Source organism: Gobio gobio (genome assembly GCF_949357685.1).
Source record: "Gobio gobio genome assembly, chromosome: 24".
Lineage (NCBI taxonomy): Eukaryota > Metazoa > Chordata > Actinopteri > Cypriniformes > Gobionidae > Gobio > Gobio gobio.
The window spans coordinates 18,733,546-18,805,634 of NC_137120.1; the positions used below are offsets into that span (position 1 = coordinate 18,733,546).

Sequence of the window (72,089 nt, forward strand, 5' to 3'; positions counted from 1 at the left end):
ACATTTCTATTATGTAGGGGCTTACTGGAGGACGCCTCAGTTTTAGCATCATCGCCACTTCTGTAACCAGAGGTCTGGAACAATCACACTAGAGAACAAGAGAACAAAACGTTAGTTGGCTATAGATTTAAAGAATGCATGTTGTTGTATTTAAATGTACTTTATTGCTTTAGTTTTTTTATAAGTTATAAATATGGATATTTTTCCCACAAAAGCAAATCGCTCTACTTCAGAAGGCCTTTATTAACCCCCCGGAGGCGTATATATTACTTTCTTGATGGATGGATTGTTTTTTGGTCTTCAAAAATGGTACCATATTATTGCAACACAAGGTTTCTCGTTAGGTGTTTTCCCCATTGAAACCCATTATAAAGAAAACGTGTTGCGTTCATATTCTGGGCTCATCTGCTCGCCTAGTCTAGAATGCATCATCAAAAAGGTGTAAACTGAATTTGATATTTTAATATCATTGTTTTAGTACATTACGGCACTTTAAGGGTGGGTTGCACTAATAAGGATTCTTTAGCCTGTCATCAGTTCACCCTCCACTCTATTATTCTAACAGGTTCACTGCGCAATTAATCTGCGTTTAAAATTAAGTCTTGCAACAACTCGATTTCAAATAAAACCCATATCAACAAATCCTAGATTAGTGTTAAACTTTGCCTAATTGAATCCTTATTGGTGCAACTCACCCTAGTGTTTTTCATGTTAAGCGTTTTAAATACTGCAGCAGGTGCTGTATATGGATCATAAGTGCCCAAAACGTGCATCTTGTTCACATATTTTAGTTTTAAGATGGAAATTTGACAGGCTTGTGCTGCAGCTTTATGGAGTTCTATGGCGGTTTTGCCCTCCAAGACTCTGCAACAGTCACGTGACTGAAAGCTATGAATTATAAGGCTTGGATATTTTTTAACATACCTCAGATTGTGTTTGGCTGAAAGAAGTCATATACACCTAGGAAGGCTTAAGGGTGAGTAAATTATGCGATCATTTACATTTTTGGGTGAATAACCCTCTGCAATAATGCAATAACAAGGTATCTATCGCCCTACAATCCATCGCGCTCTTTAAGATCACTAAACTCGAGGCTTCTGGTCATTCCTAGGATATCTAAGTCCACTAAAGGAGGGAGGGAATTTTCACATTTAGCTCCTAAACTCTGGAATAGTCTTCCTGATATTGTTCGAGGTTCAGACTCGCTGTCCCAGTTTAAAACTAGATTAAAGATGCGTCTCTTTAGCCAAGCATTCACATTATAATTACCTTTTATACTACAGTTAAATCGGATCAAAAGCATTAATATTCTGAACAGCAGCTATGCTAATTGTTTCCCATCTGCTTTTCTGTTGTTATCTCGGGACACTAGTCCCGAGGTAAATAGTTTGTCAGCTCCAGTTTGTATCCAGCCTCTCATGGAGACTTCAGATGCCCAAACACCTGTGATGAGACGACTCGACGCCTGTGAAGAGACGACTCAACGCCAGCGTTGTTATGGCCTAAATTAATACATGATTGATTAACTTTTTCTAACATTTTTCTTTAATATTCTCTTTCTAACATTTTTCAATGTACATTTGAAATGCACTTTCTGTAAAGCTGCTTTGAAACAATGTGTATTGTGAAAAGCGCTATACAAATAAATTTGAATTGAATTGAATAAGCCATCAAAAAGAAGTCAATTTGGTACTCATGATCTGTTTGAGAGGCAGCTTTATGAGAGAGCCACTTATATAGATCAATGGTTCGCTCACTTTTAGTGTGAGACTGTGAGCACGAAACCTGCAGGAATGAGTAAAATTATGCGCAAAACAAGCACTATTCAACCGTGAATGATAGGAAGCGGGTGCGTTTCAATTCGCCATCGGAGAGAAGACAGCGAGAATGCACGGCTGGGACTGGTGTATAGATATTGCAGAAAGGCAGTATTGGAACCATTTCAAATATTTCAGTATCAATACATATCTTAATATCAATATTTCTGTCAGAACCACTATCGTCATAGATGATTGATTGACTATTAGCATATAGTTTCGATAGCCGGTATGGTTCTGTTCTGGGCAAGAACTCCCTGTGCATCCATGCAGCCTAGCATGGATAAGAGCAGGGAGAGCAGCAATGACCCCCTTAGGGTAAACAGAACAGAACCAACATAATGTATTGCAGAATGGAATTGGAATGTTGGAATTTAGTCTGATTCAGGGGGAATTAGAATACCAAATCCTGACTGGACAGGAGGAGGAGCTGGGGATGGAGGAGGGTAAATGAGCTCTGGAGAAACACGATGATAGAACTGAAGGAGCTTATATATGAATGCTGTGATAGACGTCGTTTTCCTATAGGTAGACGTGATCAGCTGACAGTCAGCTGATGCAAACTTGACTAACGTGACTGCCAGAACTGATGCTACGCTTGATTTTTGACAACACTATTTCACAGAGCAGTGGTAAATGTGACTGCACCTTAACTAAACATATATTCTTAAAATTTTGTAAACTTACAATGAAAAGATGACGGCCACCCTCCCATTTGCGAATCATTTTGATGGCAACCTGAGAAAAAAAAAAAAAAAGAGAAAAATACATGATTCATTTTCCCCATATTCAAGTTTGGATCAATTGGAGATCAAAATGTTAAGTGAGAGTGTGTTACCTCTTGGCCATCGGATTTACGGATTCCTTTGAACACCCTGCCGAAGCTTCCCAATCCCAGCATTTTTTTCACCTCGTAGAAAGTGCGCAAAGATCCTGAAAAACACAAGAGGTTGCTAGTGTCCTTGTGTCTATAATAAATGTATATTTATAGTATTTATAACAGCTCTGATGGCTGTATCAAAACAGACTAAATAAAATCCATTAACAAATGTGTCTCTTAAACTCATAAACTTTATAAAACTTTGCTACAAGTAAACTATATTAAAATGAGGAATCAGAAATAAGGAAATATCAGAATTTTAAGTAATAATACTTAAAGCTACACTGTGTGATATTTTCCCCCATCTAGCGTTGAAAATGTATATGACCATCCAGTGAATTTTAGTTTCTGTTCCTCTCAATTCCAATTTCGTTTTAACTCCTACGGTGGCCAATTTAGTCCAAGATTAACATGAATTCCAGCTCGACCTCGTCCACATTCGACACAGTGCCATCGAGTGTTGAAACGCAAAAGGCGAAGCTTGAATTTACCGGTATGTCCCTCTTTGGCTAATGTACTTTCAAGATGGAGGGGCAACATGGCGACCTGCATTCGAACCCCTCACCCGTATGTATTTTCAATGGCATATTATAAACTTACGAGAATACTTTATTACTTGAAAGAAGTAAATATACATTAATGAGCACATATATTTTTGAAAGAACTAAGTGTTTTTAGCTAAGAATAAACTAAAAAAGTTACACAGACTAGCTTTAAAACAAATAAAATAGAAAATAAGAAACAGGGCAGAACTGACTGCAGGCTCACCATTATTTGGCTCACAATCAGAGGGACCTGGGACAAGCGCTGGCTCGGGATTAGACTGATGTGGATTCGACTGTGGTGTAGGAGACTCCATTCTTGTCCATCTGCAGAAGAGAGAAGGAAACTTTACGGCCTTCCAGAGGCTCTTGAAGAACGTACGGATTCTGCTCCCCCTGCTGCCTCGAGTATGAACTTCTTAAATGTAGAAAAACAGAGAGGAAAATATTAGAGACATGTCTGAGATTAAAGTTAACATTAAATCAAAATTGACCATTCTTATTTTATTATGGAATATTGAATTATTTATTAGCCTATAAATTATTTTTCCATCATTATTTTTTAAAATAATGTAGCCTACCCTCGTAATCTTTAAATAATATCCTTGCACAGGGGCAGGACAACCTCATATGATATTGCAGCCACAACAATCCAATAAATTCCCGATGGACAAAATCATTTTGCCATTGTCATGACAAATCGTGTCCTCTCTTGAAATCGGGTCTCCCAAACTGTCAGTAAATGATTTCACGTGTTTAACTCAAATATACGTTACATGCAGAGATTAAAGGTGAATGATTACTAAACCCTTAACTGTCACCCCCCTTTTTGAGAATGGACGTGATGCGCTATCCAAACCTATATGGTTATAATTCAAGAATGCTTTGGACGTAAGTCCTAAATTTTGTCTTGTTTTAAAGAAGACACTCAGCTTATTATTGCTGAAGTGAAAGCCCCTCAAAAAAAATGAAAGTATGAGTTATGGACGTTTAAATATACTGTAACGCAAATGCACTGTACTAAATATTTTTATTTTATATCAAATATATATTTTACAAAATATTTTTACTCTAAAATTTCTATGAAATCAAAGCCATATGTGTGTAACCAAGTTGTGTTGATACCTATCACAAAAATGTAAGTTCCCATGAGATTTTGTTTAGGCGCTGTCCCAAAAATAACCGCAGGGTGACACATTCCATTGAATTTCAACAAATTAATACATTTCTGTCCATATATAACTTTTATCACAAAATATGGAACCTTGAGACTCAGACCTTTCTGAGGATATGTATTTTGTCAAGATTAGAAAAGGTTTCGATTATAAATTATGAAACATGACAACGCCCAATAGGGGAGGAGCCCGCTAAAAGAATTTAGAGTAACTTTTAGGCTATCATTTCTATGTTCATTAAGTAACGCAACGTCCAATTTCAAAACGGTTTCCACTGAATGAATTTTGAGTTTGTAAGCTTTCAAATGATACCTACAGTATATATAGGCTAATATATATATATATATATATATATATATATATATATATATATATATAGCCTATATATATATATATATAGCCTATATATATATATATATATATATATATATATAGCCTATATATATATATATAGCCTATATATATATATATATATAGCCTATATATATATATATATATATATATATATATATATATATATATATATATATATATATATATATATAGCCTATATATATATATATATATATATATATATATATATATATATATATATATATATATATATATATATATATATATATATATATATATATATATATATATAATAATACTAGAACAATATAGACAAATACTAGGAATATATGTTTTATTATGAACCTTAAACATAATTTGCAACAAAAAACAGTGATAAGTTATGTATTTAGGAGTCTTAGACCTTTCCAACGATATATAGTTTGTCATGATTAGATTAGGATTTAATATAGTGAAGTAAACTTAGAGGTTATACTAGCGTTAGTGCCTCATGCTTACAATAGAAAAACAATACAAAAGCAGCTGCAACACTTAGGCTAGTCAATAATGAATACAATTACCTTTATTTTCGCAAAAAGGAATTCAAGTATTTCCTTATATTTTTATTATCTATATAATGAGACAGTATAATTTACTTTGTTAATAAAACTGGCACCTGCTGTTGGTCTTTTCTCCACACTATCTTCAGGAGGAGGCTGCGCGCTCGCAGTGTCTGAAGCCTCTGTTGACTCGACAGGCTGTTGTGTGTCAGCTGTCAGTGAATCGATGCTCCACTCGCTGTCGATCCAGTCACAGAAGTCGTTGCAGAAGCTCGTATCCAGCCATGCAGTTACATCTCCTGCCTCATCTACACGGCTCTTAGGCACGGATACAGATGCTGTGGACATCGTGTTGCCAAATATGGACAGTTTGGTTAGACTGTTCACGGCGTGTTTCTGTCTGCAGACTTTCGTATAAATTCCCTGTACCACTTTGCAAACTCGCTCGAGTAACGTTAAGTATCAGTCTTCACACTCGCTCAGATTCTTCTCACTAAACCGCGAGCCTGCAAGTGCGCCCTTTTACTAATACACGAACGTTCGAAAATGGAATGTATCAAAGACCAAAGCACATTTTTTAAAATTCGAGTTGTTTTTTCTTGGACAGTCTCGGCGCAGTGGCGCGTTTTTTTTATGTCTGAATCTCCCTGTAGCCCAAACTGAAAACGGACAATGGGGAGATTTTTGGATTTGTAAATATGCATTTCATATTTCCTACATGATGTTTCTCGTCCTAAACTTACTTTCATCTTGTACAATTTATGAATGGTTTAAGGATGTTCAACCACATAACATTCAGGGTTGCCAAGTTGGCGTAAGACGGCTTTCAGGCTCTCACTCTAAATCTCACACCAAATTGGCATCCCTGCTTTTGATATGAAACAAAGTCTACGCTTTAAATTAAAAAAAAAGTTTTAATACGAAATTCAAACAATACCGTTTTGGCTCTTAATGTGGCTAGTTAAAGTAGTTAAATAGTTAAAGCCAGACCGTTTGCAACATGCTTTCATCTCGCGGAGGCGTGGTCACGTGGTCCATTGAGCTCTCAATAGTTCCAAACAAACCAGAAAGCGCTGTCAATACAGTTGAATGGCTTAAGCCAGATAGACAACAGCTTCACTATACAGGTATTTGCTGCATAGTGTGCATTGATTTTTAGGTCGACAACATTTAAAGCTACACTGTGTAACTTTTTTAGTTTATTCTTAGCTAAAAACACTTAGTTCTTTCAAAAATATATGTGCTCATTAATGTATATTTACTTCTTTCAAGTAATAAAGTATTCTCGTAAGTTTATAATATGCCATTGAAAATACATACGGGTAAGGGGTTCGAATGCGGGTCACCATGTTGCCCCTCCATCTTGAAAGTACATTAGCCAAAGAGGGACATACCGTAAATTCAAGCTTCGCCTTTCGCGTTTTAACACTCGATGGCACTGTGTCGAATGTGGACGAGGTCGAACTGGAAGCCATGTTAATCTTGGACTAAATTGGCCACCGTAGGAGTTAAAACGAAATCGGAATTGAGAGGAACAGAAACTAAAATTCACTGGATGGTCATATACATTTTCACCACTAGATGGGGGAAAATATCACACAGTGTAGCTTTAAAGTATCATTTTATTATGGAGAGTGATGGAGAGTAACATTGTTAACATTAATGTTAATGTTTTTCTTGTATTTAACCCTTGGGTATACTCCTTGATAATTGGTCTCACACATACTTAATGGTGGTCAAATGTGACCATACACCTAACTATTTTTCAATTAAATAAATGTTCTATATTTTAGTTCAATAATGTTTATTGAATATTTTTAGGAGATCCTACTATTTGTGCAATAATTATGGTCCATTAATGACCACTTAAAATATTTTTATTTTAATATTTGTATTATTTATATAACAATTAGTGGAGTATTCAGTGGATAATTCCAATGCAAAGAGGCAAATTTGGGTCATTCTTTGGCTGGAAAAATAACAATTTTCATTTGTAATGCCATTGTTTACCCACTAGGTGCCTGTGTGGCTCTTTAATAAATGTATTAAATATTTAGACATGATCAAACACTACATTTTTTTTTAAATGTGAAATTTTTAATATGTTTTAAAAAATATTGTTAATGATACTTATAAGCACGCACAAGTGAATATTAATGAATGCAAGCAAATATAATTTAACCCAAGAAAAGATTAAACTAGTGCTAAAAAGGCAAACGTATTTTTCCTTATATGTACAGTTGGCTATATACATATGAATTGATCCTGAATCAAGATCGAAATCGATATTTGTGCACATCCCTACAACCTGAACATAAAGGTTGGCAACCCTGATAAAATTTGTCATGTTAAAGCTAAATAAAGTAGTATGTTTTCTTCGGAAAAGATGATGGAGATTTTCAATTTGACTGATTGTGTCTGTGAAGGAGAGAGTGGAGCTGTACAAACCCCAGGTTGCAAATTCGGTAGTTTCAAAAATCCTTCCAAATGTCACCAGCAAAAGCAGAAACTTCTTCATTTGAACCTGGTGCAACATTGAATCTGCGCTGCGTCTCTGCAGTTGGATACTATTATGTGCGTCTCGTGTTTTTAAGAGCAAAAATGTGTTCTGTTTGATCATACCCCTATGCCTTTTACTCAGATGTCAAAATATGTTGTCAAATTCAAATTATTTATTGATCACTCAGGGTTATCTAATTTAACTATTTGTGGCCGGTGTTTTGAATATGCACTATATTGCCAAAAGATTTGAGACGTTTGCCTTTATATGCACATGAACTTTAATGACATCCCATTCTTAATCCGTAGAGTTTAATATGGAGTTGGCCCCCCCTTTAACAGCTTCAACTCTTCTGGGAAGGCTTTCCACAAGGTTTAGGAGTGTGTTCATGGGAATTTTTGACCATTCTTCTAAAAGCGCATTTGTGTGGTCAGGCGCTGATGTTGGACGAGCAGGCCTGGCTCGCAGTCTCCGCTTTAATTCATCCCAAAGGTGTTCTATCGGGTTGAGGTCAGGACTCTGTGCAGACCAGTCAAGTTCCTTCACACCAAACTCTTTATGGACCTTGCTTTGTGCACTGGTGTGCAATTATGTTGGAACAGGAAGGGGCCATCCCCAAACTGTTCCCACAAAGTTGGGAGCATGAAATTGTTCAAAATGTCTTGGTATTCTGAATCATTAAGAGTTCCTTTAGCTGGAACTATAGGGTCCAAGCCCAACCCCTTAAAAACAACCCCACACCATAATCCACCCTCCACCAAACTTTACACTTGACACAATGCAGTCAGGCAAGTACCGTTCTCCTGGCAACCGCCAAACCCAGACTCGTCCATCGGGATTGCCAGACAGAGAAGCATGATTTGTCACTCCAGAGAACACTTCTCCACTGCTTTAGAGTCCAGTGGCGGCGTGCGTACGTCAGAATGTGAACAGACAAATTGGGATCCCTAATAAAACGGCACAATTTCTGACCCTTCCAGTGCCTGGCGTAAGCTTCACAACCTTCCCATCTTACTAGCGATAGGGGAACTTACGTCAGGAAAGCCGACTGCTGTTCCGCATGACCCGAAACAGTCAGACTTGGATAACACTGGGAAAGCTTGCCGAAGGAATGCTGCGGAGACCACATCCTGCCCGAAGGGAGGTATATGTGGTGAAACACATATGGTCTAGCCAGGGGACAGAGCACATATGGAATGTCCCTGGGACGGCTCCGGCCATAGGAGGGAGACAACATCTGGCAGGGACGTCAGAGCGGACTTTGTCCAGGGAAAGACACGGGCTCACTGAGGGGATCCTTGCCGTGGAAGAATACACATATGAGGCCACCGTAGGGGCCGCAACATATGGCACCCAGCCAATACAACAATATTCAGCGCTGGCCTAGCGACAGACACTCCGCAATGTCTGAAGCTGCAAGGGGTGGCGGAGGAGCTTAACAGGGTTCACCAGTGGGGAACTCACTGAAGAAAAATAGCACACTTATCCACTCCGAAGAGGGGGATGGCGCAGCAAGCCGGCACAAGAAACGGGGCTCCTGGCGTTACTGGCCACTGGGGGCAAGCATGCGGGAACTGGGCACTGGGGGCATGCGACGGCGCGCTCAACTGGCGAGATGCCCGCGTACCCCTTGGCCTCCCCGCCATCCAGGGTGGTGAAGGCGGAGGTAAAGCAGAGTTTTCCACAAGCGGGTTACCTCCTCATGCACCTCCGGGAAGAAAGGAACCGGGGCGGGATGCTGAGAACCAGCACGGGCCTCCCTGAGAAACCAATCATCCAACCGAGACGGCTCGGGAAGCTCAAGCTCGACCCGCTAGCCGGCCCGGGAAAGCATAGCTGCCGACTCGGGATCTGGCTCGGGCAACGCCACTCTCCCAGAAGGAGGCAATGCAGCTGAGTCATCATCTCCCGACGACAGCGCACCTTCTGATGCCGAGATCGACATCTGATTGTCGGCCGGGGCACCGAAAGACCACCACGCTCTTTCGGCATCACCACAGGGTGCAGTGTGGAGGGAATAGGGGCCCGCGGAGGTTGTCTCGGCGGTGAAGCCCTAAACGTGATCCTCAGGTCCTCTGGTCTAATCGCCGAAGTAGCACTCTCCCGGTTTCCACCAGAGGGAGCGTTAGATCAGGGCATAGGGGTGGGTGCTTGGCCTCAAGAACGGAGGTAGACAAGCCTGGGCCGTAACACTGCAATAGTGAAAACGCAGTGAGAACATGAACTATCCATGAAAGCTGCTTCAGCGTGCTGAACGCCCAAACACGTGACGCAGCGATCTTGACCAACAGCCGGCAATAGTAAAATGCACGGGCGGAATGACATCTTGAAAAAGACGAAGTGTCCGCCCGTATACTCTTTTAGGATTTGAGAAAAAAGCTCTTTTAGACATGCTGAAGCACACCCGGGAACAGCCGCGGTGCTGCTGCTGGGGATGGTGCAGCCTGACAGCGTGCTCTCACACTCTCTTTTTCATTGGCCGGTTAAGTACACACTCGAAGGTGATAGGCCTCTCATGCGATATCCCAATTCGTCAGTTCACATTCAGATGTGAAAGTGAACCAGAGATGTATTCACTTTTAACTGTCACACATTTATCACCCGTACACTTTCACTGTTAAATTGAATGCCGTATAGAGGTGGATGAACAATGTCTTTGCCATTATGTATTTTTGTTTTGTATGTTTTGTCAATGTATATGTCACCATTATGTGTATCTTTTAAAAGTGAATGAATGTTGTATGATTGTTGGCTGTCTTTGTGTTAGTCTCATGTTACCTGCCTAGGGGCTGCAGATGAAAAGTAGTTATTTTTACTAATCCTGGCATATTTACATGGTGTATTTTTATTCAACAATGTTCATGGATATGCATGATGCATGGTCCCTATTAAATAACCAATAAACAAAAATAAGAAGCCAAGTTAAGGATAGTAAGAGTCATTTTCAAGCACAAATATAACATTTGAAGTAAAAAATGTTGTAATCTCTGTATACAGTATAAACATCTTGTGAAAATGAAAATATTAAATACAATTATAAAATGTTAAAATATTTGTTTTCATTGTGTGATTTTTTTCTTTCTCGATGTGGTGAATTGTATAAAACCAGAATAAAAAAATCCTAATAATCAAACTAAATCATAATAATTATTAGGCTAATGTTAGTAATAATATATAAGGAACCCACATTCATTAAAAAAATTAAAATTCTAAAATTCACTGTTCCTGTTTGTAATTATTGAGTTTTCAGCGATTTTTTGGCCACTTAAATAGGGGGAAATGTCCCTGGTTTTCATTTCAGAAATCTTGTCACCTAATAGGCCTAATCAGTAACATAATAAATAATAAAAGAAACCATCCAAAATCCAATTTCTTTGATAGACAGATATGAAATCCAATGTATGCTCAGCTACCCCATGCCATTATATTGCTGTTTTTCTATTCTTCCAGGAAGTCAGTAGCCTACATTTTACAATTCTTTACAGATCCACGCACCAATTTTCCAGCACTGTTTGTTTTGACTGACTAAATAAATCAATTCACAAACAGATTTTCGGCGGGCAAGTGAACTTACGGCTCACGATGTTAATGATTTTGTGCTGATCGTCACAAGACTGTGAGGCATGTGATATTGATAAGACTATTAAAGACGTGCAGCATTGTGCAGAGAATGTACAATGTTTTGTTCATGTCATATTAGTTTTTCCTCCAGGGGGCGCTCAACGGCTCAGGAAGCCGAGGCCTCCATTGTGCCCCATTCAAATCTATTTATGATTTTTTTTTGTCCTATGTAAAACATTTGAACGTGACGCATATACTTTTTCAAATATTTTAATATTAGTTATTGGTTTCTGGCACATAAATTAAAATCTGCCCTATCATTCCTTTTTTTTAAAGATTATTGATGCTACATTCAAACGACTGTGATTGGTTCAGTCTAACCAGCGCTGTGAAAAGTAACAGCTTTTCCGTGAACACGTTATGGTCTATATGTTGCTTCAACACTGGTGTAAACAATTTATTATTACCTAAATAATGACACCAAGCATCCAAATAGCGAATTAATTGAAAATACACAGTTAATAGTTAAAATAGTACCCTCGTTATTTAATTCTATCGAATCGGACCAATGAGAGACAGCTTCCGGGCCGCTAAACCACACCCACTTTAAACACTTGTGTCATGCGAATTGTTATTCTGTCACTTGTTCAATGTTTATACACAACTCTTCCGTGATTCACAGACATGTAGACTACAGTCCGCGCCGCAGAAATGGTTCACGTCTATAACTGCCACCCGTTTGCGTCTCAGCACATCGTCGCGGCGGAGCAGGAGCCCGGGCTGGTGTGCTGCGGCGGCGGGGCGCTGTTCGTGGTGAGCGCCGGCGGCTGTAAGATCGAGGCGTTCAGTCTACAGCGGGAGGGATGTCCGCTCATCTGCCGCTTCAGCAGCATGGGCTCTGTGCTCAGCATCCGCCACAGCACAGTGGGTCAGTCACTGACAGTACTACAGCAGACGTTGTTGGAATATAAAATGATTGTGTGATTTCTAGTGTCTGAAAAGTACCATGTAAAAGAAGTACACTTTGTTGCGTACTTTTAAAGAGGACTAATCACATCAATTATATACTTTAAAAGAACATACTGCAAGTGACTTGAAGTCTTAAAAAGTCGTAATTTGACCTTCCACAATTGAAGGCCTTTAAAATGTCTTAAATTGGATCAGAACGTCTTAAATTCAATATCATGGCAGTAAATTAGTGCTCGACTGGGCGGAATTGCAGAATCCATTCATAAAAATAGATTTTACTGTATGCAGAATGTCACGGAATTTGTCAGATTTTGGATGAATTAATCAAAAGTTACATTTAAAGGGATAAGTTAGTTCACCCAAAATTGACAATTCTGTCATAATTTTTTTTTTCAGTTTTACGATTTCTTTCTTTCTTTTGAAGCATCAAAGTGGCAGTTGCTTAGACTGTCCATGGAGGGACAGAGATCTCTCAGATTTAATAAAAAATATCTTAATTTGTATTCTGAAGACGAATGAAAGGAATGGAAATTCCTTATATTTGAATAAGATTGATTTTTATTAACCCATTGGCAGATATTTGTTTAATAAAAAATTCACTATCACAAGATTTCCCAAGTTTTTTTTTATCTCAAATGTTAAGCTATTTTTTTGTAAAATTAATGAAAAAGTTATGGAGATTGTATTCTAAAACTTTGAAGTCTTAATAATAAAACTCATTGTGTGCTTAGACATTTAAATTTAGACATGTTGACGTGTTATGTTTCCTACAATTTATTCCTTACAGAGTAATTGCTCTTAAAAAGGTCTTAAATTTACCTTCATAAAACAGAAAACCCTGCAGAAACCCTGTCAATGTTTGGACTCTTAAAGGCACAATATGTAAGATTTTTTTATTAAATATCCAAAAACCACTATAACAGTGTTCTATATTTTGTTGACTTGTGTACTTGCATTATCCCTAATGTTTCCAAGAATGTTTAAATCCAGAGAAATAAGCAATTTTAACCAGGATACAGACCATGTCTGTGTGTCACCTACCAATGACACAGTACCCGCGTTGCCCTCGATTTGCGGTTTTATTTTGTAGAAACCATGGAATCACAAAAGACGCTTTAATATATTATGTGTTTTATTAGACAGGTGAGCAACTGTTTGGATACATTCATGGACAGAAAACTAATCATCGTTATATAGCTCAACACAGTTAATTTTCTTGTTCTTGATTTACCACAAGTACCATGTTTTACCATGCCTAATATCGACGCGTTTTACCCCAATGGGGCGTTTTGATTGTTTACTTTTGTGTTATGAAAAGTGTGATTACCATGGTACAGTCTTTTCTACAGTAAGTGTGTGATCATGTATTTGTTTGTTGTTTTTTTTGAGACTTGTGTTTGGCTGTTTTTGTTCTTAGGGGACTATCTAGTCACTATTGAGGAGAAGAACAAGGCCATTTATCTCAGGGCCTACACTAACTGGAGGTACCAGGCTGTCGAGAAGACTCGTGTTGGGGTGCGTCTGTTGGGTCACTTCCTGCGGGGCTCATCCTTCCGCGGAGCTCCCAAAGAGCAAATGGAGATCATTGAAATCCCTCTGTTTGAGCCGCCGCTGTGTATGGCATGTTGCAGTCTTACTGGTGAGAACGCTTACACTGAAAACAAACACAACTCGCTTTTCCACAGTTTTCCAAGCTGCAGATTCAACACATTCACAGAAAAGAACAGCAATGGTTCTGGCTTCAGTGATATTTTAGGATGTTACAATTGTGAAATACACATTCTGAGACATGAAATGAATAAATTATTAAAATGAAATGAATAAACTTTTGGCTTTCTGGTCGTGAGATACATGTAACTGAGTCCTCTGTTACTTTTAGGTGATCTTCTAGTGGGCTGTGCCAAGAGTTTGGTGATCTTCAGTCTGAAGCGACAGACGCTGAGCGAACACCTTTCTGTGCTGGACTTCGAGAGGGTTCTCATTCTTCACATCCAGGGCTGGAGCCCGTCTCAGGTGGCCTTCTGTGCTGGATACATAGCCCTTCAAACGGAGCTGGAGGTCCTGGTGGTGAAGCTCACCCAGCGGCAGAAGAGCAGCCAGGAGGCAGAGCAACACTCACTGCTACCAGAAGATATCATGACTGAAACCGGCTTAGATGAAGATGCAGGTATTACTACAAAAAATTTATAAGGGCATCTTAAAAACAATCAATCGAATACAAATCCAAGTCTTCTGATGAGACACGATGGCTTTATATGATGAACAAATGTACAATGCACATACTGTAGTAAACACAGACGTTCAAATGCTTGCATGACATTTGAAAACAACATGAGAGTGAGTAAATGCAGAATTAACATTTTTGGATAAACCAACCATTTACAGTTTTGGAATAGTGATTTTGACACGCTTTCTTGCGAACTGTGATTGATTGCATTGATCATCTGAAGCGCACGTGCTGGAACTCAAAGTAAAAGCGCAAACATCATTTAAATCACCATGTCATATTTAGTTTTAGTAGTATGACTATTCAAAGCATTTTAGATGGTTTATTCTTATAGTGCATTAATAGCTGGGGAGGCGGCACATAGCTACCACCGGGATAGTCTGTGTGCACGTGGCTTGTCTGTAAAGATCCAACGAATCCCTGCATTGAAAGCGCGAGTAATGAGTAATGGAAAAAATTTAAGTTTACGGAGTTTCAGTGACATTACCATATTAAACTACTATATTTACTGTTGAATAAAATGTATAATAATGCAATGGGGGAATATATGTGGGTCCTAATAATAATAAAATAATAATAATTTTATGTTGATAACAATAAAGTAATAATAAAAAACCTCTCTTCTTTATTTTGGCTTAAAATATCATGATAATATCGTATCTTGAGTTTAGTATATTGATTTATATTATAACATTACACCCCTACTCCTCTCCCATTGTTTCCTGTCTCTTTATTGTACTCATCTAATAAAGTAAAAATATGGCAAAAAATAACTTATAAATGTACTTAAATGTACTTCTCAAATGCATTGTAAACTTCAAGCTCAAAGTATATTTTGCATTCATAAAAAACTGAAAATATTTTGGGTTTATCTAGACCAATGCTGCGTCCCAATTCGCATACTATCCGTACTAAATAGTATTCGAAAAAAGAATTAGTATGTCCCAAATAGTATGTTGAAAAAAGTATTCCAAAGATTCCCGGATGGTTTACTATTTCCGGTCAGAATCCGAAGTGCAGATCGATGCGCACTCTGACTGCTGAAATTGCCCACAACCCATTGCGAGATGGACGAGGATTCGATTAGATCTACAAACGCAGATAAAAAGTGTTAAAAAACTACAAACATGACGGTTACGCGAGTCTGACGGTTAAGTGGAGAGGATTAGATAAAGTGGTTTGAGTGAGCAATTATCAGTATTTAACCTGACGAAAAGATATTTATTCAATATTATCCACATTATATTTCTCCTTCAGCAGCATTGAGAACTTTTGTAATGATACGTTAGGCCATTAACTTTGCAAACACATGAGAGGAGTCTCTGCATTAAAGACCCACGAAAGGCAGATCGAGCGACTACATTTCTCTCCGATACGGTAGGAAATTAAATTGAAAGTGGGGGATTTGAACTGTAACGATGATTGACAGGGCAGTTTAAACGGTGACGGGACGCACGTAACAGAGTCCGTTAAAGATGATGAAGTAGTATGTCCCAAAGCTTGCATACTCTTCTGCTACACACTCAAAAGTATGTACTTTTTCTTCACAAAAAGAGTACATACTTTTAGGACGTAGTATAAGTAGGCGAATTGGGACGCAGCCCAAGGGTCTCCAAACTCAGTCCTGGAGGGCAGCTGTCCTGAAGAGTTTAGCTCCAACCCCAATTAAACACACCTGAACCAGCTTATCAGTGTCTAACTAGGGCCTTGTAAGACAGTGGCTGCGTCCGAAACCTGGAAAATGCTGCCTTCGGAGGACACATTTCAAGGCAGGAAGGCACCAAGGCACGTCCGAATCTAATGATAACTTCACTTCCTGTCTCCTGAGATACCTTCATCTGATCGATTTTTGAAGGCAGCATATTTGTATCCTTCGCTGCCTTTGATATCCCCCAATCCTGTGCGTTCCATTCTGTGACAGTTGAGCTGGGAAAAAAAGATTGCGTCCGAAAGTTGCTTTTGCTGGTCAGTTTGTGTGTAAATGTAAGTTTTTTTTTTTCCAACATTTTCCACTTCTGATGTCATTTCTAGCGAGAAATTACTAATGTAGTAATGAAATATTTGTTTAGTTCTCACCAAAGAAGCTAAACTCTTCAGGACAGCAGGACACCGAGTTTGGAGACCCCTGATGTAGACCATGGAAGCCACTGATCTATTTAAGCTTATGCTTAAATGTGTAATTTCCTCACATTTCAATTATTTTTCTTTTAGAGATGAAAAAGGATGGATTCAGCCCCCTGCATGAGCAAGAGGACTTCTTTCTGTTCCCAAAGCATCAGGAGATGTTGGGTAATGAAGCCCAGCTGTGTGGCGTCTCTTTAGTTCTGGAGTGGACTGGTATGGAGGCAGAGAGCAGAGGAGACATGAGCGTGGTTTACATCTTATTCAGGTATAATGAAGAGCTTAAGAAAATGAGCTGCTTTCTGAATGTGATATGTTTGTTTGTCAGATGTCACCTCTCTAGTTTCCCCTTTCTAGGAGGTTTGCGCCTGATTTCTTCCAAGATTGCAGTGTTGAGGAGACGCACTTACATTCCCTACAGCTCCACCCCATGTTCACTGGTAAGTTCACACTACGTTCACTCACACACATCCCTCTCTTTTGGACTGAATGTTTACTCCTACTGTCTACACAGGTAAACAAGATGAAGCCTCCATCTCCAAAGGTGGGGAACCTACTTGTATGTTTGTTTTCTTCTCCTTGCCAAACACTGGCTACATGTACAGCGTAAAGAACGACGTGGAGCTCATGTCCACCTACCAGTACCCGGAAAAGTCCCACCAGGCTGTGCTTAGTGACCAGTTCCTCTACGTCATCACCAGGTAGGGCGGAAAAATTTTCTCTGTCCACAGTACACACACAGCACGTCCTGACATATATACTATTATAAACAAATTAATTGTTTATTAATAATAATCTATGGGTGCTGTGAGACAGTACATAGTGAAATGAACAGGTTTTTCACTTGAAACGCTCTTATTTGGTCATTAACAAAATATTAAAATATTTAGTATTATGTATTATTCCATAGCTCATTGTGATTGGTTAAATGTTGGCATTTATATTTATATATTTGTACAAAATAGCATTATACATAACATTAAAATTGCAATGCAATGGAAGTAAAGACATTTTGTGATGTACATCACAGGAAAAAAAATTATTGAAAAAGAAAAACATGTAGGAATAGGGTCTTGGTTCCATTTTTCTGCTGTTGATTGGATGAAGGCAAATCTTAAAGTCACCATAAATTCAAAATTGACGTCTTATAATTAATTCACACAATAACTTCCCCTCCCTCTCACATTGACATCTTCTTCTCTTCTCTGATGATGAGGGCGGGGCAACCTGTCACTCACATGAGATCCACCAATAGCAAACCACAACCATCCAATCAATTCCTCACAGACAAAATGAAGCCCCGCCCGACATTTGTTCTTGTTCCAGAAGCCGTTTCACTCGGATATACGGCACAATAAGGAAAGAAAAGACTATTGCAACTTCCATTTCATGACGACTTTAATGCAAGCTTTCAGTTCATTAAAAAAATCGGGTGGGTTTGCAACAGGGCCAGCTAAACAGGGCAAATTAACGTGAGAGCGCAAAAAAACGCAGATGGGAGCGGAAAGTTCAGTGCGTGATCTACTGACGACGGACAAATTAAAGAACACAGACGCAGCCGAATCATTTCCATAATGACCAACACAATCTACCAAGAGCAGCGCAGATTAATTCTGGTTTAAGACGTGCTTTTTTTGGGCTGTAAATAATGGCGCAATCACCAGTAAATGACGAGCGCAAAACTTAGTAAATAAACTTGCGTAATTCATTTAAATACTCTCCTCCCATAAATTTAGCTTCTGAAAGGGAAAATCCTACAAATGCATATGCAAATAAGGTCAGCCGCAAAAAATAACCCTGTCCATGACTTCTCAGCGCTGAATCTTCACTGAGTGCCTTTAGTAAATCCTGTCAGTAGATTTTTAACGCAAAAAGAGGGTTTATGCTGGAGCAAGCTGTTAGTAAATCTGGCCCTTTGAATGAAAAATTACAAGGTCAAAAAAGAGAGAGACTCGTTCATAATAGGATAACGTGCATTTAGAAAATAGATGAGGTGAATTTCCATTTCATGCTGACTTTTAACATAAAACAGAGAAGTTCATCTTAATTGGTTGTGGTTGTGTTTACTGTAGGAATGCTCTCCAGTGTTTCACAGTCAGGTGCAGTGCGGTAGTGGCTCGGGTCGATGACCCATACATCGACACCACCATGAAGGTAACGCAAGTCATCATGGGTTTCTCTGTTTTTGTATATTTTGTCTTTAAACTCAGTGCTACTATTAAAACCCCTCAGTGGAAGTTTACGAAATTGAATGATACATCATGTGGCTTGTGTCAGTGGCGGCTGGTCAATAGAGAGCGCTGGGGCGCCGCCCCCATCAAAATTCCAGAAATATGCATGTATACAAAAATGATATAAAAGTGAAATAAAAATAAAATAGTTTACTCATACGATGTGCTGGCTGTTAGTAAGAGCCTCAGCATTTAATAAAAACTGGCTTTGATGGGTTAACTATTTTATATGTTCTTCAATATGTTTCATGCGGTTTCATGCGTGAGGGACGCCGGACAAATGGATGTCTATCTGAGTCTAAAAATATACGGGCAGCATGTGACCTGAAGCTGGTCTCTAATTGGTTCTTAAAGATCCTCCTCCGGACGCAGGTCGTTGCCTCCCTGGCGAATCAGAAGTGGATGCGTGTTATTTTATCCAATCTGATTGGTTCTCGTCACCTGTCATTCAACTTTCCGTTCTTGGCCACTATAGCGAAATTGCGCAGGCGACACAAGCACTCAGACTCCGCCAAAACCTTTAGGATGATCAGTTTCGTAGAGATGGCAGCAGTTAAATCAAATTCTTTCACAAGGCGTTCGTTGGAAGATCCCGAACCGGACCAACGCGATTTACAAATCCAGCCGCAGACCAGTGACAGGACGCAGCTGCACTCGGAGCTCCATGCGCTTGTTATGAGAAACGTAAGTTTGGTGGCTGACTGGATGTGTTGTTAGCAATGCCCTTTATTGCTTTACCTGTCTTTTATTTCAAAGTGTTGGTACAGTTTTGTGGACAACAACGGGGGTAGAGACCACAAATATCTGACTGAACAATGCAAACGTCATGACACTACTGAGATGATTGACTTTAATCAGAGAGTTATTGAGAAATTTGCTGGCCAGAAAGAAAGGAGAGCAAAATGTATGTTCTAGTCAACATGCTAGTCTGTTGTGGCTTTTTTCTTTTGTTTTTCATTTCCTCATTCAATTATATGTGGGAAATGAATGTGTAAAAAGTGAAGACACTGTTTTCTCTTCCATGCTCATCTCAATATACCCTATTCATTAAAAACATGAATTCTTATTTCTGTGCCATAGTTATTATATTGATTAATAATAGATAGTTAGCTAATCTGTGTGCTCTGTATATGTGCATTTCTGAAATGCATAGCATGTACAAATCAATTTAAATTGTAATGTAGATGCATTTTCTGTGAAGCTGCTTTGAAATATGTATAAATCATACATTTTGTAATGATATGAAAAGCGCTATACAAATAAATTTGAATTGAATTGAATTTAATGCTTGAATTTAGTAAACATGCATCTTGATACTGCCATACGCCCCCCAAAAAAATAATTATCACCAGCCGCCACTGGCTTGTGTGCTATTACTTTACGTCTGATTTTCAACTGCCAGATGACAAAATGGTTGAAAATGTCTCATAACAGCGTGGTCACCTTATCGAAATTTCAAAACCTTTCAAACCGAATACCAAATCTGCGTGGGGAAATATTTCGTCCTTACGTAAAATTCCCAATTGCATGGATTCCTATTGAAATGACTGGATTTCTCCTGCAATCCGGTAATGTGACCGCATCTTTAGAATGGGGCCTTTTTGAGCCCAGGAATCAAACAGTAAAACACTAAAGCCACTTTTCCAGCATCAGGCCAAACTGTTCTCATTGCATAACCATTCCATTCCATGCCAATCCGGCCCAGTCTGTACGGAAATGGTTTAATTTTCCACTCTGGGACTGATAATGGAGCTCTTTGGAATGTAATAAAAATGGGTCAGTCGTTGCCTTGGTGGTGCCACAAAAGTTTACAGACATATGAGATATAAATAGCTCAAATAGCGCGCTTGGCCAGCTACAGAGAGAAACTGGCAGGCAGGCAAAAGAAAAGTGCACACATTATACCAGCACGGTTAGCCAACTGAGAACGGAGAACGGTTTGTAATCGTGCCGAACCAAGCTCAAATTGAAGTATAACTGTAATAGTTCCTTACCGTTCTTAGAACCAATAGTGGAAAAGCAACTTAAGATTAGAATCACTCAGAAAACCCTCCACAAGACCCTAGAATCAAGACTGTGAGTTTTGCATGGCCAGGAACCACTAATTTTCACTTTATTCAGTATTTGTCTGACTGTCAATATCTAAACCCACCAGGCCTGTCCACCCTTCACGATGGAGGTGTGCGCTCTGAGGATCCAGCTCTTCATCGGACTAAAGGTTCTCTGTCAGGATGGAAATCATATTGTTCTCCTGACAGCAGCAGACGTGGACAGCAAAGAGGACATGGAGAGATCAGCCCGCAAAAACACGTGCGTGTTCACAATGACATTTATATCCTGATTACACATTTACAGAGTACATGAATTGGGAAATGTTTATCTCATACAGTACGTTTTGACTGCTTGATTCTTTCAGTATGACGTTGCTCTTTGGTTTGTAGATGTATCCTGATTAAATGGCCTGTAACTCTTATTGTAGTGAATCGAGGGAACTCAGAGCCCTGACAGGCATTTTAGTTGCTGTAGGTCTAGAGCCGCCCTCAACGCCAACTCTGGAAAGCCTTCTGTCCAGGTCCTTCCTGTAAGTTAGCGAGGAGCATGGTCCTAACAGTGGGCCGCTTTGAAACAAACCCTAAAATTCCCCCTAACCCACTGTGAGTGTTACCCGCATGTGGCCATTCGTAATTCCTCTAACATCTCAGTTTTGTTCAGACGTGATATTTCATCTTAAATAAGATAAGAACCACTCAATATGGTTCAGGACTTCCTCTTATTTAGAGAACAATTTAATGCTATAACTGAATTTAACCAACCACAGCTGTACTAATTACTAATTACAAATAATTTGTTGACCCTCCATTAAAAGGGGTCATGACATGAGAAATCAAATTTGCATCGGTCTTTTGACATATAAGAGGTCTTTATACTATTAGAACAGGATCTGTTGTAATCTGTTCAGGACATCACATCACAAATACATTTGCGCATGACTTCCTCCAGAGCAAGATGAATAGTTACACATCATCGCACCATAGGCCCCGCCCACTGGTGTTCAGTCGCTTAATGGCTGACATTTGTCCACACCGGATGTGAGGGTCGCGTTAAAAGCAAATAGAGCCCATTATAATCAGTGACGCTGTCTACACTCATACAGTATACAGATGTGTGTTCAGTTTTTGACGTACTCCACGTGCTTGAGTGTGCCGACAACAGGACAAATGGAAGAGTGAAAGATTGTCGCTTTAACACGTCCAGTTTAAACGGCTCATTTGTGTCTCTGTGCAGACTTAAGAAGGATCCCAGCATTGGAAGTGGATGGTTTATTTAAATGGCGTCTCGAATCGCATCACTTTACTGTATGATTGTGCGGTGCATTTTGTTTTGTAAACGAGGCACAGTGTAATGGAGAGTTTGCAAATAAACTTTTGTTGAAAGATGAAGCACTCAGCTGTATTGCATCTGACAGCAGCTGCATCATAAACTGTAAGTAAATGATTTCATAATGCTTCATCTGTAAATTACGGATTTATGTGGAGGGTTTGTGCAATAGCAAGTGGGCATTTGAGGTGTCCCTTTAAATGCAAATGAGCTTGCATGTTTATTCAAACATGTCGGACACAGATGGAGAGACTCAGGAAGAGGTTGATACTTTTAGACTGCACCTGGGACATTTCTGAATAGTTAGTGGATACATTTATGTAATTTATGTGTTCCCTACTCTAAAATAGGAGGGGGTGTTCCCTACTCTAAAATAGGAATTATAAAAAAAGGTATTGGGTGGATTTTTACCATTATAGGCTGGTTGTTTACACACATCAATGTTCAAACACCCTATAAAAGTGAATTTTGCATAATAGGTTCCCTTTAAAGGAGCCGCACCTTAAAAACTGATAATTTCAGAGAGAGACTCAGGATGAGGGTAAAAAATTTAATTGACATTATAAATACACTTTGAGGAACATGTTAAAAAAATGTTTAAATACATGTCATGACTCCTTTTAAATGTGTTTTAATGGTATTATTTTAAGTGACCTAGAATACTGACACACATGTGAAGCAGTGAATGTGGACTAAAGGTGCGGTCACATTAGTGAAATTTCATTGAAATTCATTCAACTTTTGTGGGCAAAAATAGTCAATTATCTGTTGTCAATAGTGATGTATGACGCACAGCTCACACAGAAGTCATTTTCACACCAAGCGGCTTTCTGTTGGTCAGTGACCACCTTCAAAACAAGCATAAGGAAATATTTTGCCCTCATACAAAATTCCAGATGGTGGTTGATTCCTGTTGAATTGACTGCATTTTGCCCACAAACAATGGTAAATGTGGCGGCACCTTAACTCAAGAAAACACAAGCGGTAAACACAACTGTGCAGTCACGATCTATGACTGTTATCATGTTCTTCTATGTTTCTCAGATCCAGGAAGATCTCCATCTCCAAACCCACAGAGCCGACTGACAGCGGTCATGGCTGGAACCTCTATGTCATCAGTTGTGTGTCCACACTGCAGCTCTACAGAGAAATAGTACCGTAGCTTCAGCTGTTATATCAACACACAAACTCTAAAATCGATTATGCCCCAATTATAGGAAAATAAAAATAGTAATTTTTTACAATTTTGCTGCCGCTAATGGCGCAGAAATTACACATGCAGAAAACCCTTTATTATGGTTAATTTGCTTATATCAAACCAAATGTAAACTTTTTTTTAACATTGTCATGTTTTTAGGGCCCTATGATTTCCATGAAGCAGAAAACACGGGTGGAATTTAGCTATTAAAATTAAATGTACTGTATAACGTGGAATATCACGTAATTTGGTGAATTTTCATTAATAGATCAAGATTAGAAGCTATACACTTAATCAAATTCCGGTATGGTATTTTAAAAATACATTTTAAAATGCAAAAGTGAAAGTTAAATATGAAGTCTACATATTTTGTTTAAATAAGCGGTGCAGTTTAGTACACATAAACACGTTTGACACTTGTAGTGTTTTCAGCATCTGCTGTCTCATTATATGAGGACATGAACTTCCTCTCCAGAGCTGCTCTGAGAGTCACTATCGGCGCATACACAAAAACCTTTCCAAATACATTTTTGGTTTAAAAATTGTGACAGAAATGCATCACTATCGCACAGTAGAATGCACTTCTCTGTAAGTGATGATAATGATAATAATCATAATACATAAGTACAACTTACATTTTTTAAAGAATATCATATTTTACATATTTTAATTTTAACAATAAATGTTGTGCATCACTGTGTTTGTCGAAAAATAAAAGGAATTGTTAAATGTTCATTTGATTATATTAAAAAAATAAAAAATAAAAGTGTACTTTTTTATGTCTTCATTTGATTAATTATTTATTAATACATTTGTATTAAATCATAAATCCCCCAAAAATAATTTAATTTAATAAAATGTTATAAAACATAGGACCCTATTATTGTAAAATTATTATTGTAATAATTATTAAATTGTTAAAGTTATGAATTCCTTTCATTAGACATGCTTTTTGAATATTAAAATCAAACCATTAAAACGCAATCCCAAAAAAATTTTTAAGAAAAAATTGTGAATTTGGGAAAAGATACAATTGAATTAGGGAAAGAAGATAATGGATTTCATAGAGTCCTAAAAACTTTTTTTTAATAAATGTCAAATTTCAAAATAAGTTTCATGATTTCAATTAATTAGAGATGCTTTTTATTACTAACATTTAATTTAATAAATAAAATGGAATCCAAATTTAAATAGAAAAAATGAAATTTGGGAGAAAATAAAGCATATTTCATAGGGCCTATGTTTTCTAAATGATTCACGTTTTCTGTGTAAACATTCCTCATTGTTTCCCTTTAGGTGGAATACAGCAAGCGATACGAGCAGTCGAGCCCGTCGTCTCAGAGCTGCATTCATCTGCTGAGTGAAGGTCACCTGCTCCTGCGGACGGCACTGCTCCTGCAGCGGGACAGCGAGCCTGCGGAGAGAGAGCAGCTGCAGCAGGCCTTTCAGGAGAGCTGTGCTCACTTAGGAGACTGCTTCAGCAGGTCAGCTGTGGCTCATGAGTGTGTGATCAGTAGTTGTCAGTATCATACTTTGATTTCATGTTTCATTTGCAGGTTTGATAAGAAGGACTGTCATTTGGCTCTTCCATACTATAAGATGTCAGGTCTCACTGTGACTGATGTTATTAAGAGGAATATGTCCATGAGCAGCTACTCAAACGGTTACGGCAAAGGATTTCTCTTCTTTCTGAAGCATTCGATCTATGAGGAATCCATGGAGGAGCTTAGCAAGGTATGAAGGAAACGCCAGTTATTCACACATTCTGATACAGGACCTTTCAAACAGGGAGAAGCATTGGGCTCTGCACATTTTTTAAATTTGATATGATTAATTTCGCTAGGACTGAAATCAATCATTTTATTTTATTCTATTGGCAAACACATTTTTAACAGTAATATAAAAACATTAGCTGCTGTTATAGTTTAGTAAGTGAGTCTCTCACAAAAGAAACATCATGTTTGGGGATATCAGTGTTCTGAATATCAAAAAGTTTTAAAACCCATGGGCTGATATAAAAGAAAAGGAAGGATAAGTCAAGATTTTTTTTTTTAGGTATCAAAATAATGCCACAAATGCTGTCAATTCAGCTTACCTTGTACTGCACCTGGAATATTGATTTAATTTAGGCAATTTGCGGTCACATTAAACTTCCCGCTCCATTATGACCTGCAAATTTGCATAGCACAAGGACATTTGACTAATAGTGGATCTAAAAGGCACAGGTTGACCTCTTTGCTGAATTCAAAGAACACACAAATTTAACAGCTGTATAGTTTGCATGTTTTGCAGTCATTATTAGAATGTATTTATTTGTCTTTTAATTCATAACATTATTTTTATGAATTGGTTGAGAATAATGAAATCACACCAAATCTTTGTAACAGCTTTTCAAACCTCATTTAAAATGCATCCTGTATCGTGTGTGTGGTGCAGGACATGGCTGATAAAGTCCTGGAGATTGTTAGCGTGGCTGAACCTACTCAGCTTCCTCATGTCGTGAGCAGTCCGTCCATGCTGAAGGCTGATCCTGATAGCGCCATTACCCACCTGAGACAGCTGGAGGCCTCCGGGGCCCCGTCCATCACCCTGTCCCTGTGTATAGCTTCCCTGGCACTGCGGAAGGGTGACCTGCACACTTACAGGCAACAGATGGACCGCCACGCTGAGGTATTTCATGAGGAATTCTGTACCGTTTTACACACATTTAATTATGTATTATTCATGAATTATATAGGAATGTGGCTTAACTTGTAATGTTTCATTGAAACTACCGTACTATAAACTTAAAACTAGACTTTTTTAAACGTAATTATTGCGCTGACACTGCAACATTGTTAGTTATTTGTCCCAGATTTGTACGTAATCCCTCTGAAAACTATTAACACAATCAAGAGCTGCACACACTGTTTTCTGAAGGAATATACACACAGCAACTGAGTGACACTGGCATAGCAGATCTTAACTATCACTTCACAATAATGGAAAGCCGGTCGGAAATGTACGGTTTTCCAGTTAATTTGCCCCCGAAAATAAAGATATGTGTGCAAAAAATGCCCCTAAATGCATTTGTGTTTTTTTTTTTTTATATATATATTTACAACATATGGTAAAGTTAAAGAGTACCTATCATGGCATTTAAAATGTTCCAAATATTGTTTTAGAAGTCCCCAACAACAGTTTTGTATGCATGCAATGACAAAAAAGACTTTAGTTTTCTTATAATATGCATTTATTTTTACCTGTTTTGACAGCGATTCTCAAATGATTCCTTTAGTGATTCACTTTTCAAAACCCCGCCTTTACGTGACGCTAATCTGCCGTGATTGGTCCGATGACCCAGTCAGTTGTTATTGGTATAGTCTGTGCAGATATTTTCAGAAACGGAACGCCCATCAAAGTCTTATAGTGACAGTAATTTGTTAATATGTGTCAGGAGTTATGAATATGAAAACCGCGTCGGAACCGTTTGATTGTAATATGAGCCTCAGCTGATCTCATTCATAAAAAAACTCCTCTATTCTCCTGACGAAGACTCGCGACAAATCAACATCCCTCAGGGCTTTTAGTTCAAAAGTGTGCAGATGAGGAGACATATTGATAGATTCTCATATGTCTGTTGCAAATTTCTAAACAGAGGAGTATTTTTTATTCAATACTTCCTCAAAATGCGCAGATGTCTCTTATGTGTTGTTTTCAATTCATACTGGCAGCCGGAGGGCGCTCTGTGCACATGTAGTCCATGTACAGACAGACGAAGAAGATACCATGTGCCATAATAGAAGTCCATAATAAAAGCTTCCTGAGATCGCGAAACATGCAAATAGAGACATTTGAGGATTAAATAAACACACAATCGCGACAATGTATGGTTTGTCTTCAAGCCACTTAGTCTTCAAATGCTCATCCTTGAGCAGATGAAAAAAAGTTTGCTTTTGAGTCGCACTTCAGAACACAGCGTCTCGTCGCCATGATGTTTTCTAGTTTTCACTGGCGTCTTGGAGCGCAATAAGTGGGCGTATCGTATTCAAATAACTTGACAAGTTGACGTCATCTAGTCAGAGAAAAAGCTTCGGTCTTCTAACGATTCTTAAAAATGACTCAGAGTCGACTCTTACTTTTGAAAGAAAATAACTATATATACGGTGTACTGTCATATTTCAAAACTTTGCAGGATGTTTTTGTTCACTTAGATCTATGTTACACACTACATGAAAGGTACATTTCAAAATTCCATGATAGGTGCTCTTTAAGCAATAATCAGACAAGCAAGAGTACTGTTTGTCCCAAATATCAGCATGATTGCTGGCACGGTTCTCTTAGTCTAATTGACTAATTGCCTCACCGACACGGCATCCTCAATAAACCCGTCTCCAGCGTGATGGCTCCGATCTTTCGAATATCTCTATCTAATAATTGCCTCACCAACACGAATATTTAACTATATTACTTTCTATTAAATTCTGTTGCATTATTGTCCTGTTACCATTTTGAAGCTGCTTTGAAACAATCTGCATTGAAAAAAGCGCTATATAAATAAAGGTGACTTGACTTGACTTTTATACAATTCAGTAAACAAAATGATTAATATTAAGTGACTTAAATTTTAGACACAATATTATCTGTTCTTGCCATTTCGCCAGCAAAAATAGTTCCAAGCAAATCCACATCAGAACAAGTTTGCTGAATTCGGAACCACATACTAGCATACAACTTTTCCATAGAAAGATATGGTAAAAGTTGTACGAGTGCTCGAGTAGTACACTAGTATGCAGCTGCGATTTGTTGTTGTACTTGAGACTGGTCTCAAGATTATTTTTTGGAGGTCTTGTCTCAGTCTAAATACACTAGTCTTTTTCTTGGTCTTGGCAGAATCCTTTTCCCATCATGGACTAGCATTACATTATATGATCACGGTTTTATTCATGCAAATGCTTTTAAACCATTCAACCATTACTGTCGCGCCTGTCCGTCAATCTCCTGTCTGTGTTACACACACACGTGCACACAGAAGGCCGCTTCAGACAGTGCTTGAATGGACAAAAACACACAAAATTATGCGAATATTTGCCGAGTATCCTTGTAAGCAAGTCTTAAATGAGTTGGTAACACTTTACAATAAGGTTCATTAGTTAACTACATTAGTTAACATGAATTAATAATGAACTGCGCTTATAAAGCAATTATTTATTTATCTTTGTTAATTTCAAGATTTACTATGCATTATTAAAATCTTGTTAACATCAGTTAATGCACTGTGAACTAACATGAACAAACCATGAACAGCTGTATTTTTATTAACTAACGTTAACAAAGATTAACTACTGCTGAACAGAGGTGTTGTTCATGGTTAGTTCATGTTAACTAGTGCATTAACTAATGTTAACAAATACAACCTTATTGCAAAGTGTTACCAATGAGTTAAATAAAGTCTTAAATGAAAGTAAAGAGTTTTGAGAAAATTGGATGTATTTCAGATTACACGCAGCCTGTGACAGCAGCCTAAACCTGCTACTTTCTGACAATAAGGATAATCAAAGAACAAAAGAAAAATAATCTTTTTAATGAATTAATCAATAATAATTTTTTAATTAACGCAGTAAAGACTGTGAAATGTTTGATAACTTTATTTAATTTCTGTATATTTACCTGTTAGACCTACCTGAAAATCTTAAAGCACTGTTTACATGGGTCAAAAACTACATAAACGAAACTTTTTGGGTATTTTGGCTGGGCAAGTAAAAGTCTGGTCTGACTGGGCCAGTAGAAAAAAATCTTGTGTTGAAACCTGATATGTTGAAGGGCACAGCTAAATGTGACATATATTACAGTGGGTTTATGTGAAGATTGTAATACATGTTAAAATTGAAAGCTTTTGATGGCTACAATTAATGTTGAATAGCTACAATTAACAATTAGACATCAGTAGCAGACAGTATTAGCTTGAGTGATTTTGGCCTTCATTCGTAAAAATAAATGCCATTAAACACAAATATTTAAAATATACTCTTTATGTTGTTTCTACATTAATTTAAATGTAAAATCATTACAATTTAAAATTCTTTAATGTTAGATTTAATCGCAATTGATTTCAGAAAAAGATTTGATTTAATTAGTAATTTTTTTAAACTCCTTAAGCTGCATGAGGACGTGACCGGGTTGAAGCGCTATTTTTAGCACGAGTGTAATGTTTGTTAATAGATTTAACGTAAAAAAACATCATTAATCTTGACAAACTATATATCATTCTAAAGGTCTAAACCTCAAGCATCGAGGACAGACCACTGTTTTTCAATGAAAAGCTTATAACGCTTAAGCTTATTTAAAAAATATAAAAATGTATTTTTAAATGAATGTAAGCAATACACATCAAAGATTGTATAAAGAAAAACAGAGCACATACCAGTAGTGTCCTAATTACGAGCCACACACGCATCCACTGCTAAAAGTTCCAGAATGAATGGAAAGGTGAGGGTCCACTGAATAACATCCCATAGAGCATTTTAATCCAACAAAACAATAACGGTGTAATATTGATGGTTAATCCTTTGTTTACATCGCATTTCTGCGGAGCGAAGTATCATACTAGACTGCTATGCAATAAAATAATGCACCAAAAACAGTCTCCCGGTAGCATAAAGTGGCATGGGTTTATAACTTAGAATGTTACGAACATAATAAATCCACTCGAACTCAAAAACATGCAAAGATAGCCGGGATATAGTCAATTGACAGCACTATTTAGTATGTTAATCCCAGAAGATTGATGCAATTTGAATTTGACTTTGTCACCTTTAAAGACTTTAAAGACACCTCACTCACTGCTTTTGACTGAATCACTTTTGTATATTTTATAAGAATCAGTTTAAATTCATACAGTGTTTTACTATGCAGTGTTTTATTTTTACATTTCATTATTACATTTCTAAAGTATTTCTTACTGCATGTTAAATACATGTTGCTTCGTTCTTATTTTGTGTATTTTTTTTAAATAACAAAAACAACTATATTGCCATATAAACATTTATTGTGATATAAATTTTTTCATATTGTGAAATAAGATTTTGGTCATATCGCCCACCCCTTACTACATATAGTGTTCTGTTTGTTGTGAGGTGACTTTGTTACTGAATCACATGTTCATTCTCTGCCGTCTCCAGATGCTCCAGGTGTACGGCTTCATAGAAGAGCCCAAACTACTGCTGCACGGCAGAGGGAAGGCCGTGCTGCCCACCATACTGGCCCAGCACCTGCGCGACACACAGGAGGGTCTGCTGGTGGCGGCAGTCGTAGCACTGCATGAGAACAGCAAGATCAGACTGGAGGAGGCCGATCTCTTCTTCCAGGTACATGCAGCTCACAGAGTTAGAGAGTGTTTCTGTCTGTCTATTTCTCATAGCCGCATGTGTTAATCTCTCTCTCAGGAGCTGTGTAAGGATGGTGTTGAGGTTGAGAGCAGTCCTCAGTTACTGGTGGATTTCTGGGAGGCTCTTTTAGTAGCGTCCTCTCATGAATCCATCATCCAAGAGCTGCTGTTCCGTCTCACGTCTGTCTATATCGACCGCATCACGCGCAGAGATAGCTCCGGTGTCAAAGGCCTCAAAACGGCAGAGGATCTGGTGAGCAAGATCTATCTATCATAGTGCTTGTTTACATGTTTCTAGGTGATTACTAGAGTGTTCAAACTGGGGTCCAGGGTTTCCCAGTGGGGCGCAAGAGGGTTTTGAGAAAACCAGTGTAACAAACATAAATATAAATAAATCGATAATAAAAAATAAGATGCAAGGGATAACAGTGGTCCAAGAATAGACCCCTGAGGAACACCACAGAGTAATCTAGCTTTATTAGAAAAGCAATTTATACAGCTTTTCCAGCACCACCTCTCTCTCTCTTGGTGAGTAGTTCCTTCCTCCTTTGCCGGACGTTTAAAACAAATCCTCAATAATACCCTTCAAGTTCGTAGCTTCATTCAGAACAGCAAGTCTGTCCTTCAGCACAAAAAACTGACCACAATAGGTTGGGGCTTTTATAATGATAATGTTAATGTTATCCCAGATCTATGAGCTCAATCCAACTCTTTTTAACTTTCTGTTCATCAAAGAATTCTGAAACAAATGTACCACGGTTGCCTAGAAATATACTGAGCAATAAAAACTATTTACAACATTGATGATGATAATAATAATAAGAAGAAGAACCATGGCTTGCCATTAACACCCACATGTGCTGCATGTGCTGTTTGTTTGGGTTTCCAATAACGTGCATTTGGGAACGCATATAAAGTCTGACACGCTTTGTTTCATAGCGAAGTGTTGCACCGTTATCATTTACAGGCGTCTCATTTTAAATGTCTCATTGGTTAAAGGATTAGTTCACATTTAAATAAACTTTTGCTGATAATTTACTAACCCCCGTCATCCAAGATCCATGTATTTCTTTGTTCAGTCGAAAAGAAATTAAGTTTTTGGATGAAAACATTCCAGGATTGTTCTCCATATAATGGACTTCAATGGGCCCCAAACGGTTCAAGGTCCAAATGACAGTTTCAGTACATCTTCAAAGGGCTTTAAGCGATACCAAACAATGAATAAGGGTCTTATCTAGCGAAACGTTCCATTTCTGCGAGAAACCGAGCAGTATTTATACTATTATTTTACCTCTTATCAGACGAACATGATCATCTCTGAGCTCCGCCATAACTTCCGCTTAGTGAGGTCAAAATACAAGCCTGTTCAAAGATGTATACGTAGATGCCTAATTATCGCTTGCACGGATCAGTAGAATGAGGCATCTATTATCGATATATCTATGACCAGGCTCGTATTTTGACCTCACTTAGCGGAAGTTATGGCTGAGCTCAGAGATGATCACGTTCGTCTGATAAGAGGTAAAATAATAGCATAAATACGGCTCGGTTCCTTGCAGAAACTGATCGTTTCACTAGATAAGACCCTTATTCATCCCTGAATTATTCCAAACCTTTGACTGGTATGTTATACTTTCTCAACAGGACACATGATTGTATCATGTCTGTAGCACAAATGGTGCAGAAAACTTCTGTTTAATCCCACAAGCAAAAATCAAAGTTTAAACAAGGTTTTCAATTCAATGAACACAAGTAATAGTTAACAAGTAATGCCAAAGCAAACACCACTAATTAAGATAAAGTTAGTTATATTAAGAGACAGTCAGATGTGTTTTAAAAAGACTGCATATTGGGGCAGTCCTGGCCTAATGGTTACAGAGTCGGACTTGTAACCAGAAGGTTGCGGGTTCGAGTCTCAGGTCCGGCAGGAATTGTCGGTGGGGGGGAGTGAATAACCAGCGCCCTCCTTCACCCGTGAGACCCTTGAGCAAGGCACCGAACCCCCAACTGCTCCCCGGGCGCCGCAGCAATATGGCTGCCCACTGCTCCGGGTGTGTGTTCACGGTGTGTGTTCACTACTGTGTGTGTGTGCACTTGGATGGGTTAAATGCAGAGCACAAATTCCAAGTATGGGTCACCATACTTGGCCACACGTCACTTCACTTTCACTTTTCACTTTCATATATACATCTTTAATTACTGTAGTTAAAGACTTTCATTTAAAATGTTTCTTCATGTCCAGATAAACTCCTGTTCTCATTATGGCATGTTGTATCCGTGGGTGAGCATCCTGACGCCAGTCCAGTTCAACATCACCCATGACCACCAGGAGGAGCTACACAAACTTCAAGTGTGTACTGATATATTTCTCTCTTTTTTGGCAAGCAACACATACAAATAGTTTAGGTGTAAAAATTGTATTTACTGCTTGTAAATTTCACAATTAATTACAGAGAAACGACAAGTAACACTGAATTAAACTGAAAATTGACCATTTGAAGACATTGTATAGAAAGAAATGGGATTTGAAGCAGAAAGAAATGGCATTTTCATGTAAAACGATCCAATAATCTTTGTAATAAATAAATTGTTTAAAATAATTTTTGCAGTGTACACAAACCTCGGCTCTGCAAATCATTTCTTACATGCACTTTGTCACTGCTTTAAAAGGACGATTTAACCAAAATTACAATTCTGACATCATGTACAATGTTTTGAGGTTTGTTTCAGAACCTGGCATGTTTTCTCCCTTAGTTCAGTCTGTTTAGGGATATACAGTATGAACACGACAATCGCACTCGGGTTCGCAACAAAACAATAGTTTCGAGATCACCTGAACGAGTTGGTCTCAACCCAATTGGAAATTAACTTTGGAAGTGATGAAAAAGCAATCCGACCCAATGGACCAATTAACCAAGCTGTTGTCATAATTCATTGTCATAAGTCATAATTCATAACGGGAAGTGCATTTGTTTAAAAAAGAGGCAGTGAGCACCAGGCTTGTGCAAAATTCTGAATTTCAGAATTGGCTTCATGAATTGGAATTTTAATTGAATTGACTCCACCCCACAGGAAGTGGAATTTGAATTTGAATTGGAATTCAAATTCAGGAAGTGGAATTAAAATAATGGCAATTCAAAGAAATTCCACACAGTCACACAACAGAAAGAATGTGTTGAATCTCATATACATTCAGTGTTAGGAAGGTTACTTTGGAAATGTAATTGCTTACTGTTATAAGTTACCCATTATAAATGTGGTTTGGATTACTTTTTTCGTATTTTAATTACATTAATTTTGTAATTTAATAACATAATTTCATTACACGTAACTAGTCACTCCTCAACCCTGCATACATTTTGTTCTAAAATATAGATAATGATCAAATTCTTGAAATAAATTACCCCCTCAATGTTTAATTTGTTTTGTTCCAATGTTATTTTCATTTAAAAGTAATCAAATAACACAAAGTCCTTGTAAATGCAGTTATCATGTATTCCAATGCAAAACTCACTGAGCAACACTGTTGCATCTAATTCTCAATAGCTCCTCAAATGTTCCATCATGTTCCACAAAATTACAATTACATTCTCAATTCAATTCTGAATTGTGCACAAGCCTGGTGAGCACATTAGTTATCTCAATAGAAAACCAAAGAATGTACATTTCCTGAAAATAATTTGAGTGGTGCTGGCAGTGGCAAAACTCTGCACTGGGCAGTCGCTTCTGTGATGCAAGTGACTGCAAAAGAGCCAACCAACATATCTGTGTGATGTTGTGGAGCTGAAATATGGCTTCTTTATGTTGCAATATGGTTGCTAGGGTGCTCTAAACAGTTGCTAGGGTGTGGCTACCATGGTGATATTTACAGACTGGTTTCTCACATGAAACAAAAGAGCCCCTACCTATGTCTGTACAATGTTCTGGTGTTGAAATATGGCTTATTCATGAAGTTAAACGGTTGCTAGTTTGCTCTAAATGGTTGCTAGGGCGTGGTTAGACAGTTGGCAGGGTTAAACTAATAGACTGCATGTCTGCAAAAAGAGCCAAACTCAAGCGTCTCTATGATGTTCTGATTCATTTATATCCCTCTCATCTATTTTTCAATGGGTGTCTATGGGGTAGTTGCTAGGGACCTGTAACTGGTTGCTAGGGTGTGGCTATGAAGATTTTAGGTCATTACTTATTGGCTGCTTGATAAGAGTCATATGAGTGTGTGGGCCAAAAATCCCATTGACTTAGTGACGGAATGTTCATAATTTAGAGTTTTCAACTGCCGTGTTTGCACGCACGTACCGAAAGCCAAATGGGTCAGAATTCGCGTGCACCGCCATATTAATATTAAAACGGCGTTTTCATAACGCTGCTAGGCGTTAAGTTAACGTCTCACGCTACCACGGGTTAAAATTACGCCACTCAAAATGCAGATTTATGAGCTCATCTACATGGGCACACCTCTACTGGGTTTGTGGACTCAACGTTACGTCGGAGCATCCAGTTTTTTAACAAAGCAACATCAAAATCTTTCCACATACACCAATTTGGGAATCACTAGAAGGCTACTTCAAGAATATAATTTTTTTTAATTGGGATAGGAAAGAATTATACGTATGTCATCATCACCAATGTCATAATGGCTTCATTCTGCTTTTGTGATGCATACATTCATCATCATGTAAAGTTACTGTCTGTTTTAGACTGGATTTGGGTGCTGAAAGTCACTGGTAGCTCTGGCAGTGTGTGATCCAGAGCAGAGCGCAAGAATTAGTAATGGGAAGTTCGGATCATTTTACTGACTCGGATCTTTTATCCATTATGAAAAAGGCTTTTTAATATTAATACGGCGGTGAAAAGCATGCAAATTCTGACCCATTTGGCTTTCAGCACGCATACACACCGCAAGCACCAAAATTGTGCGTGCTTGTGAAAATGGCAGTTGAAAATTCAAAATTCTGAACATTCCGTCACTGTAAGTCAATGGTATTTTTGGCCTGCTTTTTCATCCGCTGTGCAAATATCATAGGTCCGATCGCTTTGAAAAGATACAGCACCCCTCTCCTCAATGAGCCGGTTGATTTGACACCTCATGCATAGGTCTATAACAAATGGTGCGGGAGGCAAAATAAAAATGTTTTTGTCTTAATCTTAAAATGAACGCGACAATCGCTAGTTTAATCGCTTAATCATCATTTTTATGGACAGAATTACTAGGCGCAGCCAAGGGCCGGAGAGTGTCCGGTTCGGGGACCAAGCGATTTCGGTGCTGCTTTTTGCGGATGATGTTGTCGTGTTGGCCTCCTCAGACCAGGACCTTCAGCGTGCACTGGGACGTTTCACAGCCGAGTGTGAAGCGGCTGGGATGAGAATCAGCACCTCCAAGTCCAAGGCCATGGTTCTCAGTCGGAAAAGGGTGGCTTGCCCTCTTCAGGTTGTTGGAGAGTTCCTGCCTCAAGTGGAGGAGTTCAGGTATCTTGAGGTCTTGTTCACGATCTCGATTGACAGACGGATCGGTGCAGCTTCTGCAGCTTCTATGCAGTCGATGTACCGGTCTGTCGTGGTGAAGAAGGAGCTGAGCTGTATGCGAAGCTCTCGATTTACCGGTCGATCTACGGTCCTACTCTCATCTATGGTCATGAGCTGTGGGTCATGACCGAAAGGACAAGATCCCGGATACAGGCGACCAAAATGAGCTTTCTCCGCAGGGTGGCTGGGCGCTCCCTTAGAGATAGGGTGAGAAGCTCGGTCACTCGGGAGGAGCTCATAGTAGAGCCGTTGCTCCTCCACATCGAGAGGAGCCAGCTGAGGTGGCTCGGGCATCAATTTCGGATGCCTCCGGGACGCCTTCCCTGGGAGGTGTTCCGGGCACGTCCCACCGGGAGGAGGCTTTGGGGAAGACCTAGGACACGCTGGAGGGATTATGTCTCCTGGTTTGCCTTGGAACGCCTCAGGGTTCCCCCGGAAGAGCTGGAGGAAGTGGCTAGGGAGAGGGAAGTCTGGGTGTCTCTGCTTAGACTGTTGCCCCCACGACCCGGCCCCGGATAAGCAGAAGATGATGGATGGATCTTAAAATGTTGTGTAATTGCTCTTCTCTGAAGCGGTAGAAGTGCAGTACCAATGAAGCCTTGATTCCTGCTCCCTCTCTCGCCTTTACCCTAATGTTGTTGTAGATTTCTTTTTTCTTTGGAACACAAAAGACAAATGTAGAATGTTGGGGTCCAAATATAGTGGCATGTAACTAGTTGTGTTACTCTTCTCCTGGTGTGCAGTCACTGCTGTGCGGCCCAACGCTGGAGGTCTCGTCCATTCTGCCTCTGTTGGAGCAGCTGTCTGACTCTGACAGCACCGGCCTCAGCGTGCATGTGCTCTGCGCCACCAAACTGGGCCAACACAAGAGCTCCATCGACAGACTTCTAGACCGATGCCCGCAAGCCATCATCTCCTACGCCAACCATGAGCTACAGAACGACAAACTGGTAACAAGCTCAAGCTCTCTAGCAATAAGGCCAGAAACATATAAGACTTCTAGACATGCTTAATTTGTCATGACGGAACGACATTGCATTCTCAGTGTTACTGGCCAAAGTGTCATAAAAATGGATGAAAATTGTTAGAAAGGTTTGCTTTATGACTTTCACCATTTTGAATGGATTCACAAACTACTCCTAAAATGTTTGTCCAAACATCACCAAAATTGTTTCAAATCATATTCAGAATAAAGGTTATCAATTCTAAGAAAATATATAGCAGAGTTTACACCATGTCAACTATTATGATAAACGGCACAAAGGAACTATATTGTTGCAATCACTTTCAGAATGATTTTTTTCCATCTAATGAATGCTAACATTTTGGCAGCCAATCAGAATCCACCTGACTTTGAAGAGCTCGAGCTTTTAAAACGGCAGACGTCAAAACATTATCATGCACTTGTTTGGACGCTAATATAGTTATGGTTAATCTTTATAGTTATCGTTCTTAGCCACATTAGCAAATATTAGCACATTTTGGCAGGATTTCAAAGGGCTAAAAAGGGTGTCCGTTGTCCATTACTAGTATACCCTAACTTGAACATGATGCAAAATCTGGGGATATCTTTCGCCCTCACGCAACATTGTCAATTATAATTATTTTTAAAAAGCGATAATAAAAACGTGATGTGACGCGATAAAAGTGTTACTTTCAATGTCAGTTTTTATCTTTATTTACTGGCCACTGATTGAGTTTTACTTCTCACATCCACTCTTTCAATCCAGCCTCTGTGGTGGCAGAAGCTTTTCCCTGAGGTATGCGACAGAATGAGAAAAACAGGAAATGACAACGCCGTCCTCCTCTCAGCACTCAAAGGTAGCAGCTGCTTTAAGCTACTGTATGTCCAAACACAACAGAATGAACTGAAGTGAATTCTGCTTCTCATGAAAACATATTTTCTTTCACAGAAACTCTGGTTGTGGCGGCCAAAGAGTTGAACCCATTAGAGTTCCTGGAGATGTTGCCGGATGATGGAACCGCCCATTTTTTCCTGCCACATCTGCTCGAATGCAGCCAGTGAAATCTCATGACATTTGGCATTTATTTTAGACAATCAGTGAATCAACACTAAACCTGTTTAAAGACAGGATCGTCCTGCTGCTTTGAATGCTGATAACCAAAATACTGTCATGTGTCCACTCAGATGTTTGATTGCTGTGAAACATGTCCTGAAACTACATGTTACAATCATTCATAAAATCTGTAATGTTTCAAGTTTACTTAAAACCAGGTACTCCTTAATTAAATCAGGATAAATATAGACTACAAAATATAACAAAATACGCTGATGTACAATAATTCAATTACAAGTGTTTTTTAAATTGTTTGTTAGGCTTGCACTGGTTTTGTTTGTGTTTCTCAAATATTTGTGTGCACATTACCCACAATGCATCTATCATCTCATTTCATCTGATTTTTCAGAATGAACATTTTAAAGCATCTGTTTTGTTTATTAAATTATATTCAAATGCAGTCTTGTGCACAGCTCATTTTGTAAACATTCTCTTCTATGGACAAAATCATATTTTAAAGCTTCAATTCAAATGCTAACAACTCTTCTTCCAGTCTGACCTTTACAGAATTCTCTTAAAAAATCTACATAATTGTATTCTGATACAGCCTATTTAGCAATAGTATCCAATCATATTCCAATTTTAATTCCAATTCTTATTCACTTATTTTAAGATATTTGGCACATTTAATTAACTAAGTTTTTAATCTCTTTGTCATGTTAAACAATATTCCAGAACAGGAATGTTTTTCTGCTCTTTTGCAAACACAATAAAATAATTATGAAGAGCTACAAGTGTTTATTTAGAAAAATCATGAGCAAGTATTAAAACAAACTTCCTGTTACAAGCACATTTTAACCACTACCAAACAAACCCAAGAAGCCTCTCTTTTTCCCTAAAAAAAAAAAGAGAAATAAAATTATACTATTTAGTTTGTCTAACTGGAGAAATGTGCTCAATTTAAATTTAAAACATTTGTGTAATTAGACTTTTGAGTTATAGGCCCGGTTTCACAGACAGGGCTTAGACTAAGCCAGGATTAGTCCTTAGTTCAATTAGGACATTTAAGTAACTTTTATAAACGTGTCCAAGAAAAAAACATTACTGGTGTGCATCTTGAGACAAAACAATGCCACTGACATATTTTAAGATTTGTCAGTGCAAGATTCTTTCAGTTAAAACAGCTCAAACATGCATTTTAGTCTAGGACTAGCTTAAGCATTGTCTGTGAAACCGGGGGATTGTGTTTTTTAGCTTTGCCTAACAGGGTAGTAAAATATGATTCTTGCCCTAATCTCATAGACTTGTACAAGTCATGCAAACTCACCGTCTTTTTCGAGTACGGTGTATGTGGTCTCCATTCCGGCCTGGATGTGGTCAGTGACGTGACAGTGCAATAGCCATGTGCCAGAATACAGCGGACGCATGGTCACTGTCTGGAACGTCCCGGGGAATAAATCAAACACGTCTGCTCGATGTGTACCACTGATCTGCGGTTAAAGCGACAGTCATCACACTGCTGCTCTGGAAGATTTTTACATTTCCTGAAGAGTGAGTGAGTGGGTGGGTGGGTTAGGGAGGAGTGAGTGGGTGAGAGGGTGTGTGTGTGTGTGTGTGTGTGTGTGGGAGAGTGAGTGAGTGAGTGAGTGGGTGGCTGGGTGGGTGGAGGAATGCTTTACCTTATAGTCAAAGCTGTGGCCGTGGAAGTGTGCAGTGTGTATGTCCACCTCGTTTCCCATTCCCATCAGATACCAGTACACTTTTTCTCCAACCTTCATGTTCAGGCCTTTAAGGTTGCCATAGACTAAACCATTTATTCCTGTAATAAACAAAAGAATAACCATTTGTTTTAAATAGAGATTTTGGTTAATAATAATAATAATAACAACAGTAACATTGCTTGCAATTCAATGCTGAGGCAATAATGCTTTAAAGGAAATTAAAAGGAAATTTCTCATGGAGAGTTTAACAGTTAGAACATATTTTAGAATGTTAAAACAGTCCATGAGAAGTTTTCAATTATTTGAGAATTAAAAAGTCATCCTTACTAAAGCCATGGTTCCACCACAGGAACTTTGAACTTTCCCTAGGAACTAGGGACTTTGGGGTGGTAGTCTGTGTGTTTCGACCAAAGGGACTAGGGTCTAAATGAAGTTACGGGTAAAAATGTACCCCTCACAAAGTCCCTGCTCACGAGGTGTGCTTTTCAAAGTTCAGGAACTTTCAGGGGGGGGGGGGACTTAGGTGCTGAACATGCTGATTGGTTAAATTAAGTTCATGCAGCATTTTGATTGGTTGACTCCACTTAGCATTTTATCTCAAACCAACATTTTTAAAAGTCTGTTGCAGTGCGTGCAGTAAGAGTTGTTTGCTATTCAAATCAATAATGAAGTTTAAAAAATACGACTGATGGTCCGATGGCGAGGTTCAGGCTTTATTAAGCTTATATGCTGAGGACGAAATCCAGAGGGAACTGGAAAGTCGCACACAGTCCTACGTCAAGGGACTAATTTGCCAAATCTTCACGGTACTTTAACAGGTCTGGGGGGAAAAAAGTTCCTGGGACAAATTGTTATGGGTAATTTCAGTGGAAACACGGCTTAAGTGACATGTCCTCATCCTCAAAAACCACACATTAAACTCACCATGCATCTTATTGCTTTCGATAAACTCCTCATCCTCCTTCAGTTCTTTTGGAGGGGCTTTAACGTGAGCTTTGATGTTGTCATCCAGATACCAAGATTCATTCTCATCAAAGACCATGAAGAGCAGAGCAAACTCCTCAACCTCTTTCTTCAGCCCAAATGTCCGCGCCAGGCTCTTCTTGCAGATGACCAGGGGCCCAATCAAACCACTGTACATATCCTGCATGAGAAGAAATCAGATTTACATAGACTCTTGCTCCATTCCAACACCATTTTTAGACACCATGGGCCATAATATTGTTCTATAGATATAATTACGCAACCTTCTAAGATACCTTCTTTTGCCCAAATTCTAAGGCAAATTACATTTGCAAAGCTCATCAGGGTTTAGGAATTATTCATTTCTCGGGTAGACAGTCACGAGATATTCTGGATTTTCGCAAAAGATTAGATCCAAACTGGTTCAAAACAAGGTCCCATGACCTTGTTTCATTGGTGAGAAAGGTACCTTAATAACATCTACGGTGGAGTAATATGCTCCAACACTGCATTCCTCCTGCTCCTCTGTCGGCCCAGAACTCTTTGGGAGGTACCAGGTATAGGTCTGAGTATCACCTTGAGTGAGAAACATATTTATTTAGACTTAAGGAACAATATGAACTTCATTTTGTATAATATACAACTGTCAGATCATCTTGTCGTTTACCTGGACGTGTCAGGGCGACCTGAGGACTGTCAGTTTTAACTCCATGGGCGTGTATGGAGTACGGTCTCTTAGCCATGTTCTTAAACACAATCTTCACTTTTTCTCCCACTTTACCATGGATCATGGGCCCTGAGGTGAGCAATACCACAGCTGAGCATATTCTGAAGGTTTACAAACATTTACACCAAATTACATGTCAACCATCAATATACAGAATATTCTGTACATATTTACCCATAATTCCCAAGTGTTCCATATCAGCAGGTCTGTCCTTGGGTTTGGTGAAGGTTTCATCAGTGTACTCTCTGTACAACACCTTCTTATATTTTGAACCAATGAATTTCCCTTCTTTCTTGAGGAAATCGTTGCCTGGACTGAATATATCAAAATAAATGTGATTTAGAACTTTCATTTGTTTTATTGACAGTCTAAAAACTTTAAAATATTTTTCAAATACATGTGGGTCTATATTTCAGCCAAAAATGATATTCTTCCCCTGACACTCGGTGTATAACCAGGTTTGGCATCAATAGCCAAGTTTACATCCACTTTTTGCACTGATTTGTTATCTACAAAGTGATATTGCGTTAAAAGAAGACTCCAGCCTGTTTCCATTCAATTGGCCCTTTACCGATAAAATGGTTTGATGTGGCGGAAAATGCATGTAATCAAATCGATCAAAAACATCATATCACTGCTAATTGTTTTTCTCAGAGACAGATGCAGCTGTAACCAAAACTTTTTATTTTTGTAGGCCTATATTTAACTTTATTAAATGGTCTATAGAGCTGCCGTCTTAACAATCCTAAAATTAGTTTAGAGCTTTCTGGATTCAACCCACTTTATTTTTACCAAATTAGTTTGAGATACAATTATATCTGCCCATGAAATCGAGATTTTATGATTTGTATTTATTTAAATTGTATTTATTCAGATGCAGACGTAACATGTTTATTTTACCTTTTTTTTTGTCAGTATTAGAAACTCCAAAAAACTTCCTTCGTTTGACAGACGCCCCATTTTTATTTTTGACGAGCTACCGAGATTTTCAAGGTGCTATATTTTCCTCATCCATTTTTAAAAACAAAACTTTATTATATATGATTAAATTGTATACACAAAATTAATGAAGCAATAATTTCTGATGAACTTTTATTAGATTACATGAAAGTTAAAAAAATGATGTTTGAGAGGTAACACGTCTGAATAAGATCCCACCCGAGACACCATTTTTGTATTTATTACCAATAGTAATAAAATAATTTAATATACAATTTAATAAAATGAATATAATAGATTTAATGCGCCTTTGAACTACAGAGAAACGGTGCTTTAACAGGAGCAATGCAACGAACACAGACTCTGTATAGGCTAATTGTCATTCTGTCAATTCTGCCACATTTATTTGCGATAAAGCCCATTTCCTTTACAAAAAGTGTTGCCAAACTAGTTTTCGCAGCATTTGAAGTATCGACATAGGATTTATACGCTAAAGTTAAAAAGATTGTGTCGACATTTGGAAAAAATGATCGATGATTGGCATTTCCATCAGCTATATCGGTAAACATTTTGATGCGCTAAACCTTTTTCGCAAAAAAATCAGTGGATCTTCAATATCTCAAGTTCCAAACATAGCTCCAGGAGGAGCCAAATCATTCAGTCCTGTCAATTATCATTATGAGTGTATATAAGCAGCAGCCATTACAACTAGGTTTGGGTACCGTTCACATTTTAACCGGTACCTTTTTTCAGTACTTTAGGGATGTTTACCTCAATAACTGTAAAGAAAAGTAATTTAAAGAAGTGTTATTGACATTATGCCAGAGCTGTCTTGGTCGCTGTCTGCCATTGTCTGTGATGTTAGTATACTGTAATATTTACCAGTAAATAGTAGGCTACTAGCTACTTAATTAACTGAATTCATAAAAACTACAATTTTAACATAATTCGGTCGGTGCCGAATACAGAGTTCGGTACCCAACCCTAATTACAATGTCCAAACGACAATTCTTTCGGCATTCCTCCACCTCCCCATTTCGTCTATTTCTCCCATTCTTCCTCTATGTAGCACAATTATAGTGGGGTTCAGCTAGGAGCTCAGGCAGATTTGTTTACCATTTATCATTACTTATGGTGACGGAAATGGAATACCTTTCTTTCAGACCATGGTGCAGTTGATCCTCCCAGGTGCGGGTGGGTGAATAGTCCCAATCCATCTCAACTGCAGCGATGTAATACTTCTTCTGGTGAAGCATCGTCTCAGACTGACGGTTCCAGAACCGGCACTTCTCCACAGTGTAGTTGGCTCTCATGCCTCCATGATAATGATCTGTGGTTTTACAGTTCACCTCAAACTGTCCTGCAGACGCAGCATGTTAAATCATCAGAACAGCACAATGTGTAATACTTTAATGTTTATCAGAAATGCATATTTATGTGATTATGTAAGGAATAAATGAGTATTTGAGTCTTCTTCGTATGGACAAAAAATATCAAAATATATTTAAAAATTACTTATTTTGTGTTCTGCAGGAGAAGGAAATGCAAACAGGTTTGGTACAACAATGGTTGGACGCTTGTCAAGAGTTTCAATATAGCACATAATTGTTCTTCGTCACAGGGAGGTCAAAGAAAGAAGAGATGGGACTGTACCCATGCTGTCAGGCTCCATGATGACGGTGTGAGAGATGTGAGGAAACACACTGATGGTGTCTCTCCTGGTGTCTTTGTAGAGGAACCTGTTGCCCTCAAAATAAATTCCATGGATGTCTGTCTCTGATCCTAGCCCAGACAGATGCCAAGACACCTTATCACCTTTACACATACTCAAACCTTTGAGATTCCCATACATGAATCCATTGAGCGCTGTGAATGGTGAACACATATTAGTTAGGGTGAAAGAGCAAACAATACGTTTTTTTGTGCTACAGAAATGCCTAAATGTTTTATCAAGGAATGCGACTAGCGCTCACAGTGCATTTTATTGGACTCTTGAAATTCTTCATCATCTTTATTTATAGATTTGGGCTGCTTCACGCATCTGTTGATGTTGTCATCCAAATACCAGCTCAGGTTCTCGTCAAACACAGTTGCAAGAAGGTGAAACTCTTTATCCACATTTTTCTGGAATGGAAAATAAATATTGACAACGCTGTGAGCAAAGAATTGTTTCACAATATTGTTGGAACTCAGAAGTCAAAGTTCTCTGCCCCTGCTTTCAGCTACCAATCATGTAGTACTCTCATCTCAACGTTTTACAAATGTGAAAAATACTGCATAGCTCACTCAGCGTCATTTCTCTCACCTGCTTCCCTGATTTGAGGGTTTTTGGCTTGCAGATCAGAAGAGGTCCAACCAGCCCAGAGTTGGTGTCTCGGATGGGATCTACCGCTGAGTAGTACAGGTAGGTGATGCAGTCTGGATCTTTTTCAGTGGGTCCTCCACCCTTAGGTACCACCCAATCATACTGGTAAGTTGTGTCAGGACGGACCAATGCAGCAGGAAGTGGCTCAACTACTCCTAAAAGAGATGAAGAACATGCAACTTTTCTACATTCAGTGAATTTTGTCTTGCCTTATAAGTAATATGAAAGGCATTTTATCCATTGGGAATTGATTGAATTGTTAAAACTGGGCTTTCTGTGCCAAGATGGAGTCAGAGCTGAATTAGGATTTGGCCTACACTTTGCAGGATTTTTTATAATTTTTACAATTTGTAATGTGTGTAATATAAACTGGTGAATTGTTCTCAAAAAGACCAGAAACAAGTATTAAGGAAGATCATATGGTGAATTTGATTGGATTTTCCTCTCTGTTCATTGTCAGTAAAGCCAGTCATGCACTCATCATTCACCCAGATAATTCAAAGAGGGAACTTTGATCTCGTAGATTTGGACTGATTTGTTTGAGTCCAGTCAGGACTGGTAAATACACTTTTGCGCAATGATCGCTGACATTGATTCAACATTTGACTTAATATACAACAGTCTGGGATTGCTTGTCCCTTAATCTCCAGATCTTTCTGTTTATAACTGAGATCTTTTTCTTACTTGCTTCTTTCTTGAGTTCACGAAGCTTCTTGGCAGTGTATGACTCTGCATAAAAAAAGAAAAGAAAATAATAAAAAGACTGTCATACATTTGTAACATTTATTTCATTATTTTTTTTACCTTCCAAGACGTTGTGGTAAAGTGTTCCATCCATTTCTATGCTATATTGCACTCCGTGAGGTTGAATACTGTAGGGCCTGCTTGCTTTATTTCTAAATGTCACTTTAATTGTGTCCTCTTCCTCTGCTCTGATGACTGGACCTAAAAAACAACTCAAAGACATTATGTTGTTCTTATAATCACAGTACAATCAAAACACTGAAATAAAGACAAATAATGTCTGCTCTTAAAAACAAATCACTGTAACATGCTCATAGTAACATCATAGTTGAAGGAAGAGTCCAAGTTAAATACAGTGTTCTGTCTACAACATTTACCCATAATTCCCAGGTGCTGCTCCTCTGGAGTCCTCTCTTTGCGCTTGGTGAATGTGTCATCAGTATATTCCACATATTGGACCTTCTTGTATTTGCCCCCGATGCGATTATGGTGGTTATCAAAGAAAGTGTCAGATACACTGTGGGTATTCAGAGACAAGCTCAAATTCAAGGACATTCCCTTTGACTTCAATATGTCTCTCAGTGAAGATCTTAAAACAATATTTTTTACCTGTCATCAACAAGTTTCTTCCCTGTATACTGGTTTATCTCTGTTGGCCCATAATCCCAGATGATTTCCTCAGCAGCAATGAAATACTGTCTCACTTCTCCAAACGGTCTGGGTTTATGCACATTTGGGAAACACTTCTTAATCTCAAAAAAGGCTTGCATGCCAGCTAATAGGGGGGAGAAATGTAATTAAATTCAACAAAACAATTACAGGTATAAACGGTGCGAAATTTACACTTAAATCTGGCCTGTCTTTACCTTCCAGATGATCATTGACTTGACAGCTGAGAAGCCATTGGCCGGGATTGTCCGCCACCATCTCTACATTAACAAAAGTAGCCGGGAACAGACTGATGGTGTCAACATGGTGCCGCCTGTCCGTAAGGATCTGTCCATGGAAGAAGGCTGAGTGGATGTCCACCTCGTTCCCCATCCCAAACAGGTGCCAGTGGATCTTATTTCCCATGCACATACTGAGGTCCGGCAAGTTGCCGTAGACGTACCCGTTGATTGCTACAATAAAGTTCACAAGCCAAATTCTTGGATAATTAGAGTATTTGGAATATACTGTACATTAGGCTAGTTAAAATATGTGTCTAGAACAGGGTTTGACCTATTGGCCTGTTCATGTAATAATGAGACATTATTGCAGGACATTATTACTGAACTTACAGTGCATTTTATTGCTTTCCTGGAAGCCTTCATCTTTCTTGTTGACTTTAGCAGCTGCTGAGCAGTAGGTCTTGATATTTTCATCCAGGTACCAGCTGAGGTTCTCGTCAGACACCGTAAACATAAGGGTGTAAAGATAGTCACTTGTTTTATCGCCATGGACATCTAGAGAGCCTAAGAATTGCACACAAAAAAGAATGATGAATTATTAGTGGACTATATCATAACTTAATGTGTGTGAATTATACAAGAAATTCCATGGTGGTCAGCATTTTATATGAATATTTGTATATTATATATATATATATATATATATATATATATATATATATATATATATATATATATATATATATATATATATATATATATATATATATATATATATATATATATATATATATAGTGCATAAACTATTTGCTAATCTGTTGTAGTGTAGCACTTAGCCAGATTTTTAACATAAAGGGCCCAATCTCGGCACAATGGGACAAGATTGCGAGCAACTTGCTCGCATAAACCAGACCATGTGAAAATGTGCATAAACCCAGGTCGTTTGGAGAAGGGATACAGTATTTCATTGCTGCCGAGAAAATCATCTGTGATTATGGGCCAACAGAGATAAAGCAAAGCAAGTGTTTTTTGCTAGTTTCAGCCTGACGCAGTAATCAGTTTCACGTCCAGCTTGTTTAAATAGCAAATGCACTTGCCATCTGTTCGTCCATGGGTGTGCTGGTCTGAAAATTAGGTGTGTTCAGGCGCATTGTTGGCGCATTGCTATTTTGAGAAACTGAAAACAACTGCGCCATTGACCAACAAAAACCTGGTCTAAAGTCAATAGTGCAGTATTTATTTCTTTTTTTGTTATTTAAAGGGCGCGTTAGTAATATGCGCCTATAGGCGGGTCCACAACGTGCGTACACTCTGCTTATTACACACACAGGGCACAGCACACAAACATTTTTAAATATTAAAAAGAAAGGATTCCTCTCTGGAGAAGCATTCAGCCTTTCCGCTCGCAAATTCCTTCATGTAAATAGCAAATCCGCCATGGTGCAAGCGCAACTGGCTTTTAAAGGAAATGGGAGATGAGACTCTGATTGGTTTATTACATGTTACGCCCAAAACACACCCAGGACTCATTAAGAGACTAGGCACAACCCTTTTGGACCATGTGCCAGGAGCACCAACGATTTTTTCCGTTGCTAACCTAGCAAAAGGGGATTTGGACCTACTTTCGGACCTAAGTGCACCTGCGCCATGTGCTTCAGACCATGCGCTCAGATCATTAAAATATGGCCCAAAGACTTATCTTCAAGACTAAAACAAAACTTGTTTATTATTTATTATTAACAATTATTTGTTATATAGGCTATTTGTGATCTATAAATCTACTCTCTATTTTAAAAAGACACTGATCCATTTGAATTCTAACTGGGTGGTGTGAAGCCCTGAGTGAAAAGACAAAAAGCTTTTAACTTAAAAGACCTATACAAAATATCAGACCTATAATGACGAAAACCCTCAGATCTTTTTTTTTTAAATATATATGCACATTATATTTTATGTGTTTTGCACATTCATTCTTCTTTTAAGATGTTTCTATTTAAGCTGTAAACATGTTTAAATTATCATATTTGAGGTGGGACTACTTCTAAGTGGATGAATTTCCCGTTATTTGTCACTGCTGTTAATTCTTTGTGTGTATCATATCCAATTCAAAGCATTCACTGGCTTACATTGTCATGAGTTGGAAAAAAAAACATGTTACAGTCAATATGTGATTCTTTCAAACTAGCCTCATGCTAATGTATTATGCTTTGTGGCTATACTTTTGCTAGCATTTTATTTGCTTGTATTAGAATCCAAAACGTTACTGTTATTAGAGGGGTCCTAGCATGTGAACCCTGAAGTGAAGAGAAAGATTTGTACCTTTTTTACATATAATGAGAGGTCCAATGAGACCTGAGGCGATGTCTTTGGGGGCGTGAACATGGGAGTGGTACATTCTGGTCAGGCAGTTAGTGTCATCTTTGCCAGGAGTATGTGAAGGGGGTAGAGTCCAAACATAAGTAAAAGACTTCCCAGGGGCCACTGAATCGTCATTTTTCTCCACCTTTTCCGATGAATCGGGATATAGTGCTCCTGGAGAGAAATCCCATATTCACAGTATGTATGATGAGCAATTCATGAGTTAAACTGATGACATGAATCCAGACACTTATTTGACATCATTTGCAGCACGCACCTTCATTGGTCTTGTTGTAACTGAGGCCGTGTGCATGGATGGAGTACGCTCGTGTGGCCATGTTCTTCAGATGCACTAAAACTATGTCATCTTCCTCTGCACTAATGAGGGGTCCGAGGTAGCCCAGCCACTTGGGTTTTTCTATCTCCTGCCTGTAGGTGGCGTCAGTATATTGCTGATACACTGCCTTCTTATACACCTGCCCAATCCGCTGCTCTCCCCTCTCCAGAAACACCCGTGCATCTCTGTCAAACACCAACACAACATTCTCTGTGAGGCTTTTACATGCACTCACTCACAGAAATATTCCAGGTTAATAATTGCATGACTTTCACAGTAATTCAACAGTAGGACTTATCTTGTATCTAACTGCACTCTTGGAATATCATACTGTATTTCTACAGTGCATATGTACTATGAAGGGTCCCAGCGTGCAATGCAGCATGAATAGATTATGCCGTGGATTTTCTTGATCCTTGTTGATTTTATTTGTGCTGATGAACTTATAAGTATTAATTATTAGTATTTGTTGAGTGTCACCATTGTTGTGTTTTTGTATGTTGAGTATTAATGTCTGTGCATCATGAGCTGATGGGGAAAAAATCTTGTGATGCAAGTTGATAAGATAAATCTCAGCAGCTGCTTTGCTATCGTGAAATATCCATCTACAAACAATTGTGAATTTGAAATAAGATATAAATGCTGAAAAAAGTTTATTAAATGCTGAAATAACACTGAAATATATATATTAACTAACTTAAATCCCGCCAATCAACTTTTTTATATTCTAGCTTGTCATCGTTTTAACAAATGTTTTCATTTGTCACACTTCTGACATGGCTTGAACAGAAATTTGAATATAAATATACAAGGTCCAAGATCCCAAGCTAATGGAACACTGATTCAACACAATTAAAGAGCAGTAAAGTACTGTGATATCAGCATCATTTTGCTGTTGATTAACAGTAATTCATAAGGAAATGACCCAGCATGCATTAATTTCACTGTAAATTTACTAAATTTACTAAATTTACTACAATAAACTACAGTAATTTATTGTAAAATAATACTCTTTAATACTGTAAATTCCTGGCATCTTTTTACTTTCACAGTTGAGTAAGTAATAAGAAATATACAAGCGGAGTTGTCATTAAAGTTCAAAAGAAGGCTATAATTTACAATCATAGTTCTACAACTAGTGCACTTTAAATGTTTGAATGTTAAATCAAATGTTATTATAAGCTAATTTCTTGCATACAGAACTCATAACTCCTGTACATTCTACTCAGAAGTGTTTATACTCACTCATCTTCTTTTATGGTTTTGTTCTGAATCAGATTTTTACCACTAGGAGCATAATCCCACTGAATCTCCTTAATGGCAAAGAAATATTCCCTTTTGATAGAAGACACAATGCCAGCACAACACAAAACCCCGAGCAGCGTCAACTGCAGCCCCTTCATTTTGGATCACTGGGATTTGACTATCAGAATGGAGCAGATGCTTTGCTTCTTTAAATGATAGAAGGTGACAGCAGTCAGCCAATCACAACAGATGTGAAGAGGACAAGTTAGCTAATACACACACAGCTGGGTGGTCTGCCAGTACATGACCCCGTGAATATACTGGCAGAATGTGACCCGGTGGACTCGGAAACTCCTGTCTATCAGAAAAGTTTTCTTTGCAGTCATTAACCATCTGTCTGATAAAGCTTGGGAGTGAATAAGTTTGCTTTTGTCCATTTGGATCTGAATTAAGACATTAAGGCCTGATTTCACAGGCAGGGCTTAGATTAAGGCCTTAGTTCAATTAGGCCATTTACGTTTTTATCTAAAAGTGATTACTGGTGCATGTGTATCTTGAGACAAAACAGTGACACTGACATATTTTAAGATATATCAGTGCAAGTTGCTTTCAGTTTAAACAGCTCAAATATGCATTTTAGTCTGGGACTAGGTTTAAGCCTTGTCTGTGAAACCGGGGGTTAGACATTAATTATGTTGTCTTGTTTGGACAATTTATAGGTACAATATCGACCAAAACAAACATATGGACTGGGTAAAAATTGTAAAGAAAAGTATAGTCACCCCAATGCTTCAGTGTGTTTGTACATAGCAGACGGGGAAAACACTTCTGACCAAAATCCACAACTTGTTTGCATTACGTAAAAATCAATAGGATCTCATGTCGAGTTGAGAAATGTTTGTCCGCTGTGAGTTGACAACTCAGCAGTTAAAATGCCTTGAAACCCAATTGCAATGCACTGGGACAGATAATTTCAAAATAATAAAGCAAGCTATGCTATGCTACAATTTTGTTGACAAATCATACCTCACTACTTCTGAACCCGTCAGGGAGAGATAGGGCAAAAGTCCAGAATTTTAATATTTTAATTTTAATTAAAAATGATGGCCTCAGTCCTTTTTCATTTTCATCTTTCACCTTTTGTGTTTCACAGAATGTTGCGCAGGTTTGGAAATTGGAATGGCATGAGGGTGAGTAAATAACGACAGGATTTTCATTTGGGGGATATAGGTATGTACAGAATTATAAAAAAAAGATATTAAAAAAATTGTTGGCTTAGCAAACCAAACGTTTTCAGCAACATGAAGTCGACTACAAAGTCTCACCCAGTAGCACACTATGCCAAAGATGTAAGAAATTACAAACATGATGATGAGGAAGAAGATGATTGACATGCATCAATCTGGGAAGGGTTACAAAGCTATTTCAAAGGTTCTGCAACTCCAAAGAACCACAGTCCATTTATCTGACATCCATTATCTCTAAACTGAAACAACTTGGACCAGAATTGGTTGAACTTCCAAAATTCCTCTAAAAGTACATAGATGACTCATCCAGCAAGTAAAAAGAGCCAAGGACAACATCCAAGGAACTGCAGGAATCTCTTGCATCAGTAGAGGTCAGTGTTAACAACTCAACTATTACAAAGACGCTGGCCAGAATAGCATTTATGGAAAAACTTCTACTAGTCAAAAGTGGAACTGTTTGGAAGACATGGGGTCCTGTTTACATCTGGCATAAACAAACCCAGAAAAGAGCATCATACATACAGTCACGTGATAGTGTAATGACATGAAGATGCTTTACTGCTCCAAGAAGACTTGTCATAATTAAAATTATTTACATTAATTCTGCTCTGGCGGTTCAGCGGGTAACACTGTTGCCTCATAACAAGATGTCCCTGGTTTGAGTCCTTGCCTAGCCAGTAGGCCTTTCTGTGAGGGGATTGCATGTTCTCCCCATGTTGGCTCTGGTCTGGCACAGAACGCATCCTTGTGAGATGGGTTGCGATCTTGTTATTCAGCTGACCATCCCAGCATTTTATTTTAAGTAGTGGCTAATGCACAATAAATACAACATAACATCACAAACAAATATCACAATCTATTAAAACATTTCTTTCATATTATTATAGACATTTATTTTCATATTATTTTAAATAATTTTATTTTACCTTGTATTTGTGAAAACGAGTATGTACGTTTAATTTTCCTATACTTTGTCAATGTTAAGATTCTTTTTATAATACAAATAAAATACGGCTTTATGGGCTTGTTTGGAAGATGGATAGATGAATTCTGCTCTACCAAAAAATATTTTCACTGTGAAACGCAAGTGATTATGCTACAATCATCCAAAGCATAGGAGTAAATACACAGCTGAATATTTAGGCCGATATAGTCTAGACTATTTTAGAACCTGATTGAGATGCTGTGGCAGGACTTGCTGAAAAAAGCCTCAGGGCTGAACTAAAGCCGGTTTGAAAGGAAGAGTTGGCAAAAATGGCACCTCAGCTATTTGAAAGACAGTTCTCCGAAGCATTTGGTTTCTGCTGAAGTTGGCACATTATTTCAGGGGGCAGTTATTTTTTCACATAAATATACTGGGATATATTTTACATTTTGATTGAAAATCTTGTTTGATATGATTTATACATAAAAATACAGGAAATCAGGATGGGGCTAAATTCCATTTCACAGATCTGTAAACTAAAGAGTTTGTGCCCATTTACTTGTGTAGTTTATGTTTGGCCCGAAATCTGCATGTCTATAAAATACATACCAAGAGGCTTTGGGGCAAGTCCTACAGTGTGACACGGCTTAATGTTTGAGAGATTATTGCTGCAACGGGATAATGAGGCTTACAGCAACAATTTCCCAGTAGATTTTTGCAATAATGCTGTACTGCAATTGCGGCAATCTCAAAATGTGAAATTATCCACAAATCGAACAAAACAGAAAAAAAGTTGTCTAAAATGAAACGTATTTATTTAATGAAGGGAATATTTAAAACATATTACAGCTTTTATAGGTATATAAAACAACATTCAACTGTTCTTCTATTACTCTCAATATTTAAATAATTTACAAAACAACTTCCTGTACAAAACGACCAGAACTCATACAAAAATACTTTTATATTTTAGCAAAATGCATATTGCAGGTACAATACAATACAAATGTTTGTTCTATACAGAAAACATGTGCTGCTAATACAAACTCGGCTGGAGTGGTGTGGAAATGGACTTAGTGTTTACATTTTTGTCCAAGGCCACTTACAGCTGTTAATGTGTATTCCCAGACAGCAACATAGTGTCTGCCCAGATCCGGCCCTCATCTGGTACGCATGGAATCCACATGTACCAGATGTGGCCCGGATCTGAGCCGACACTATGTTGCTGTCTGGGTTGGAGTGTGTGATTGACAGATCTGTCGGCTCTCTGATGGCCCAGTGTTTCTACTGCAGATGAGCAGTCCTGTTTCTGACTGACAGAGGCTGGGAAGCGTTCCGTCCTCAGGCGTTTAGACTGTACTCCTGTTTGTAGCAGCATGGCCGGCACACTGCGTTCACCAGACCACTGATGAACTGCAGGAAACAGATGAGGAACTCCAGGGCGCTGAGACCCAACAGGATGGACAGCAACGTCACATTCCACTCCACAACGTGTGTCGGTTGAGTGCAGACAGACCATCTCTCTGGAGCAAACAGATACCTGAATAAATGAAGGAATAGAGTTCAGGGCTTTTGCCTAATAAAGCCACCATCTATGTATTATCAAAAAAAGAGCTCACTGTCCCCCGTCGTTCTCAAAAGGAGAATTCCATCGCATCGAAGTGAAGCAATACGGCCCCTTCCAGAGCGCCAAAGCGGAGATCAGGAAGCAGTATCCAGAGCCGGCGAGTCCCACCAGAGCCGCTATCACTGAACCACACATCTGCGCACACAATGTGAAACTGATGAATGAGGCTGACCTGTACAGCATGTCCTTGATTTAGAGCTCCCCCTTTCCAACACTCACCGCACAGCTCTCTGTTCCACAGGAATCCGCACACTTCCCCATTCCCAGAAACACACAGACCGGAATCAGCACCTGAATGTGGACAAGGAGTTATTAAAACAGTTCAACTGGATACTTGAGTAGTTGTACCTCAATTACTGCATTTTTCCTTCTGAGATAAATGGGATATATTTAACAAGAAAAAATCTGGAACTTATTATCCATAGACTTATTTGTGAAAAGTGACTTGGTAATTTGTGTTAAAATTTGGAGTCGATTTGGAAAATTGTGTTAAATGTGGAACAATCTTGCATTTCGACAACAAGGAAGGTATAGTACCATATTGGATATCTGACGATTTCAACCCAGTACTTCATTTTAAGCTTAATTACGTTAATTCCATCTGTGAAGTTGTCATTGCTTACTAGGTAAATGCGTATTCTTGTTTCCTCAGATGTAGCCTATGTCTTGTGTAATAAGGTTCCTTCATCGATTTATTTTAGTGTTAGCTCATTATTTTCTCATTTAAGTTGTTCAGAAATGCCCAGTTTACTCTATAACACTCATTCCAACACAATCTTAATCTTCAGTATTGTTGCCCAAATTCACACAATCTGACCCGTACGGAAAAATACGAAAAATGGGTAAATGTCATTGGGTCCTCCCCTAAACCCACCCTAAGTCAAACCTTCAAGGGGGCGTGGGCAGTAAGAGCTGAATTTGATCAAGAATAAGAGATTTCGACAAATCATAAAATACTTTCAAACTGTCTTGAGTTGCTAAACTGCACAGATATGAAGCTGTTGACCAATCCACAACCAAGAATCTTGCACACACACTTCCCATTGACTTCTGTTGTTTTTATATTACGCTTATTCGATTTTCTACATCCTAATGCTAAATTAAAACCTCACAGTTATTATATATATTTTTGCGTCATTGTAGTGATTTTTCATTAGCCTAATTTACCATGTTTATATTTTAATTAAGACAATATTTAGCATGTTTATTCAGAAGTGACCACAGAGTAGAGAGGTGTTCAGAAACCTCCATCCACCAACACTATCCCCCAACCAGGACACAAGACAACAAATCTGAGACTCACCACCAAACCACCTCCTCCGATTCCCATAAAGTACCAGACATATGTGGTCACATGATTTTCCTGAATGTATATCGTCTTTCCATCAGGAAAGAAGAGCAGGACGTTTGCCACGATGCAGCAAGTGGCGAGAGGGATGAGGGCCAATCCCAGAGACCTGGCAAAGCCCAGAGAACACATCTTCACACGGAGCAGAGGGAAAGAGAACAGCGACTGTAATCCGGGACAGGAAACTAGGGTGGTGGACGGAGGAGTGGAAGGATTTTAAGAGACTACCCCCCTCCTCTGCCCCCCATGAGCCGCTGTCCCTCTAAGGAGGAGGAGACAGGAAATGGGCTGACATTATACAGTATGACTTTGTGAGGGACTTTGTTTTTGCCAACAAAACTAAATTAATATAGTTTACATGTTGAGATCTAGGTTTGCAGTTTAACCTTGTGCTCAAGGGGCTAAAATACATGTTGTATTTCTACAAGTATCCTGTTTTTCAATGCTGACGACATATAGACGATAGATGGGGATTTTACCTTGTTTTTGAAAAGTTTTTCAGTGATGACAAAGTGAAAAAGTGTCTTTATTTAGTATTCATCGTCATTTTTACACACCCATTTGATCAAAAAATACAGTAAAACTATGAAATATTATTGGAATTTAAAATGGCTGTTTTTTTATGTGAGTATATGTTAAAATGTAATTTATTCCTGTGATCAAAGCTGAATTTTCTGCATCATTCAGTGTCATAATCCTTCAGAAATCTTTCTAATATGCTGATTTGATGATCAATATTTTTGTGAAATTACGCCTACGATCCAGGTGATGTCCAGATGGGTGTTGTTTCAGCCTTTAATACTTCTAATTTGTGACTATAGATGGCATCACTTGCTGTCACACATATACACACTAATGACATTGGGTTCAGAGATCACAAAATATATCTCTTTTGCCCTTACTTTCCCCCAGAGAAAACAGACGGCGATTACCTGGATATACAGGGCATAACAGGGCAATAACTGCCAAAAAACATCTCATATTTGGTTATGGTGTAAAATCTTTATTAAGCCAGACAAACATGAAGTAACACAGGCTTTTTTCGTGATCCAGGATTAGATGCTGGATTAATCAGGCTTTTTGAATAAAGCAGCCTGTTATAAGAAAGGAAGTATTACACTACATTACGTAACTCATGAGTTTTCCACAGAGGATAGAGGCGTCCACTGTTGTGTTTGTTGAGCTGTGCTTCGAGGGGGTTTGAGAACAAAAAAATGTTCTCAAGCATCTGTAGTACGACAAAAATGAATGTTGTAGAACTGCCTTGATGAGCTTCTTGTTCTTTTGATACTAGTTGAATATCAGTGAATATATATTTAATACTTCAGAGTTTAGTAGGCCTATGCCATTTCTGTAATGGTGGTTAATTCAAACTTTATTAAAAACCATTAGTAAAACATTTTCATTTCTATGCTTATAATATATGTGCGTTAATAAGAGTTGAATAACTTCTGCTCATAAGTTCCGTTTACTTGTGAAATAGAAGTAACCGTTAGCATACTTTAAATGAAGTATACCGATTACAGAAGCAATGCTTTATACTTTAAGGGAACATACTTAAGTGTGAACTGAATGTAATGTTTTCAGTGATTTAAAATGTACTTTAAAGAAAACCTTTAATTTACACTTTTTAAAAGTGCGTTAAAAAGAGTCTTAAAAGTGACTCTTTAAGTGGCCTTTATTTCTTTCCTATTATGGTGTATCTTCAAGCACAGTTTTTGTTAAAGTGCAAATGCAAAACAATTGAGCACACTTGTTTTTCACAAGGAGTTTTTATTACAGAGATGCATAGGTTGTGAAGCAGTGCTTAAAATGCTTTTAACATGTATTGCTACTATAAACAGCGGTAACAGTGACATAACAAAAGACACCAGTGTTCAATGAATATAGGTTAGTTCTCTAATAGTAATCCATTATTCATCAAGTCAAGTAATACAGTTCATTATAATGACTGTTGGCTGTTGCCAAGGAATGGATTATCTATCTTCAAACATGGCTCATCCACTTATAATTTCCAGTCATAATTTTCAATTTAATAAAACTGATTCAAATGTTTCTTTCTCACAGTCCTCTGGCAGGACATTTTTGACCTTATAAACTTCCCTTTATGAGAGCAAATTAATCAGACTAATGGGGAAAGAAAACAACGGAAGTGCAATGACATGACTTCCTGATAAATGTAACAAGTTTGTTCTTGTAGTCGGTCACTTCAGCCATGAGTTTCCTAAAGACACACATTTCTCCTCCACCCCTGATTTCCTTTTAGGAGAATGAATGGGCGGGCAGATTCCAGCGTCCTGACACATGTCGAGGGCTTTGCTGCTGTGATCTCACAAATACATAATTGCATATCACTGCAGTTCAGCCATATGCTGCGGCCTCATATGGCCACTGGACAATTGTGAGCGTTGTACTTATTGCCCTCTCATTACATGACAGAGCAGAAATAATGTTTTTATCATTCTGTTTGAATCAATCTATTCATCTCGTCTATAAGATATTAACTTAATTCTTAATCCAATTCAGAGGCTGCATCATTCGAAGGCCGTAAAGGTTGAACCGAGTGTTGTTAAATGGGACGGTCTAGCCTACAGAGGATTGTTCTTGTTGCCTAGCAACTGTGACAGCTGTTATTGATGAGTGGCAGTTTTTGGACTTTTTTGAATGTATATTAAACTGTTTGATAAAAGAAAAAAGAAAAAGAAAAACGGGTATGTTCACCGTAGTCCATTTCGATACATAATAAAGATAATCGCATCTTAGTAAGATAAGTCAACATTTGATTCCATATGTGTACTTGTCAAGACTGTTCTGGGTTCATGTTTTGGCAGCGGCTATTTACACTATAAGCAAAAATAACATATTTTCTTAGTGATATATCATTTTGGAGTGAAAATAGCAATAGATTCTATTTACACTTAGTGTAAATAGCAATAGATTCTAATAAAAATAGCAGCATTTTCTTAGCAATAAGTGTAAATAGTTATTTTAGTACATTATAAAACAGTATGCAATAATAACATATTGAGTGTAAATGATTATATTTATTAAATAAATGCCGCCTAATTGGGACATTAAATCCCTTCTTATACCTACCCCAATAAACACTTTATTAATAAATAACCGTTGGGCACTTTATTTTCACTTTTCACATATCACCTCAAAAACTACCTACAACGCACCTTACTCCCTACGGCCCACGCTACTGCTGCTGACAGCTCACAGGTGTTTTTTTGTGCTTTTGTCTGGCCCAATCAGACATCAGTGGGCAGAGTTAGTGTAAATAGCCTGTGCCAAAAAGCCGGGCACTAGTTTGCACTTAGTGTAAATAGACACTGCGTTGAGTTTTTGAGTGAATTTCCTGTTCACGTTTCCTTTGTCTTACGCCGCGTTCCAGGCAAACCGTAACCCGTGTTTTTCCAACCTTCTACCCGTGAAAGTGGACTGGAACGGCAGTCAAACCCGTGACTTCCCACCCGTGAACTCGCACTAGATCGATGTACTCCCAGTTACGAGATTTGACGTCACATAGCCCGCGAAGCAACAATGGCAGCCCCCTACAGATGCAGTGTTTATGAAACAAATATACAAATAACGTAAAATAAAAGGTATAACATCTTTTCTTGCCGTCTGCGCTGTTTTTCTCCTCCGTTTCCCTCAAATAAGCAAAGAGTAAGCACCTTTGGCGATAGAAATGATTGTAAATGACCATACACCCCGTACGGTCCACCATGCTTTGTTTACATCTAACTACCACACAATTCCTTGCGCTCAGGCAGTTTGGCGTGACTTTGCCTGGAACACTACAAAGTCGTGAGTCGTGGTTTGAAGTTGTAATTTACGGACTCAAAAACCTGCCTGGAACGACGCAGCATAAGTTCATTAGTTGCCATGGATTTTGATTTGCTCTCATGTTTGATTTGCTCTCATGCTCTCATAATTCTTGTCAGATCTCATCAAGGTATAGTGGTTGTTCTGTTAACCGTGTTTTGTTTTCATTTGAACTGCTTGCGAATAGATCCAGCTGTTTATTTTTGTCTTTGATTCCACCCCTTGCTGACAGTACTATTATAATAATATAAAAAATATAATGTATGAGCAATATCAAACGAGTAGTCGTGTGTGGTAGGTAATCACAGCGTGCCGATATACAGCCATATCACACAGCTATGAATGTTATATTACGTTAAATACAACGGTTTGAAGGCACAAGTGTGAAAATAAATAAGAAACAACAACGAAGTGTCTTTAAAAACCCTCTTTTGTGCAAAACAACTCAAGATGACAGTTTGACAGTTGAGCCCAAGCCTCTTTTATTGATTCTGAAACGTCACTTTAGAACTAACGAAGGAACGCTGAGTCGCTTCATTGAAGATTATTGTATTATATTATTGTATTATATATATTAAATGTATATTATATGAGTATTATTATGGGAGAGAAAATCGACTAAATGAGTGTAATACCTCCATCTGATATAGAATTCATTCTACAGGTTGATGTCCGTAATATTATATCCATTATAAGAAAAAACAGTTTTTGATGTGTTTTAATGTCTTTTAAAACTCAAAAAATAGCAGCCTACTAAACTTAGCAGTACAGTTGGTTTCACAGCAATAAATGCCCTGCAGTTAATCCATATGTACTTCATAGTCTAAATAGTTACTGAAGCATCTGAGTTCACTAAAGTCCTAATTTAAAGACACACATGAGGTGCACTTGGCCTGAAGACTGCGACACACCCATCACTCCTGGTGTGTGACCCTCCTACAGCCTGCCGGTCCCACCATGCAGTCACGAGCCGTCTCCTGCCTGCTGTGTGCATTCCAGCTCATCTATTGCAGTTCACCACTGGTGTTTGTTACGAACATTCACTGTCCACACATTCAGCTGTCATTGCTGAGCTGCAAGATTCTGAAAAAAGTGTTTTGCAGAACAACATGTATGTACACTCTAAGAAGAAAAGATTCTATATGGAACCTTAAAGGATTCTGTAAGTCGCTTTATACACACTCTTTTAAGAAAAATGGTTCTAAAAAGTACCAAATTAGGGTTATTTGGCAGAACTCATTTTGGTTCTAGAACCTTTTTTATAAGGTTTCATAAAGAACCATGCTTTGAAAGTCTTTTATAGGACCTTAATGGTGTTATAAAAAACCTTTTCAACAATAGTTTATTTTCATTAATATTAGTAAATTAGTATCTTCATATCATTAATATTAGTATTATTAATATTATTGAACTTTTGAGGGTTTACATTATGGGATCATTTTATGGATTCAGTTTTAATTAAATATAATGAATTAAACACTTTGATGCTAAAAAAAAACATTAATAACCAGTTAAACACGAAAGTATCCTGCAATATACAACCTTTTTGGCATGAAGAGTTATTTAAAATTGAGTGAAGAACCCTTGGGTTCTATATAGAACCCAACTGAACCTTTGGGTACACAATTGAATCAAATAATTTTCGCAATTTTATAATGTAAATGCATAGTAGTTAAAGAGACCTTATTAAAGCGAGACCACATAATATATATATTTCAAATTAATATATATATATATTTCAAACTTTTATTCCATGTATGCCCTAGTATATAGAAAACATTTTCTCAAGTGAGCACACACTCACTTGAGAAAATGTTTTAATTTTTTCTCTTATAATGCCTTAAAGCAACTTTATAAAAATAAACATTTTCATTAAAATTGAAATCCATTGATTATATAATTGAGTAAAATAATACATGAACAATTGTAACATGGGCCATCAAATTTAATTAATTTAATAAAAAGTAAAATTAATGTCATCTAATTTTTTATGAAAATATCTTATATGTTGTGTGTTATAATAACGCTAATTTATGCTGAAAAAATATATATTTTAAATGTATTAAAAACTGCTCTTACAGAATTTAATCTAATTTTAATTATATTTCTATTTTGTTTTGGCCCTCTAGCTGTTAAAAAAACAAAACTGCATGCATTTTGCGGAAGAACATTGTTTTGGTTGAGCTTCAGCTCTGCGTGACTGTGGATAAATATGTTTTTTTCTCATAACTAGAAAAAAAAAAGACAGATTGTCCTACTGCTTGTAACGTACTGCTCCGAGACAGAGGTTGAGAATCCAAATGCAGCTTTATTTAGAGGGTAATCCACACTCGTAGTCAAAAACAGGCAACAGGTCATACACAGGCAAGCAGTCCAAACAGGCAAACAAGCAGGAGAGACAGGCAAACGGGTAATCCACGGAACAGGCAAGAAATCCAAAACCAGAGACATGAAACCAGGGAAACGCTCAGAAATGCAGTAGAAACACTAAAAAAGACTTCGCAGTTGATGATAGAGTGAACATGGTTTATATAGGCTGGTGTTATGGGGTAATGAGGTGATGAGACACAGGTGCAAACAATGAATGATGATGAGTCCGGGCACAGGATTATGGGTAATGGAGTTTATGATGAAGTGACAAGTCCGGGGTGGAGTGACAGTCTGAAGTGGAGTGCCCTCAGGTGGTTCTCATGGGCACTCACACTGGTGAATTGTGACATAGCCCCGCTCCTAAGGAGTGGCTTCCAGACACTCCTATAATAATAATCCTGGAGGGAGGTGGAGCGGAGGCGGACCTGGGGGCGGGATGGAGGGCCAGGCCCGTGGAGTGGAAGAGGGCCTGGAGACTGAGGCAGAGCAGGAGGCCAGGTTGGAGCAGGCTGGGCAGATAACCACAGCAGCGCAGACGAGGTTGAAGACCCCCACGGCGGAGCAGACGACCACCACAGCAGTGCAGACGAGGTTGAAGACCCCCACGGCAGAGCAGATGACCACCACAGCAGCGGAGGCGGGTTTGAAGACCCCCACGGCGGAGCAGACCACCACCACAGCAGTGCAGGTGAGGTTGAAGACCCCCACGGTGGAGCAGACGACGACCACAGCAGCGCAGATGGTCTTGGAAACCCCCACAGTGGAGCAGATGACCACCACAGCAGCGCAGACGAGGTTGAAGACCCCCACGGCGGAGCAGACCACCACCACCGCAGCGCAGACGGTCTTGGAGACCCCCACGATGGTGCAGGCTGAGCAGGTGGCCCGGTTAGAGTCCTCTTTGGACTCGTGACAGGAGACGGGGTCCTTTCTGGGCTCGTGACAGGAGGCGGCGGAGCCCTCTCTGGGCTCGTGACAAGAGGCGGGGTCCTTTCTGGACTCGTGACAGAAGGCGGCGGAGTCCTCTCTGGACTCGTGACAGAAGGAGGCGGAGTCCTCTCTGGACTCGGGACACGGGCCGGAGCCCTCTCTGGACTCGTGACTAGAGGCGGTGTCCTCTCTGGACTCGTGACAGAAGGCGGCAGAGTCCTCTCTGGACTCGTGACTAGAGGCGGAGTCCTCTCTGGACTCGGGACACGGGCCGGAGCCCTCTCTGGACTCGGGACACGGGCCGGAGCCCTCTCTGGACGCTGGTCAGTGGCCGGAGCCATCTCTGGACGCTGGTCAGTGGCCGGAGCCATCTCTGGACGCTGGTCAGTGGCCGGAGCCATCTCTGGACGCTGGTCAATGGCCGGAGCCATCTCTGGACGCTGGTCAGTGGCCGGAGCCATCTCTGGACGCTGGTCAGTGGCCGGAGCCATCTCTGGACGCTGGTCAGTGGCCGGAGCCATCTCTGGACGCTGGTCAGTGGCCGGAGCCATCTCTGGACGCTGGTCAGTGGCCGGAGCCATCTCTGGACGCTGGTCAGTGGCCGGAGCCATCTCTGGACGCTGGTCAGTGGCCGGAGCCATCTCTGGACGCTGGTCAGTGGCTGGAGCCATCTCTTGACGCTGGTCAGTGGCTGGAGCCATCTCTGGACGCTGGTCTGTGGCTGGACGCTGGTCAGTGGCTGGAGCCATCTCTGGACGCTGGTCAGTGGCTGGAGCCATCTCTGGACGCTGATCAGTGGCTGGAGCCATCTCTGGACGCTGATCTGTGGCTGGAGCCGTCTCTGGACGCTGGTCTGTGGCTGGAGCCGTCTCTGGACGCTGGATGGAGATAGGGAACGTCACTGGGCTCTGGACAGTGATTGGAGACGTTGCTGGATGAGACTCTGGACTGGTGGGTACTGCGGGAGTGCAGTGTTCCTCATCTGAAACTCCCACAGTGAATGCAGACCCGCTCACCTGAAGGGCATAATCAAGGAACCCACTCAGGGACCCTCGAGGACCATCACGGACAAGTTGGGTTTGTAACGGTTTATTGAGTCCATGGCAAAAAAAGTCAATCAACATAAAGTCCGGGAGGTTGGTGGTGTTTGCAATGTTCAGAAAGACACTGATGTGGTCCTCGAGTGAGTGAGTTCCTTGGCATAGACGGACGAGACATACTGCTGCTGGATCCATTGTAGGCGAAGTCTTCTGTAACGTACTGCTCCGAGACAGAGGTTGAGAATCCAAATGCAGCTTTATTTAGAGGGTAATCCACACTCGTAGTCAAAAACAGGCAACAGGTCATACACAGGCAAGCAGTCCAAACAGGCAAACAAGCAGGAGAGACAGGCAAACGGGTAATCCACGGAACAGGCAAGAAATCCAAAACCAGAGACATGAAACCAGGGAAACGCTCAGAAATGCAGTAGAAACACTAAACAAGACTTCGCAGTTGATGATAGAGTGAACATGGTTTATATAGACTGGTGTAATGGGGTAATGAGGTGATGAGACACAGGTGCAAACAATGAATGATGATGAGTCCGGGCACAGGATTATGGGTAATGGAGTTTATGATGAAGTGACAAGTTCGGGGTGGAGTGACAGTCTGAAGTGGAGTGCCCTCAGGTGGTTCTCATGGGCACTCACACTGGTGAATTGTGACACTGTTCATAAAACATTCACTATGAGGCTCAAGAGAGATAACCATCTTAAACATCTTGAGCTGACTAGCCGAAGACGTTACTGTAGCTTTACCCATTAATATACACTGTACTTAGGGTTAGGGTTAGGGTTAGGGTTAGGAGACTAAATAAATTCCACCAAGGCGCTACAACAACCATAATGAAATGAGCCTTCACAATAGATAATGCTTTACAGTGAACTCTGTTAGAGAGCTACATATGACAATTTATAATAATTCAAAATAAAAGCGGCATCATCTCTGCATCACTTTTACCCCTCGGTTCTCGCCATCTCCGTAAAGCCAAGCCGATATTGATTCTTGTTTTATTACGAGCTCTGTCACATTCTCTTTTTGTCAGCAGACTCTCCTCTGTTCGGCGTTTGTTTGTGATTCCCAGAGGCTGGAGATTAGCTACTCCATGTCAACCTTTCTGGCTCATTGTGACAATTAACCTCTGACACTCCCACACCAGACACACGTCAAAGTAGCTGGATAAACTTTACTCTATTAAGGGATATAGTGAGACTGGCACGGGTCGAGGGACGCATATGTGCAAATTCCTGCAAAAACTTGGCCTAAAATAGAAACACTTATATTAGGCTTACCATAGTGAATCAGGGTCAGACAAAAACACATTTTGAAAGAAGGATTGATGATGTACTGACTCATTTTTAAAAAAAAATTACATGGTGTACCTTTAAATTAAACATTTAAATACAATTCCTGTTTGTTTGACTGCTTTATTAATCTGTAAAAAAAAATTGTGTTCATATTTTATATTGGGAGAATGTGAGTCCAGGCTGCTCCCTGTTACATGTGGTGTTCTGCAGGGGTCAGTTCTCGGCCCAATCTTATTCATTCTTTACATGCTTCCCCTCGGTCCTGTAATCAGCAGACATGGACTGTTATGCTGATGACATGCGCCTTTCTATCAAAACTGCCCCAAGCCCCTTCACAGCCCTGTCACGACTCACCACATGTCTTGAGGAGATAAAGGCATGGATGAAAAGCAACTTCCTCCAGCTGAACTCAGCAAAACTGAGGCACTACTTGCTGGCACCCCTCATCAGATCCACTCCTCTCCCTTATCCTAGCTCATCTTTGACGGCCAGGTCATCACTTTCTCCTCCTCAGTCATAAACCTAGGGGTTCGGTTTGACCCACAGCTGACCTTCAATGACCACATTAAACACATTTGCAAAACCTCCTTCCACCACCTTCGAAACATCTCCAAGCTCCGCCCCATTCTAACCCTTCCAGATGCAGAGAAACTTGTTCATGCCTTTATCTCCACCAGGCTGGACTACTGCAATGGACTCTTCATTGGGATTTCTGGCAGAAATATCCAAAAGCTACAATACATCCAGAACAGCGCTGCCAGAGTCCTAATGAGAGTCCGTAAATATGATCACATAACTCCCATTCTACACTCACTGCACTGGCTCCCTGTTTCATCCCGGATCGACTACAAAATCCTCCTGCTCACACATAAATGCATCACCGGATATGCACCACCATATCCACAAGAACTCATCACTTTGAAATCCTCCACCTGCTTCTTCAGGTCCCCACCACCAGGCTTCGTACCATGGGGGACCAAGCATTCTGCTCGGCTGCACCGCGGCTTTGGAACCACCTCCCGAGTGAGCTGAGAGCAGTACAGAGCCTATCTATTCAGAAAAACTTTTTTTGTGTTGATTGTTTTTATTATTCTGTAGTTTACTTGTTTTTAGTCATTTTCCCGTGTAACACTTTGAGATTCTTTGGAATGAAAAGTGCATCATAAATAAAATGTATTATTATTATTATTATTATATTATTATTATTATTATTATTATTATAATTATATTTGTCCAATTATCTGACAATGTCATAATTTTGAGGCTCAATTAATTCTTAGTGACTCCTACTATTTCATATTTATTACTGGAAGTAGCCGCTGTGACTGATCAAACACGCGTATGGGATTCATTCTGAAATAGCTTGTTACGTAACATCTGACGTGAGCGTACTATTATCAGATACAGCAGGTAATATACAGTCATATACTCTGAAGTGTGCACATCAGGCCAGATAAGCGTCTTAATGGTTAATTTTTAGCTGTTTAAAGCAACGTGCACAGCAAGATAAGATTCTCTTTTGTTTGGGTGAGAGGTTAACTATTTTAAGGCTCTTCTGAAGGTTTATAAACACAATAAATCTGGGCCAAACAGAGGTAAACTCAATGTTTCTCTTCTCAAGGGCTTTAAAATGTAAAATGTTCCACTCTGAGCTCTTAACTCTGTAAAGTTCAGGTTGAATCTGAGTTCAGTTTATGAGATTTCTCCAGCCCATCTTTCCTGGTTCAGTGCGGTTATATATAACCCTAAGGTTCTTGACTCTCTTTGCCTTTATGATTGCTTAATACTTTAATGTTTAATTGTTATTTCACTTTTTGATTAAGTGTTTGCGAGGTGTTTAATTCATTAAATTAAATTAAAATGAATTAAAACTAAATTAATGAATTAAAATTAAATCCATAAAATGATCCCATGATGGGAACCCCTGGCTTAAAGGTTCTATATATGAAGCACCTGAAGGAACCCTTTAAGGTTCCATATAGAACCTTTTCTTCTTAGAGTGTGTAAAGATTGGCTGCGTCCGAAATTAAATAATTCCCTACTATATCAGGTGAAAAAAAAGTATGCCAACAGATCAGTATGTCTAAATATGAAGTATTTGAAAAACAGTAGGCGAAAAGTCCCCGGATGGCCTACTACTTCTGCTGCGATTCTGAAGTGTGCATTCGATGGACACTTTACTAAAGCCTCCGTCCACACGGGTGGGATTACGGTGTGTTAAAGCCCCTCTCGCCTGGGCCTGCAGTTACCAAGACGACGGTCCAGAGACAAATCAGGACCTTTATCCTGTTAGATACAGGAAGAGAGAGAGATGATCATACACAAACAGTGATCTTACTGAGACCAGGATATGACCTAATAAACTCTTTCCTTTGGTCTCCTGGATTTCATCTAAAATTACATGAGGTAAAAACAAACCGGCAAAACATTTCACAAACGTATTGATCGCTGGTTAGATCACTGCCAGGATGAATTCAACAAAGGATTCATTGAACAGACAAAACCTAAAAGTTAATAAGCAACTAGTATATTTGGTTAAGCATTAAAACGTGTCTCTCACAGCATACCCAGATCGATACTCTATATACATTTTTTGTATGATTGCAGCTGTATTAAATTAACATGTTATGAAAAATAAGTGATTCATTGTATTAAATGTGCAATTGCAGTTTTAAAAGTATATTTTTAAAAACTATACTTTCAGATAATATAATATTAATGAAATTAAAGGCCACTTACGTGCACTTAAAGAGATACACTTTCATGACTATGTTTCTTAACACTTTTAAAAAGTGCACATGTACACTGACAAAAATTATACTTTGGACCAACTTTTAAAAAATGCTTTAATTTGTTACAGTCAAATTTATTTTACCATTTATTTACTTATTTTTAAAAGACTGTAAAGTCTGACTTAAAAGCACTATAAAGTTCAGCTAATTCTGTAAAAAAAATTGACATGCATTCAGTTCACACTTAAGTATTTTTTCAAACTGTCATTTACGTAATAGTACTCTTTTTAAAAGTGTGTACTTCTTTTTCACACGGTATATGTAAAAAGAAACCAGTCAATGACAAACTAAAGAAAACGTTTTTGAGTGCCAAAGCCCTGTTAAGCTCATGTTGGCCAACAAAAGGGGGAATTTCCTTCCTGTACACTACAGACAAATGCACCATGTCACTTCCTGTGCAAGTGCTGACACACTCCTGGCTCTGTGGAGAGAAAGGAGCTCAACTAAAGGGTCAAACGGACACATATTAAGCAAGAAAAACTCAAGCTTGCATTGACATTTGTAAATAAATAAAAAGGACGCAGTTTGATTGAGAAAAGCATCATTTTCTAACTGAAACACCTCTCAAACGCTTTGCTAATCCTCTAACTCATAATAAAAATAAATTATATAATGCAGCAATGAATATTTCGTTATTGTTCTGATACTCTCCATCACATCTTCATGCCAAAGCGAGAGTCTAAAGTCTGCAGGTAATAACCCATGACTGCTGTTCCTCACTCACCGCTGGCTCTAAATAGCATCCTATCACAGCGTCAGCAGATGGAGAAGTGAAAGATCACATGGGTGGAGAAGGGGATAAGCAAACAACACTATCTAATGTAAGCACAGTACCTGGCACCACACGGAACCCACAGAGACAAGACATTTGTACATGTTTTGTGACAAGTAATCACACCACACCATTATTTACTGTCAATCTTAGCTAGAAAATATCAACACATCACACCACAACAGATAGTATTTTTGCTTTGTGCTAAGAGTAATACTTATTCTGTAAAACATTAATAACAGAGTAAGGAAGAAGAACTACTGAGTACAGTAGTGGACATGATATTTACATTTGAACACAAGCAAAATTTAGAATTAGATTTTTATCTTAATAAATCATATAAATCCCCAAATTATGAATGATCACATGTAATTTGGTGAATATTCTAAAACAAAAATCAATATTTAATTTTAAAAGTTATTTTGCATTATACACATGAGACAATTCAGTATTCTCCTCATCTATCACTAAATGTATGACCTTTATCCTTTTGTATAATTACTATCGTATTTTTTTAATTGCTGTGGATTATTATTTTATGTATGTACTCATATTTATCAGTGAACTTTCACCTTTGTACTATGAGGTTGCTCCAGTGACACTGTCAATAAGAGTTTTTTTTGTCAATAAGAGGACTACAAGTAATTACTCATTCCTATGTACATATATAATATTGTGTTGGTCCACCTTTTGCTGCCAAAACAGCCCTGACCCATCGAGGCATGGACTCCACTGGACCCCTGAAGGTGTGTTGTGGTATCTGGCACCAAGATATTAGCAGCAGGTCCTTTAAGTCCTGTAAGTTGCGAAGTGGGGACCTGATCATGGATCAGACTTGTTTGTCCAGCACATCCCACAGATGCTCGATTGGATTGAGATCTGGGGAATTTGGAGGCCAAGTCAACACCTCAAACTCATTGTTGTGCTCTTCAAACCATTCCTGAATCATTTTTGCTTTGTGGCAGGGGGCATTATCCTGCTGGAAGAGGCCACAGGACCCAGGGTTTCCCAGCAGAACATTGCCTCCGCCGGCTTGCCTTCTTCCCATAGTGTATCCTGATGCCATGTGTTCCTCAGGTAAGCGACGCATCCACATGATGTTAAAGAAAACATGATTCATCAGACAAGGCCACCTTCTTCCATTGCTCCGCAGTCCAGTTCTGATGCTCACATGCCCACTGTTGGTGCTTTCTGTGGTGGACCCTGACTGGTCTGCGGCTATGCAGCCCCATACGCAACAAACTGCGATGCACTGTGTATTCTGACACCTTTCCATTTGAACTAGCATTAACTTCTTGAGCAATTTGAGCTACAGTAGCTCATCTGTTTGATCGTACCACACGGGCCAGCCTTCGCTCCCCATGTGCATCAATGAGCCTTGGCCGCCCACGACCCTGTCGCCGGTTCACCACTGTTCCTTCCTTGGACGACTTTTGACAGATATTGACCACTGCAGACCAGGAACACCCCACAAGAGCTGCAGTTTTGGAGATGCTTTGACCCAGTCATCTAGCCATCACAATTTGGCCCTTGTCAAACGCACTCAAATCCTTACTCTTTCCCATTTGTCCTGTTTCTAACACATCAACTTCGAGGACAAAATGTTCACTTGCTGCTTAATATATCTCACCCACTAACAGGTGCCGTGATGAAGAGATGATCAGTGTTATTCACTTCACCTGTCAGTGGTCATAATGTTATGCCTGTTCAGTGTATTTTTCCCTTTTATCCTTAGCATCTTAGGGATAGTACACTGGAGTGACCTGAGAATATCTGTGCTGCTCAGGAGAAAATAATGACTGAACAGAGAGGAATTGAGACCCACAAGCTTTGTGTTGACAGCCCAAACTAAGTAGCTGATATACTACTTTATAACTGTAAAAGCTGTAGCTGGCAGTCACTGTGGCTTATAAGTGTAGGATATAAAGCTAGTGAACATCAGGATGGGTTTCCCAATATTATGATCATTTTAAATCTATACAGTTACATTTTTTTAGAGAAAATTAGAGGTTGTGTCTGAGTGTACAAGGGTTCTCCTTGTTCTCCTCTGTGTACAACAGAGGTCCTAAAACAGAGCCTTGAGTCACTCCGTACTTTACCAGGTTTATCTTTATTTGCACAACGTGGTAGCAAACTGACTGGGAGGAAGCAATCCAGGCTAATTAATCTGTCTATATCTATGGCAACATAATTCTCCAGACAAAATGGCTCAATCACTATAGGGTCTAAAGGACCAATATACTTCAAGCAAAATTGAAGAGCAGACTGGTATGACGCCATGTCGAACAAAATCAGTTTTTTGTTTGTTTTGGGAGTTTGAAACAGCGTGCCAACTCTGGCTGGTAAACACCTTTTTAACTACCATTGTTCTTAGGCGGTTTCATAATAGATGTACCTTCTTTGACGTGGAAATATTTAATTTCCGGTTCATTTGTTTAGTTCAGTCCCTCGAGTTCGGACACCCACAACTCGAGTAAAAACATGAACACAAAGGAGGACCGCTTTATAGTAGAAAATTGTTGTAATCCTAATTGAAAGTGACACTGACACTGATTTTCATGTTTAATATTGTAAAGCTGCTGCTTTTAAACAATCTAACCCTCCTGGGACCCAGGAATAGACTTTTGTCCTCTGTAGAGGACATTATATTTTAGTGAATTTCTCTGGGTAACACTTTACAATAACTTCACAATATGAATCATTAATTAAGAACTAGTAAATAGTTAATTCATCATTTACAAAGCATTAATATGCATGAATAGGCAGTTTATAAATACAGCTATAAATGCTTTATTCTTGATTTATAAACATTTCTATAATGTGTTTAATAATTGCAGTCATACTTTATAAATTATCAATTTATAATTTATAAATTAAGTATTACATTATTTACAAACCAGTTATTTAGGAGTTGTCAGTAGCTCATAAGATCATTTAGAAATGTTTGTTAGGTCTTTCAGTTGTGTTTTGATTCTGTCACGCCAATTGTCTGTTTCCTAGGTCAGTTTCCTAGGTTACCCTCGTTAGTGAAGTTCTGTTCAGCTGTGTTTTTGATCTTCTGAGTCTTCAGCCTGTTCCTGTGCACACCCAACCGTTACAGTTCTCTTTCATAGGTTCACTCGACGCTGCGTCACTTTAATGACGTAATGGGACGCCCTCTGGGTGTGCCGATTGTCTGAAGCCCTTATAGAATCACGCCAATTGATTGGC

The 72,089-nt window shown here is 38.9% G+C and overlaps 3 protein-coding genes across 4 annotated transcripts; 1 reads left to right on the forward strand and 2 right to left on the reverse strand.

Moving 5' to 3' along the window:
• The first annotated feature begins 11,960 nt into the window (after nucleotides 1–11,960).
• Nucleotides 11,961–38,859, forward strand: hps3 (HPS3 biogenesis of lysosomal organelles complex 2 subunit 1). Of its 2 annotated transcripts, XM_079807881.1 has the most exons (19): nucleotides 11,961–12,296; nucleotides 13,755–13,976; nucleotides 14,217–14,504; nucleotides 16,776–16,953; nucleotides 17,043–17,125; nucleotides 17,200–17,386; nucleotides 18,758–18,839; nucleotides 21,072–21,226; nucleotides 21,396–21,497; nucleotides 23,339–23,447; nucleotides 24,789–24,976; nucleotides 25,049–25,226; nucleotides 25,929–26,162; nucleotides 30,653–30,838; nucleotides 30,917–31,111; nucleotides 33,101–33,208; nucleotides 37,125–37,331; nucleotides 38,112–38,202; nucleotides 38,295–38,859. In XM_079807881.1, exons 1-19 carry the CDS (start codon nucleotides 12,080–12,082, stop codon nucleotides 38,405–38,407), a joined length of 3,123 nt encoding a protein of 1,040 aa, XP_079664007.1. In that variant the 5' UTR covers nucleotides 11,961–12,079; the 3' UTR covers nucleotides 38,408–38,859. The 2 variants fall into 2 exon arrangements, with proteins under 2 accessions (XP_079664007.1, XP_079664008.1); XM_079807882.1 differs by lacking the exon at nucleotides 21,396–21,497.
• Nucleotides 38,411–51,021, reverse strand: cp (ceruloplasmin). The gene is made up of 20 exons (XM_079807880.1): nucleotides 50,690–51,021; nucleotides 49,385–49,629; nucleotides 49,069–49,281; nucleotides 47,139–47,312; nucleotides 46,725–46,979; nucleotides 46,468–46,633; nucleotides 46,236–46,375; nucleotides 45,919–46,059; nucleotides 45,799–45,843; nucleotides 45,055–45,269; nucleotides 44,723–44,873; nucleotides 44,403–44,615; nucleotides 43,902–44,109; nucleotides 41,985–42,124; nucleotides 41,751–41,879; nucleotides 41,553–41,659; nucleotides 41,045–41,264; nucleotides 40,079–40,218; nucleotides 39,727–39,889; nucleotides 38,411–39,294 (listed from the first exon to the last, which is right to left on the reverse strand). Exons 1-20 carry the CDS (start codon nucleotides 50,845–50,847, stop codon nucleotides 39,254–39,256), a joined length of 3,264 nt encoding a protein of 1,087 aa, XP_079664006.1. The 5' UTR covers nucleotides 50,848–51,021; the 3' UTR covers nucleotides 38,411–39,253.
• Nucleotides 51,022–53,656: 2,635 nt separating this feature from the next.
• On the reverse strand, nucleotides 53,657–56,100 carry tm4sf18 (transmembrane 4 L six family member 18). Its single transcript, XM_079807938.1, has 4 exons — nucleotides 55,792–56,100; nucleotides 54,708–54,779; nucleotides 54,481–54,623; nucleotides 53,657–54,401 (listed from the first exon to the last, which is right to left on the reverse strand). Exons 1-4 carry the CDS (start codon nucleotides 55,966–55,968, stop codon nucleotides 54,203–54,205), a joined length of 591 nt encoding a protein of 196 aa, XP_079664064.1. The 5' UTR covers nucleotides 55,969–56,100; the 3' UTR covers nucleotides 53,657–54,202.
• Between the last annotated feature and the right edge of the window lie 15,989 nt (nucleotides 56,101–72,089).

Coding starts and splice junctions, on each gene's coding strand:
- hps3 (XM_079807881.1), top strand. CDS start 12,080: ATGGTTCACGTCTATAACTGCCACCCGTTTGCGTCTCAGCACATCGTC. Junction 24,977..25,048: donor TTAGGAGACTGCTTCAGCAG/GTCAGCTGTGGC, acceptor TTTCATTTGCAG/GTTTGATAAGAAGGACTGTC. Junction 38,203..38,294: donor CCTCCTCTCAGCACTCAAAG/GTAGCAGCTGCT, acceptor TTTCTTTCACAG/AAACTCTGGTTGTGGCGGCC.
- cp (XM_079807880.1), bottom strand. CDS start 50,847: ATGAAGGGGCTGCAGTTGACGCTGCTCGGGGTTTTGTGTTGTGCTGGC. Junction 46,980..47,138: donor GGAAAGCAATAAAATGCACT/GTAAGTTCAGTA, acceptor ACTTTATTGTAG/CAATCAACGGGTACGTCTAC. Junction 39,295..39,726: donor CACCGTACTCGAAAAAGACG/GTGAGTTTGCAT, acceptor TTTTTTTTTTAG/GGAAAAAGAGAGGCTTCTTG.
- tm4sf18 (XM_079807938.1), bottom strand. CDS start 55,968: ATGTGTTCTCTGGGCTTTGCCAGGTCTCTGGGATTGGCCCTCATCCCT. Junction 54,780..55,791: donor TCGGAGGAGGTGGTTTGGTG/GTGAGTCTCAGA, acceptor GTCCACATTCAG/GTGCTGATTCCGGTCTGTGT. Junction 54,624..54,707: donor GTGGAACAGAGAGCTGTGCG/GTGAGTGTTGGA, acceptor TTGTGTGCGCAG/ATGTGTGGTTCAGTGATAGC.